Source organism: Chrysochloris asiatica, unplaced genomic scaffold, assembly GCF_000296735.1.
Source record: "Chrysochloris asiatica unplaced genomic scaffold, ChrAsi1.0 scaffold00050, whole genome shotgun sequence".
In the NCBI taxonomy this organism is placed as follows: Eukaryota; Metazoa; Chordata; class Mammalia; order Afrosoricida; family Chrysochloridae; genus Chrysochloris; species Chrysochloris asiatica.
In genome coordinates this window covers 1,454,717-1,520,321 of record NW_006408568.1, presented here as the reverse complement: position 1 = coordinate 1,520,321, position 65,605 = coordinate 1,454,717, and the positions used below count along the sequence as shown (strand labels likewise).

At 44.0% G+C, this 65,605-nt stretch overlaps 1 protein-coding gene across 1 annotated transcript; it reads left to right on the top strand.

Moving 5' to 3' along the window:
* Positions 1-13,736: 13,736 nt before the first annotated feature.
* CD9 (CD9 molecule) lies at positions 13,737-56,578 on the top strand. The gene is made up of 8 exons (XM_006862667.1): positions 13,737-13,807; positions 43,731-43,833; positions 50,527-50,624; positions 51,538-51,612; positions 54,401-54,499; positions 54,652-54,741; positions 55,409-55,492; positions 56,471-56,578. Exons 1-8 carry the CDS (start codon positions 13,742-13,744, stop codon positions 56,534-56,536), a joined length of 681 nt encoding a protein of 226 aa, XP_006862729.1. The 5' UTR covers positions 13,737-13,741; the 3' UTR covers positions 56,537-56,578.
* The last annotated feature ends 9,027 nt before the right edge of the window (positions 56,579-65,605 follow it).

Here is a 65,605-nt window from a genome sequence, read left to right as displayed (position 1 = left end):
GATGGCACCTGACAACAACAACAACAACACTACCAGAGCTTAAGTTGTTCCTTGTTGTTGTTGTTGTTAAGTGCCGTCGAGTCGGTTCCGACCCTTAGCGACCCTGTACAGGGTTTCCGAGGGTGTAAATCTTTACGGGAGTAGAAAGCCTCATCTTTCTCCCACTGATCAGCTGGTAGTTTCGAACCGCTGACCTTACGGTTCGCAGCCCGATTCGTAACCACTACGCTACCAGAGCTCTGTTATTATCATTTTTGTTTCCATTGGTTCTATTGTGCTGTCATCCATATCATTTCTTATTCATGTTATTTGGATCTTCTTTTTTTATTTTATTAACTTTGCAAATGGTTTGTACATTTTATTGATCCTTTCAAAGTACCAACTTCTTGTCTTATTGATTCTATTGCTTTTCTGTTTTCTATTTCATTTATTCATTCTCTCACCCTAATTTCTTTCTTCTGGTGTTATTAGGCTTACTTCGCTATTCTTTTTCTAATTATTGGAGATGGGGGGGGGGTGTTAAGGTGTTGGTTTTGCTTCTTTTAGGATGTGTGTGTTTATTGCTATAAATTGCCCTCTGAACACTGCTTTTGCTGTGTCCCAAAGGTTTTGGCATGTTGTTTTTGTTCTCATTTAATTCAGTGATTTTTTTTTAATTTCACTTTTTATTTTATTGGTTGTATTACTCAGTAGCATTTAAGCAGTGTGTTGCTCAATTTCTGTGTATCTGATCTTTTTTCCTTGATCTTTCTATTGCTGGTTTTTAACTTTGTAGCATTGTGATCTGAGAAGATGCTTTGTAGTATATTGTTTTTAAATTTATTGAGATTTGCTTTGTGGCATAACATTGGTCTATTCTGGAGAATGTTCCATGTGCACTAGAAAAGAATGTATATTTTGTTGTTGTTGGGTTGTGTACCTCTATATGTCTATGAGATCAAGTTAGCTGATTATACTTCGTTTTTAGTCTTTGTTTAGTTTCTTTCTAGTTCTATCCTTTATCAAAAGTGCTGTATTAAAATCTACAATTCTTGTTGTTTTTAAGTGCCATAGAATTTGTTCCAACTCATTGCAACCTTGTATAGGGTTTCCAAGGAATGGCTGGTGGGTTTGAATCACTGGCCTTGTGGTTAGTAGCAATCCAGTGCTTATCCTACAGTGCCACACCAGTAGAGTTTTTTAGTTCTTTCTTCAATTATATTAGCTTGATTTATGTATTCTGAGGCTCTTTTATTGGAGGCATAGATAATATGGTTATATTCTCTTGTTAAATTGATGCCTTAATCATGATATAATGTCCTTTCTTTGTCTCATAATAGTTTTTGCCTTAAAGTCTATTTTATCAGATTAAAATTGCCACTCTTGCTCATATTTTATTGCCACTAGCTTATATACTTTTATCAATCTTTTGATTTTCAGTCTTCTTCTGTCCTTGATGTGCGAGATGTATCTTTGATAGAGACAGCATATTGAAAGATCCTGTTTTCTTATCCATTCTGCTACTCTTTTAACAGGTGCACTTAATCTTTTACAGTCAATGTAATTATTGATAAGTATGAATTGATTGCTGTCATTTTGCTGTGTTTTCTTGTGGTGCTTCTGGTTTCTCCGTTCCACATTTTTTCTGCACTGAGTTCATTTTATTTGTGTGTTGTTGTTTTCATTTTTGTTGCTGTTGTTTAATGTCTACTAATCTGATTTTCCTCTCTTTCATTTTGATGTTAAGGTGTGTTCATTTTCTTTGAGATGACCCTATAATTAATTTTTTCCCACTTAAAAGTCTGTATTATCCTGAAATCTACTTGACTTCCTTGCCATTTGGAAGTTCTGTAACTACACCATTCCTCTTTTTTGCTTTGTAGTTGACTTCATTATAAATCAATGTTTCTGGTTCCCTATTTTCAATCTTGTAGGTCTGTTTTGGGGTCCTGGTGTGGCACTGCATGATAATGCACTGGACCACATGGTCAGTTTGCACCACAAGGTCAGGGATTCAAATCCATCAGCTGCTCCTCAGAAACACTATACAGGGTCACCTATGGTTCTGAACCCACTGGACAGCACCTAAAAACAGCAGACTTGTTTTGCACTCTATATGTGGATTCAGTTTTGGGTGGTGTCACCTCTGGTAAGCACAGGTTGTTTGTGCTGTTGTTGGTTATCAGTTTTAAAAACACCCTTTAGTATTTTTTGTAAGGTTGATCAGATTATTACAAATTCCTTTCTCCTTAGGACGTGTGGATATTTTCCTTGAATCTTTGTTTGGCATTGCCTATATCTTTCCCTGTTTGTTCCTCTTGCTTTTGTGCCTAATCTCTTCTTTTATACCTCAAAAGTGATTAACTTGAAGCACACCCTACATTGATAATGGTCTCATTAACATGAGAAAAATCTATTCCTAAACAAGATGAAATCCATTGGTATAGGAGTTAAGAGTACAACACGACTTTGTGGTTCAAACTGACCTTGCAGTCCTACCCATTATCCTGCAGTGCCACACCAGGACTCCTATTTTTTATATTTTGTTGTTGCCATTGTTGTTAAGTGCTGTCAAGTCAGTTCTGACCCATAGCGACCCTGTATAGGGTAAACGGAGTTTGCAGTCCAGCACATTAGCCCACAGTGCCACACCAGGATTCCATTTATATTTTGTTGTTGTTGTTAAGTGCTATCGAGTTGGTTCCGACCTATAGCAACCCTGTATAGGGTTTCCGAGGAGCAGGTGGTGAGCTTGAATGGCCAACCTTACAGTTCAAACGACTTTGCAGTCTGGAGCATTAACCCACAGTGCCACACCAGGACTCCATTTATTCCATCCATAACAGGTCCCATTATAAGTGGTGACATAAGGAATGAAACATGAGGAATCAACACTGGTCTTAGAATCAGAAGACTTGGGGTCTGATCTTTACTTTGCCACCCAGTCACTATATTCTGCCTTGGACTTGGTTTCTCATCTTTAAATGGCACAACCTCTATGGTACCTCCCACCAATGCCCTGGGTCCTTAAGAAATAATCACACTCACTAAGCATATGTGGGAGTCTTGGCATTGTGGGTTAATGTGCTGCATAGTCGGTTTGAACCACAAGGCCAGCAGTTCAAGCTCACCAGTCGCTTCTCAGAAACCCTATGCAGGTTCACTATGGGTCAGAACTGACTTGATGGCACTTAAAAACAACAATAAGCATGTGTTAGATCTGAGGGAGAAGATGTAGAAGGGCGAGGTTGGGGCTAAAGAGAAAGGAGACACTCCCAACCAGACAAGAAATTGATCTCAATGTTTACTTAAGATAAATTTTATTTGCTTCCTATTAGTGTAGGGGTTACGAATCCGGCTGTGAACCCCAGCAGTTCAAAACTACCAGCTGTTCCATGGGAGAAAGATGAGGCTTTCTGCTCCCATAAAGATTTACAGCCTCAGAAACCCTGTACAGGGTCGCTATGAGTCAGAACTGACTCCATGGCACATAACAACAATATTTGACTTCTGTAACAAATTACCAGAAACTTAATGGCTTAAACACAAATTTATCTGTTCGTCAGAAGTCCAAACTGACTGGTAGGGTTGCATTCTTTCTGGCATCTCTAGGGAAGAAGTCATTTGTCTTCCCCAGCTTCTAGAGGCTGCCTAAATGTCTTGTGTGTGGCACCTAGTCACTGCACCAGCTGTATACATTGTCACATCTCCTCTGGCTCTGACCCTAACACTTCCCTCTTATAAGGATTCTTATGATTACATCAGGATCATCTCCCCATTGCAACATCCTTAACTTAATCACATCTGTGAAATTTATTTTGCCATGCAAGTAACATAGTCACATGTTTCCAGAGTTAGGACATGGACATGCTAGTGTGTGGGGAGGGGCATTATTCAGCGTACCACAGTATGAATTGGAAAAAGATGAGGCTTTCTGCTCCTGTAAAGATTTACAGCCTTGGAAACCCTATACGAGGTTGCTGTGAGTCAGAACCAAAGTGCACAAGTATATGGCACCAACCATTCCTCCCATAGCTCTCTCTACTTCTCAGCCAGGTTCAATAATCCATTGCAATGGGCACACAGAACTCAAAGCTAATACAGTTATGGGGTTTATTAGGGAAGTTAACAAGTTACAATGCAGAAATCAGAAAATGCTCAGGGCACAGCTGTTCCAGTCAGCTTATGATAAATGCCCACAGAACACACCATTCTACCATAAGCCTCAACCTGAAGTCATTTGGCTCTAGCTCCTTGGGTCAGCAAACATAGTTCTCCCACTTAAGTGCCTGGAGGAACCCTACTCTACAAGCAAGCCTCCTGCCCAAAGTCACTCCGCTTTGCTTGCTCTGTGGACTGGGAAGTCCAGTGCTCTGGTCTTGCATTCTGGCTTTGCTGTTACTGTTCTGCTCCTCTGCGTCTCCTCTAGTGTCACAACTTTCTGTCCCTGGGTTGAAGACGTTCAATGCTTTGGGTTCTTAGTGTCCAAAGAACACACTCCACTCCTGACTCTTTTTCAATGATACTGAAACCCCCTCATTCCCGCATCTGAGATAGCTCATTTTATGTGTTAAGAGTTCCAGGTTTTTACAAAAGGATTCTCATACAATTTGATGAACTTGACCTACACCTATGGAAGCAGTAGTTCAAAAGAGGGAACAAGTCCTTACAGCAAGAATCATTCCCACACACTTCACACACAGAGTAGACAGGAATGGGCAACTTGGACATTGGCTACCCAAAATGGGGGCGGGGGGCTACAAAGGCAAGAAGTGACTGTCTTACAAGCTTTCAAGAGGGAACCTAGATCCAGAGGGCCTGGAGGAAGGTAGAATCTCCAGTGAGTAGTATTCAATCTGACTAGGCGGGGCTGATGCAATGAAATGCAGATGGGTCTCTTGTGATACAATAGTGAATAATTGTTATCAGGACTGATTGTGAGGGTTAGAAATGTAAAGGTAGACGTTTTATAGCAAGGAGGGGAGTGATTAACTTTTCAGTCTAGGAGCGGAGGTCCTAGGACCATCAAGGGAGAAGAGCAGAGACCGGGACCCTACCCAGAGAAGCAGTGATGCCTGAAATGGAGCCAGAGATGATGACGTGGAGCGATGTAGCAGCTGGAGACTTTAGATCCGGAGAGGGAGAGCGACTGTGTGCTGAAGACCTGGGAGGTACAGGGGAAGGATTGCATGGAGGGGATTGTAACCATGACAATGAGACGATATACAGCAGAATGAATGTAAAACTAATGTTCTCCCATGTAAACTATCACATAATTCACAATAAAACATTTAAGAAAAAAAAAAAAAAAAAAAGAGTTCCAGGTTTTTACAATTACAGTTTACCCCATTAACCACTCAAAACTGAATTATATAATCCTGTCAGCATTTTCTCCCACCTTTTCTTACCAGACCTGTTGTTGCTAAGTGCCATTGAGTCGATTCTAACTCATAGTGACCCTGCATAGGGTTTCTGAGGAGTGGCTGGTGAGTTTGAACTGATGATCTTGTGGTTCAAACTGACCTGAGGTCCAGTGCTTATCCTCCAGTGCCAGACCAGGACTCCAGACTTAACAGGGCAGTAAGGAGCTCTGGTAGCGTAGTAGTTATGAACCGAGCTGCAAGCCACAAGGTCAGCAGTTCAAAACTACCAGCTGTTCTGTGGGAGAAAGATGAAGCTTTCTGCTCCCGTAAAGATTTCCAGCCTCGGAAACCCTGTATAGGGTCACTATGAGTCGGAACCGACTCCACAGCACACAACAACAATGACGTTATTTTGTAAGAGTAATGTTATTTTGTAGATAAAGGAGTCATATGAAGTAAATCACTGCACTTAAACAGCAGGACATTAAAATAGAAATGTCCAGCAGACTCAGATGTCATGACTTGAATTTAGGGAGAGGTCAACTCAACAGAAAATGATGGGAGGTATACATGCTCAATGGTAAACTGAGTGTCAGGAGCAGAAGGCTGAGGAATACACCCTAAGGAATCCACTCACTTTAGTTGTTTCACAAATATCTACAAAGGGCCCACTATGGACCAGCAAGGTACTATAAATGCTATGGGAACACAGAAATTAATCAAATGGGAGCAAACTTTGGAGGAGCTCACTACCAAAACATGTACATGTACAAATAAAAGAACTTGACGAAGGTCAGTGAGTGGTCCATGAGGGAGAACCAAACAAGGAAATCCATGAGCAGAAATATTGCAGTGTTCAAGACTTTATGAAGAGGTGCAACTTGAGCTTAGTAAGAGGAGCACCAAAGAAGCTTCTAAAAATGAAAGCAGTGAACCAGAATAATCCATCAGGGACATGGAGAAAAGAAGGAATGGTCAAGAATACAACTCTACAAAGGACCATTGAGTGTGGTACTGAGAGAGCTTTGGTGGCCTGAGGGAGAGTAGATTCTGCCTATTGCCTCAAAAAGCCATCTCCCACAGCTGGAGATGGGTGTGGTTAGCTCCTGCTTGTTCAAATCGTACCTCCAGGGGGTGCACAAGAGCTAAAGTGGTCCCTCAGCCTGAGTCTGGGGTTTTTCCAGAATCAGGATGTCCTGAGGGAAGGAAAGAAAAGTTTTCCCACTCCAGCACCATAAAGCCTAGCAGGCCTTGCTGTTTCCATGTGATCCGCTGACTCAAGGGCTTACCCAGATTTTCCTCTTTCAGTTAAAGCAAACCATATTTTTTTCCATCTCTCCCTTTCCCGGTTGCCAATAGCACTAATGCCTATAACAAACACATTTTGACCTGGAGGTCTGTTGTACCATGGAATGTCAGCCTTGTTTCTTAAGAAGCTCTAGTCACACAATTGTTAAGCTCTTGGTTAATAAACAAAAGATCAGTAATTCGAACCCACTAGCTGCTTCATAAGGAGCTCTGGTAGCATAGTGGTTACAAATTGGGCTGCTAATCTCAGGGTTAGCAGTTCGAAACTACCAGCTGTTCTGCAGGAGAAAGATAAGGCTTTCTGCTCCTGTAAAGATTTACAGCCTCAGAAACCCTGTACAGGGTCACTATGAGTTGAAACCGATTCCACGGTGCATAACCATCAACCATCAGCTGCTTAATGCTCAGCTCCCATAAAGACTTCAGCCTAGGAAAACCTATAGGACAGTTCTACTTGATGTCATGCAATAACAACACTTGCTTCTTGGGAATCCCTGTGTGGCACAGTCAACCACTCAACTACTAGCTGAAAGGGTGACAGTTAAACATACCCAGAAGCACCTCAGAAGATAGGCTTGACATTATACTTCCCAAAAGTCATAGTCTTGAAAATCCTAAGGCATGATTCTACTCTGCATGCATGAGGTCCCCATGATTCGGAACTGACTTGACGTCAACTAACTACATGGATCAAGGGATATCATTGCTGATGTCAGATGGATCTTAGCTGATAGCAGAGAATATCAATAATAGCTTGCATATGCAGATGACACAATTTTGCTTTCTGAAAGCAAAGAGGACTTGAGGCACTTACTGATTGAAGATCAAAAACTAGTCAGTATGCACATGCTAACACTGGTGACAGGGCAGGAAATATATAACAAGAGGGAGATTAGCAGAGAAAAGATGAAGGTAGTATGAAACACAGGGAGGAATGCAATAGGTAAAGTGAATCAAGATAAATACTATTAACTGTTGGTACATGGAGGGGATTGCAACCATGTAATGAAGCAAAGTATATGATTGGTTGAATGTAAAACTGATGTGCCCTATAAACCTTCACTCAATTCACAATAAAAAGTTTATTTAATAAAAGACTAGTCAGTATGAATTGTACTTCAACATAAAGAAAATAAAAATCCTTACAACTGGAACAACAAGCAACATAATGACGAAAAGAGAAAAGACTGAAGTTGTCAAACATTTCGTTTTACTTCAATCCACAGTCAATGCCCATGGTAGCAGCAGTCAAGATATCAATGATTTGTTACATTGAACAAATCTACTGGCAAGAGCTCTATGAAGTGTTAAAGAGCAAAGATATCACTTTGAGGACTAACATGTTCCATGGCATTTTCAATCACTGCAGTTGCTGTGAAAGCTAGACAAAGGACAAGGAAGATCAAAGAAGAATAGATTAATTTGAATTATGGTATTGTTGAAGAATACTGAATATACTACATAGTCCTGGTGTGGTGCTCTGGATTAATGTGCTGGACTGTAAAGTCAGTTTGAACCTCAAGGTTGGTGGTTCAAGCACACCAGCTGCTCCTGAGAAACCCAAATACAAGGTCACTATGGCTCAAAATTGACTCAACAGCATTTAACAACACAGATGGTCAGAAAAGCCCTAGTGGAGCGCTATAGGATAAGCACTGGACTGCAAAGTCGGTTTGAACCACAAGGTTGGTGCTTCAAACTCACCAGCCGTTCCTCGGAAACCCTATATGGAGTTACTATGAGACAGAAAATGACTCCATGATACTTAACAACAACAACAGATGGCCAGAAGAATGAGCAAATCTGTCTTTAAAGAAATACAGCCAGAATGCTCCTTATAAGCAAGGATGATGAGACTTTGTCTCATGTACTCTGGATATTTTAACAAAAGAATCTTAAAAACTCATGAGGGCCATTTAAGGTGCAACTATTGGTTGCTCCATGAAAGAAGAGTGATGAAAATTGAAGATATTAGTCCAATGGATTAATGGAACACATGAACATCAGTCTTCCCAACTCTGAGACCATAGGAAACTAGATGGTGCCCAGCTACAGCTACCAACTGTTCCAAAAGGGATCACATTAAAAGGAATCCCAGATAGAGTAGAAGAATTGTGGAATAAAACTCAAAATTATAAAAACGATCAGGCTTACTGGTCAAAATGATACTGAAGAAACCAAAGACTATGGCCCTTGGTCACCTATTCAGGTCTGAAATAGAGTTCACCCTCATTACCCAATTTTCAATCTAGCAGTAGATAAATGTATAGGGTATACTCACCATGGAATGGTCAACCATTCAAGATCAAAAGGGCAACAAATGTTGCCTAAGGACAAAGCTCTGAAACATTGGGAAGGAGAATGGAATGGAAATAAGAACCACAGGGAGGAAGTGGGATGACTGTTGTTACATGAAGGAGATTGCAGTCATTGAGATGAAACAAAGTGTGTGATTTGTTGAATGTAAAACTGATGATCTGCTCTGAAACCCTACACTCAATTCACAACAAAAAGTTTTCCAAAAAAAAAAAAAAGGTGGAGCCATTCTCTGAAGAAAGAGATCATGCTTGATAAAGTAACAAAACAAAAAACCCAAACCCCTTGTCATCTAGTTGATTCTGATTCAGCCAAAACATAGTGACCCAATAGTAGTACTGGCCCATAGGGTTCTAAAGCTGTAAATCTTTACAGAAGCAGACTGCCACATTGGTCTCCTGCAGAGCAACTGGCAAGTTCAAACCACCAACCCTTCCTTAGAGGGTCAATAAAAGTGAGGAAGACCCTTAATGGGATGGATTGACACAATGGCTGCAACAATAGTAAAGATTGTGAGAAAGATACAGAACCAGGCAGGCAGCATTTAGTTCTGTTATATAGAGAATGGCTGTGAGTGGAAATTGACTTGAAGGCATCTAACAACGCTTGTTTCTTGAATATAAATAATAGTAACAACAACCAACATTTATTGAGCACTGTATGTCAGAGTCAGACACTGGATTCAAGTGGATTATCTCATTTAATACTCACAATTGCCCTAAGAAAGAGTTTCTGTTATAAATCTAAATATTTACTAAATTCTTCCCACCTGGAGAATAGGAGAGATAACATCTTTTCTTTTTTTAGACTTGTCTCCCTAGGTAGGTTGGGCTCTGTGAATCAAACAATGGAACATTGTTTTTCTATCTCCCCCTCAGGGCCTTGAACAATGCTGGGCAGGTACCATCTTCAGTGGACACTAAATTAGGGTGAGTCACTGAATTAAAACATTAGAGATTCCTCTGCTTGGCTACTAATGTCATTAGGCTCAGTTGAGGGCATTTTTTTTGTCTGCTTCTTCCTTCTCCCATCCCCCACTATGGGTAGTTCCCAGGAGCAGCCAGCCAGTGGTTTCATGCTTCTATGCCTTTAGTACACAGTTACCTCTACCTGGAATTCCCTCCTCGACTTGCTGGCTGGCCCACCCTCTGACTCAGCAGATTTGGGGATGTGTCCCACTTGTTCCTAGACCACATCTCCCTCAGAGTGAAGATCCCAAGTGCTTGTCCTTGTTTTTTGATGTGTCTCTCTTCCTTACCCTGAGATTCTTCCATGCAGGATAAAGATTGTTTCATCTCAGTACCCACATGTAGCATCTAGCACAGCATGAGACACATAGTAGGTTCTCAATAAATGTTTAAAGAACAAGTGAAGCCCTCCATAAACTGGTTTCAGACATTCTGCCTCTGCTCTCTGTCCCTCACCCTTGCCCCCTCCCACTTCACCCCTCCTTGTGTTTTTGTTGGACATTTTATTGTGAATTGGGTGAAGGTTTACAGTGCTGATCAGTTTTCCATCCAACAATTCATACACATTTTGTTTCATCTCATTAATTGCAATCTCCACAATGTGATGTCCCTTTTCCCACTTCCTCCTTTTGTTTCCTGTTTTCATTCCTCCTTCTTTTCTTTCTGAACTTTGTCCTTGGGTAAATGCCATCCTTTGGATTTCAAATGGTTGATTATACTGAAGTGTACATACCTCAGTAGTGTTATTGTTCTCCTTATAGATCTAGCTATTGTACGGCTGAACATTGAGTCAAGGGGATGAGTTCATTTCCACACTAAGAGTGAAAATAAAAATGGAGGGTGAGGCCATAGGCTCAGAGGACTCCATCATTGACATACCTCCTTCCCATTGCTCTATCTTAGTTCAGTCCTCTACATCTCTCACCTAGACTGGTCCGCAGCCTCTTAGATGATCACTTTTGTTTTAGCATCTCCCCACCCCACACCCCCATAGCACAGACACATTCAACCAACTATCCGTATACATCTGATTCAGGTAATCAGTCATCCTCTGCTCACTAGTCTTTAATGGCTCCCCCACGTGATCCTACACAACTCAAAAGGGCAACCCCTCTACTCTGTCCTCAGTTCACTATTCATCTCCCACTGCTCCCCACACATTACTCCATTGCAGTTCTCTTGATACAACACTCCCTACTTTCATCAAGGAAGGGAGATACAAACAATGGCCCTTATCCTTAAGGAAGTTAGTGCTTGCCACTCCCATCCTCCACGACCATCTACCTAACATATAGGTAGGAATCTATCTAAAACCCCCAGTTGATCAAATTATTCCCCACTTGGACCCTACAGTGGTCCCTCGTTCTCAGTATGCAAAGTCTGGGATTTAGAGACTTCTCTCACCTCATCCCCCACCTGTTACTTCCCCTCTCCCTCAGCTCTTACCCCAATTGGGAGCTCAGGTTTCTCCCTTGCTCTTTACAACTTTTCCTGTGACTCAACAGCATCACTTCCTGATGCAGGTCAGAGACTCCTATGAGCTCACTTAGCCCCTAGGCCTGCCTCTATGATGCCATATATCACACTCATCCCACTGCCTCACCCACCAGACTGAGCTCCAGGGAGGCAGAAACAAGATCTAATCCCTTTTTTTTTTTTTTTCAACCAGCTCCTAAACCTTAAGAAACAATACCTGTCATAAGACACATCCTTAAACTCGTTTTAGAATGAATAAATCAATGAATGAATCAATGAGGCAATATTTTTAATGACAATAAACAGCAAAATCAGAGCTACAGAATTCCTTTCTGGTAGGTGACATTTCTAATCTTGTTCTCTTCTTGCTTGTTGGTATTTTTTCACATTTCTGTAAGGAGTGTATTTTTGCTTTCATAAGAAAGAACACCAAGGGAAACTTCATTTGAAAAAATAAATTCAAGAATTTGGGAATTCAAAAGAAAGGAAATATCCTCATCCAGCTGTGAGAATGAAAGGAGGGCTTAAGAATTTCTACAATGGAAGGGTACTGAGCTAGTTTTGAGTTGAGGGGAAGCCTGCCCAGAACTCAGCATCTGGAGTAGTAAAAAGGCAGTGGTGACAGAATCAAAGGTGACACAGGACAGAGGGTGTAAAGGGTGGCATCATAGAGTCATAGCAACAAATGACTACAAACTGTTTCCCCTGGGGAACCGAAACGACACATCGAAGAGATGTATGCTCCCAGACTGGCAAACCTCAGCCAGATTACTAGTCTGTGATTAGTATTGGATAATGACTTCCATTCAGCTCTGATCTGTCTTTTAACCTGGATTATCATTCCTCCTGTGTGGCACAGTAGGTCTAGAAGCACTAGACCGCAAAGTCCAATTGAACCACAGGGTTGGCAGATCAAATTTACCAGCTACTCCTCAGAAACCCTATACAGGGTCACTATGAGTCAGAACTGACTCAAAGGCAACAACAATATAACAATTTCTCCTACTTCCAGTGTGGCGTCCTGTTGTGTGTAGCACTGTAGGGTAAACACTGGATTGCTAACCGAAGGGTCAGTGGTTCAAACCCACTAGTCGCGCCTCAGAAATCCTATACAGGGTCTCTATGAGACCCAACTAAACTGCATTATAACAACTCCCAGGATGGGATTACACAATAAACAAAGTCCAAATGAGTTTTCTGTGTTCATTTACTCATCTGTAGTGTATAATTTCACTTTTTTGCTCACCACATCAAAGATTTCACTTCTAGGTACGGCTGGCATCTCTCTCTCTCCCAAGCCCACTGTTGTTAGCACAGCAGAAGGAAACAATGTCCGATCCTGGGCCAACCTCACCATTTTTGCCACGCTTGAGTCCATCGATGCTTGGCCAATCCATCTCGTTGGGGGTCTTCCTCTTTTTCACCTACCTAATCAAAGCCTCTTCAAATTTACAACCTTTGACAGGGACAGAGTACCCAAGAAGCAAGGAAAATACTGGTTTACTTGTATTTATTTGCTCATCTGTAGTGAATACTTTCATATGAAGTTACACAGTCATAACACTGTTCACCACAAATCCACATAGCGTGAAGCCATTCACTACAGAGGAGTAACTAAGCATAAGTAAATCCGGGTTGACAGTGCTTATTGGGTAACTACCCCTGCCTACTCCACAAGGTGTGGCAATAGATTATGCTCAATGAATAAAGAGTTTCAAGGAGCTGCCCAGGGGAGAAATAAGGCCAGGGAACTGTCCTTCGCAACCTTCGAAAAGGAACCCAAAGCCAAAAGAGTTTTAGATCACCTGGCATCTCTCCTTGGCTAAAAGGTCTTTAGCCCCAAGGACCCTCTTAGCCCCTAGGACCCGGAAGGGTCTACCGGAGTAGAGGGTCCAGCAGGAAGCCTAGCATCAACAAGAGAAGAACCGGAAAGGCAAGTTTTCCTATAACTCCTAGGTAAAAGTGATGGGGGGGTGGGGGGCGGTGGTACTCTGAAAACATTCCAAGTTAAAAGGCTGAGCCCGAGGGAAGAGGGGAATGTGTGAAACGGTTCGGATTTGGGCAGGAGCCCGAGTTTGTAGGAACTTGGGTGGTGCGGGCCGCAGGGCGTGGGCGGGGCAGGTGGGTGGGCGGGGCAGGTGGGATCGGAGGCGGGGTCAGCGGGACGGACCCATTGCACATGCGCACCGCACCCGGCGCTCACCGTAAGGAGTGGCACTTTTTAAAAGTACAGCCCGGAGGCTGACTCTAAGACTACAGACAGCTTTTCTGTCCGACGCTTAGTCCCGCCAGAACAATCTAGTCCCGCACCCGTCCAGCCTAGGCCACATCATGCCGGTCAAAGGAGGCACCAAGTGCATCAAATACCTTCTCTTCGGATTTAACTTCATCTTCTGGGTGAGTGAGCGCGACTACCGCACGCTCCTCCCCGGGCCACCTGTTCCTGGACCCAAGCCCGCGCACCCTGGGACACTGTCCGCGGCTGGGGCGCCGACAGCTGGCACTGCCCGAGCCGGGCAGACACTGGGCGGGAAGAGAAAGGGCACTGCGGCCACCAGCTGGCTTTCCTTCGGGTCCAGAGACGGGCAGGGCGGGTACTTTTGATGGGACGCGTTGGGGGGTGCTCCTCCGAAGTGAGAAGGCTGTTTGAAAGTGGTGATCGCTAGTGGGATGGGGACTCTAGAGACTGCCCTGGCCCTCTCCTTTGCCGAGGGATTTGGATTAGGGTTGTGTCTGCTCCCACCCAAACCCCTCCAAGCGGGTGGGGAAGACGGCAGGGAAAACGGAGCACCCCTCTTCAAGTCCCAGAGGATTGGGTGGGGGTGTTGTTTGTGACAGGTCTCCTTAGTGGTTTGGGAAGTCTGGAGGGGACGATGTGGGCGCTCTGCGTGATTTGGCGCCGGGAGGATTCCGCAAAGAGCTGTTGGCACTTTTACTGTGGAGGGAAGCGGGCAGCCAGTCGGGATCTCTCTACACTAGAGAGAGTCGAGACCGAGGTGTTTTTCGACTATTCTGGGTAGGCAACAAAGTGGAGAGTCGGCCCCTCTTCGCTGGAGGAGGAATCTCGAAGGACCCTATTCTCTCAGACTTTGAATATGAAGCCCTGAGAAAATCCGAGCTCCCTCGAAGCTACCTGAAAGACTAGCTTGTCCTGATTTGTTTTTCTGAAGGGCGATAAGTATCTTAACTCGAGAGAACTCCCGGAGAGTTGGGGAGAGGAGAGGCCGATGCTATCAGCATCTCCAGTGGGTTGAGTCCTATGTTTCTCCATTTCCGGGAGGTATCAGGTGGGGCCCTCTCGCTGCCCACCCAGGAGGGCCTCTGGCGACGTTCCACCCCACCCCACCCCCACCTCCGCTCACTCAGCAGCAAGGTGGAAGGGCCAGTTAATAATCTAAACATCACAGTACTCAGCTAGGAACCCCTAGGACACCTACACCCAGCTACTGTAAATGCGAAGTCAACAGAAAAGGAGAGCGTCCACCCCACACCTTCCCTTGGGAGATTGAGGGACTACCCAAGGACAGAAGCAAGAATTAGGTCACCTGCTTGTGTCCTGGTTCCGAGGCCAATTCCCTTGCACACAGGTGGACAATGTTTGCCTCTCTGGAGGCAGGAAGGGGCTCCCTGGTGGTGTATGGGATTGAGTGTTGGGCTGCTAACCACAACATCAGCGGTTCAAACCAACCAGTCACTCCAGGGGCTAAAGATGAGGCTGTCTGCTCTGTTAAAGATATACAGTCTGGGACACTGGGAAACAGTTCTACCTTGTTTTATATATATAGTTGCTCTGAGTTGGAATTGACTCCATGGCCATGGGTGGTGTTGGGTTGTATTGGGTTTGGAGCAGGCAGGGATTTGGAAAGGCAGTCCTGTACCTTCTCCAGGGAGATGGCTGAGAAAATAGCTTTATGAAGAGGGAGCTGGTGCATGGGTGGAGACCTCACCATCACAGGCTTGTCCCAAAGCATGGGCTCATTCCCCTAGTGCTGGTCAGTGGAGTCCCCCAGGAACCTTGGGGCAAATCAAAGATTCCAACCACCTCCTGGATCTGAAGGGTTGGTAGGAAAGCACTTGTCCAGAAACTGGCCTGTCCCTGCAAGGCACCACAACCCACACAAACACTGAGAGCGATACAAAGGTGTGGCCCTGCTCAGCTCTTGACTGCTGTAAGGGAGACCCTAGCTGCCATGGGCACCCCCTCTTGCTGGTATTCCCATTATGTCCTAGCTGGCTGCCAAGCTAAGCAGCCTTTTCTCACCAAACCCTTGGCACCAGAAAAGAATGTTTGGCTGGCCCCACCCCACCCCACCCTTGTACTTTGAGGAGTTTTCTTCTCACCACCCTAGCACACTCCCCCTTTCTAGGCTAGTCTGTTAGTCCTCAGCTATCTGCCTGGGCTCCAGGGGTTAGGGAAACAGGGACCATGCCACAGACCGTCACAAAGTGCCTCCACACACACACACACACACCTGTCCCATGACTTAAGCAAGAGTCTGATGGGAGGCTTCCAAAACCACCTCAATATCCCTCTAGCCTCTTGCCTAAAATTAGTTATCATCAACTCTGACTCACAGTGACCTCGTGTGCATCAGAGTAGAACTGTGCTCCGTAGGGTTTGTAGTGACTGGTTTTTCAGAAGTGGAGTATTAGGCTTCTCTTCCAAGTCATCTCTGGGCTGTCTTAGACCTCCAACCTTTCAGTTAACAGTCAAGCATGTTGACCCAGGGACTCAGAGTCTATTGCCTGCTGGCATGCAGTCTGTTGGTACTATCCCCAACCTGCCTCTTCTCTTGTGTTCCGTGCTGCCCTGCCTGGACTAGGTGGTCTATGTAGTCTGAAGCAGAGTCACTCACTGTTGGAATGTTTGGGTTTAGAGTTGGAGATGACTTTAGAGGTCATCCTAGCCAGCCCCTTTATTCACAGTGGGAACGCTGAAAGTCAAGAAAGGGAGATTGGTTTGCCCAGAGTCACACAGCTAGTCAGAGACCAGTCAAGACTACAGTCCTCTTCATTTCTATCACAAAATCACCCAGGGGATCTGATGATGGACTAGTGTATGTAGGCAGGTGAACAGTTGCTCTTTTCCTGAATTACCTGTTGCTCTGCTACCACATACTGGAGTCTGTATAGCTGAAGCCCTGTCTCCAGGGAGATGATGGGATAAAGGAATATTGTGATCCATTTGTATACAGAGTTTTACAGTTTACCAAGTCCTGTCTTTTCCCATGCAACATGACCTATGATAAAGCTACAGCAGGAAGCACTATCCTCATTTCACTGATGATCAAGAAATTCATTCTCGGAGAGGTTAAGTGACTTAGCCAGGGTAATATATACACATAGGTTGGTCTCAGGTCCAGCACACTGTCCATTACAACATGCTGCCTGGCCCAGCGGGGTTTGGCTGTTATGTGGAAATGGAAGCAGGGTGAGAACAAATTCTCAAAAATAACTTTGAAGAGAAGCTCCAGGATCTCAGGGACTGCATGGATGATTGTGAATTCACTACTGCTTTTTCTCCCTGGAGACCAGTTTATAAACTTGGCGTTTGAGACCTGATATGAGTTGTGACGGGAGCCCTGGTGGTGCAGTGGTTAAGCGCTCAGCTGCTAACCCATCAGCCCCTCCCTGGAAACCCTCCAGGGCAGTTCTACTCTGTCCTATTTAGGTCTCTGTGAGTCGGAATCTACTCAGGGGCTACTCAGTAGATCTGACTCATAGAGACCTAATCTGCTCATAGAGACCCAATCTACTATGGACTCTGAAAAGTAGTTGTGAGGCCAGGGGCCAAGGACCTGCCCCATGAGCAACGGACCCAACAGTGGGGTGGTTGGGTGGCTGCCACTTCCTTGGCCCTCATTTCTTCAGGATACTTGATAAGGCGCCTGCCCTTTCCCAGTAGGACCTCTGACACCCACAGCCAAACCAGCAATCATTCTGTTCTTCCAGCATACCAAAACTTAAACATCCCAGCTCTATTTCAGTTATTTCTGCATTTCCTTCAGACCTCCCTACCCACTCAGCCCCCACCCCCATGCCCCCAAAAAAAGATTGAGGGGAAAAACATCTTACTGATGTCAGGATGACAACACAACTATTTCAAGGAGACCTGGGCTAAGGCTGGGCCAGGAATGTGTGTTTTCCGTCCACCACTGCCCACCCCCTCAAGTCCTGTACCAGAGGGCTTCCTCTAAATGAGCCAGCAGGGAGCTGAGCCCAGGGCCAAGGATGGAAATGATTGGCTGTATCAAAAGAGCCAGTCCCCACTTTCCTCTGCCCCTTTGCTCCCTCACAGATGAAAATAGCAAGCAGTCTCTTTTTCCCAACAAAAAATGGTGTCACTTGGCCCTTACAGAAGCAACTTGTAAATACGAACAGAGCCCTGAACTGATGCATAGCAAATTTCCAACAAATAGTTGTTGTTGTTGTTGTTAAGTGCCATCGAGTCGGTTCCGATCCATAGCAACCCTGTATACGGTTTCCAAGGAGCAGCTGGTGGATTTGAACCACTGACCTTGCAGTTCAACCGGCTGCAGTCTGGTGCATTAACCCACAGCACCACACCAGGACTCCAACAAATAGTAGCTATTGTTATTTCTTGGTTGAAAATAGATGGAAGCAGTAAGAGAGGGTGGGATTAATTTCCTAAGAGGTGTGGAAGTTTCAACCACAGACAATGCCAGCAGCACTCCAAATCTGCACACATTCCTCCCTTTTCTTCCTTCTTTTCCTGCACCCTTGCCAACCTCATTCATGCCACTCCCAAATCTGCAAGTCCTGCATCAAAACATTGACTCCATTTCACATATTGCTACCCGTTTGACTTTGGGACAGCCCCACTTGTAAAAATAAAACTGTATGACAGAGAGACCTGTGACAGCAGAATTCTGGGTCTGGGCAGAGTACAGACCAAGTTGGGTTGTGGTAGCAAAAGCCCCTGCCACCTAACTTGCTGCTTGGCCCGAAAGTTGTTTGATACTGGAACTGAGTAAGGAGTTGGGACTTGGCATAAAATGGCTTCCAACTTCTGGCATTCCGACAGCCTGAGCGGGCAGTAAACCTGGCTGTGTGTGCTAAAGCTGGCAGCTATGGGGAAGGGTGAGGCCGGGCTAGGTGTCTGTATCTGCTAAGGAAAGTAGACTTTCTCCCCGCCCAGAATCTTGAGGATTTGTCCCCACTTTTTCCACAGTGATGATCGAGATCTGATTCCTGATCTTTAGAGGAGAGGAGGTTCTACACACACATACCCCCCACACACACACACACCTGTTTTTCAAAGTGGCCAATAGCACCATTCTAGACCCCTCTCCCCTGCTCTTTTCCCAAATGAAGTGGCTGCTGGGTAAGACTTCAATTTGGAACTGCTTTCTTTGAGAAGCAGCCTAATGGAGGGGCAGCTTCACCACTGTGTGTCCTCCTCACTCCTTCCTTCTGAGCAGAGTGTTAGCCAAGGAGCTTCCCTCTTAAACACACAGCAGGATGTCCTGTGTCTGTCTCTGTTTGTTTTCCTGCTCAGTTCAATTTTACGATGCAATGTGGCTTCTGGAATTGCTCATACGGTTCAGAACTTAATAATAGCTCAGATTAAGAAAAGCACCTTGTCTTCTATTGAACACCAACCTTGACAATTCTTCCCCAGGTGTGTTTGACTGTCAGGGTAAAAGGATTTGAGGTCACTAGATTACCTTGGCTTCCATGGTCATGCTACTGCCTTGTTGGCTGTGCGTTCTAGGTAGACGATGTATTTCGAGTTGGGGAGAAGAAGAAGCCTGAGAGAGATCTTACATCCATGTTTACATTCAGTGTTTACCCTCCCCTCACATGGAAAAATAAAGAAGCGGGACTTTATCTGGACTTACCACACGTCTTTTCTACCAAAACTTGCAGAAGCAGTTAGTTACTGAATTAACTCTTACATACTGAAGAGCAATGACTTCATCGTTTCAGGGTTTGAACGTCTGTATAAGAGCCTGTCAGATCTATGCACTCAATTGTTATTGTTGCTCTTGTATCAATTCCAGTTCATGATGACTCCCTATGTGTAGCCTAGATCTGCTCCTTAGGGTTCTCAAAGCTCACAGCTTTCAGAAGCAGATCACCAGGCTTGTCTTTCCGCAGTGCCTCTGCTTGGTTTCCAATCACCAACCTTCCAGGGAATAGTCAGGCACTTAACTATTTGTGCCAGACAGGGACTCCTGCTCTCTTCCGGAAGTCCCTTGCAACTGAAGGAATTAAAAAGACCAAATAGATATTCTTAAAACATTTTTAAAAATTTTTGTTTTTGAATTCTGACTGCAGATCACTTGCCTGTTTTATTTGTGGAAAAAGTCATGCTGGTCCAAGGACATTCTTATTTTCCATCAAGTGATGGCATGCAGCTGTGGAAAGCAGCAGCCTGCCCTTAGTTGAGGTAATTTTATAATTAAATCCATCCAGTGGGTTTTTTCCCTCCTTAAAAAAAAAAAAAAATCACTTAGCTGGGAACAGTTTTTAAGAACTGTATGCTGTCATCCAAGATATCTTAACCTTTTGGGAGAATCCTATCTACCTCTATAAAAGTGTTACATTCACTTTTTTACCTTTTGTCTGGAGTTCTATAGACCTCAAGTTTGACCCCACCCCAATATTGGTTTTTATCCCTCAGTTTCTGGTAGCTCCTGTTCTGTCCTGAATCCATGCTCTGCCATGAGAAGCAGGCTGCCCTCCTACCCCTGAGGACCACATGGTGTAATAATAGGGGAACTTCGAGAAAGGCATTAGAGAACCCAAAATTACTGTGTGGATAGCCACCTCCCCACCTAGCCTGACTCTGATGTTCATCTTAATCATTGCTCAAGGAGTGGCTTTGAGCTCTCGATTAATTTAATGAGTTTTGTTCAGTATTTAGTCTACATGAAGAATCCAACTTTATGAGCTTCCAGCCAAATTTTGCCTATTGAGTTAGATTTCTCCATAGCTTGGGTGATTTGTCTTTGTTCAGAAACTACAGAGTTCTGTCTCTGTCTTCTTCTTCCCACCAAATTCAGGCTAGAAGGCTCAACCCACCTCAATAGATCTTGCCCCTGAGGACTATGAGAAGAGAGCAAGATCTCATAGGGTCACTTGGGACTTTGGCCTTTTGATCAGCCACCTAGTTACCCAGCAAGGAAAGACGAAGCTGTCTGACTTGGAGGTGGTATGCCTTGGAGTAGGTTCCAACTCATAGTGGCCCTGTATAGGATTTCCAAAGCTGTAAATCTTTACGGGAGTAGAAAGCCTCATCTTTCTCCCACGGTACAGCTGGTAGTTTCGAACTGCTGACCTTGAGGTTAGCGGCCCAACTCATAACTACTATGCTACCAGAGAGGTTCCCATATTAATTTGATTCTAGTAAAGGCCCCTTGGTGGAAAGGTTTGAGGACTACTGACTTGGAGAAGAATCAGAAATCTGGATTTAAAGGATCCTCTTGGCAGATACTGTGTAGGGAAGCTCCATTAGGAAAGTAAGCCTTTGGAGCTTACCAAATGCACCAAGTTCCTGGGAACACCTCTCAGACCTGGGCAAGTCCCATCCCCACTCTGAAGTCCCTAAGAGGAGGGAGAACTGGTCTGAGTTGTGTCTGTGCCCAACTGCAGAAATAACACAATGCATTAGTCATAAGGAAAAATCCTTGACGCGGGGTAAAAAGTAAATTGATGTGTTTCATTGAATTCAAAACATTTGATGCTTTGTAGCATTTTGGTTTTATTTTTAAATCTGTATGGATTTGAGTCGGTAATCAAAGATAAATGGCATGATAAATGAGAAAACAGATGTTAAAATTTTAAAAGATTTTTTTTATACCATTTGTGATCTCAGACTTAATGTGTGAACTCCTTGTTTTTCATTCAAATTAACAGAAATTTGGTGTTTCTGAAAGATAGCTATTTACCGGTTTGAATGGAAATCACCTTTAACCTCCCTGTAAGTAATTATAGTGCCGATGTGCTCACTGCCCCGCCTCTGAGGGGTGTTTTAGGAGTAGGGAGGCACTCGCACCCTCTCATCCTCTCACCCACCTCCACTCCTTCAGAGGTATGTTGACTCCAGAGATGGGAGATACCATTAAAACATCTCCTTCATCTCCCCAATGCAGTGTGATGTGGGAGTGGAGGTTAAAAGCTTCTTCTCCCCAAACCTTGGCAAATCTCTCTATACTCAACTTTCTTGCACTTCACTCAAATCATAGCACCAATTCTCTACCAGAGAAAACCCTTTGGAGACCCAGAAAACTAATTTCACATAGAAATTGACTTCTCTTCCAGTGCTGGGGAGGAACATTTTGTCTTTTATACTGGGAAGCGGCACCATTCTCATGGCCCAGAACCCAGTGATGGAGCTTGGGAACCTTGCTGTAATAGAGACCTATGTTGAAGCCGTTGTCTTTGCTGTGTGCTGGCAGGATAGTGCTTAGGGGAAAGGACAAGAGGCTCTGGCCTCCACTTTCATGCCATTGTTATATAGAAGATGCAAGAATCAGGATGACTGATGGGCCATGGCCCTCTCTGTGGGCACAGGAACCAGGGGCAAACGCAGCCCTAGCTGCACTGACCACCTTGCAGCAGTAATGAAGCAGGATCGGAGGAAATCGGGCCAAGTTTCTCTGGGGAATCGGATTCCCAGAGCAGCCCTGGTGGTGTCCACACTGACTTTCAGGCCAGTGAAGCAAGGGTGTGGATGAAGCTCTTGGGCTAGAGGCCAGCAGGAGGAATGCTGATTATTTCTTTAGACCTTGTCCATCGATGGCTTCCTGAGAGAGAGGCCAGGTTCAGGTGGCACCTCCAGCCCAGGTGGTCATTGAAAGTGCCTTCCTGTTGGGGTGGAGGTAGGGCTCTCTCCCTTTGTAGATGGGCTCAATATGGAGAGAAGATGCCACTTTTGAAATAGGATACTATATTGCTGTTGCAGGGGGAGGTAGTGGTGGCTCAGTAGTACGATTCTTGCCTTACATGCAGGAGACCCAGGTTCGATTTCCAGCCAGTGGACCTCATGCACAACCACAGTGGAGGCTTGAGTGTTGGTATGATGTTGAACAGGTCTCAGCATAGCTTCTAGACTAAGATGGACTCGAAAGAGTGACCTGGTGATCTACGTCTGAAAATCAACCAATGAAAATCCTAAGGCTCCACAACCAGGGGTGGAGAAGGTGCAGGACTGGGTGGCATTTCACTCTGTTGTGCATGCAGTCACCAGGAGTCAGGACCGACTTGACAATTGCTAACAACAACATTGCCATAAGAGAGAAATGAAAAAAGAAAATTCTGCCTCTGAGATCACAGAGGCAGATCAAAAAGACAGTTTAGCAAAATGATTGAAAAGATGGGCCTTTCTAATCAGATGGCTCTGGGTTCAAGTTCCCACTCTGCACTTCATTTGCTGTATGAACTGAGACAATCTACTTTTGTGCCTGAGTTTTCTGGTCTAAAATAGGCAAGATATGACCTACCTCATGGGTCACTTATGAAATTAAGTGAGGGAATTCAGGTATAGTGCTTAGGGCATCGGATGAGATAGCAAATATCTGAGTGCTGAAGCCAGTAAGCCAATTGCCAGCCAGTCACCTCCAGCTCATGGCTACCACTGTGTATCAGAGTAGAGCTGGGCTCCACACAGTTTTCAATGGCTGAGTTCTCAGAAGTAGGTGCCTACTAGACTTTTCTTTTGAAACACCTCTAAATGGACTTGAACTGCTAACCTTTCAGTTAGAAGCCAAGTGCATGAACCATTTTTATCACCCAGAGACTCCTTTGAGTGCTTGCTATCTAATAATTGTTGATAATTGCCAAGTGCTGTTGAGTTGGTTCCGACTCAGCGATCCTATATAGAGTTTCCAAGGAGAGAGACTGGTGGGTTTGAAACACCAACTTTATGGTTCAAACTGTCCTTGTGGTCCAGTGCTTGTCCTACAGCACCACTAGGACTCCATCTAATAACCACAAGACCAGAAATGAAGGTAAGGATCACAGCAGAGGGGCAACGGGCAGTCAATGGAGTAGAAAGAGTAGTTTGAGAACCTTGGTTCGTTGGCCCCTTGCTGGCTTCCCCCATGATGGGGAGAAGGGCCATTCAACCAAACAGTTCTGGGGTGCCTTTTGCTTACACTGCCAATCCACACACCATATAGCATTGTTGAAAAACTCTGAAAGAAGGGAACCTCCCTCCCACCACTCGGGGCATGCGGGCAAGCAGTAACTGGCTCTCAAGAGGAACAAGTACCAACTGATCTACACAGCTTAGTGTGTGTGAGAGAGTGTGTGTGTTTGAGAGAGAGAGAGTGTGTACATGTGTGTGTGAGAGTGTGTGTGTGAGAGAGCGAGAGTGTGTATATGTGTGTGTGAGAGAGTGTGTATACTGTGTGTGTGAGAGAGAGTGTGTGTATATGTGTGTGTGAGAGAGTGTGTGTGTGTGAGAGAAAAAGAGGACACAAGATGGCTAGACATCTTAGTGAAACATACACAATGGAAAACAAACGTGTGGTAGTTCAGTATTTGAAGCAAAACATCCCCAAAACAATCTCCCACATCAGTTGATTTTGGTTAAGATCAGAATGCCTGCTTTCAGCAGAAAAAGGATTTATGGGTTGGCTGGGGTGTGCTACATGGCTGGCAACCAGGCAGTGGAAAATTGGAATGAAATTTCTTGTTTAAAAAGAGGCTCCCTTGGGCGGGGTTAGAGTGGGGGGCCCTGCTCCTCACCTCCTCAGCCCCAAATGACTTAACCAACACACCATATTAGCCAAACCTTTACTTCTCTCTAAGGCAGAGTAGGGAGTTCAGTGATTCTGTAGGAGAAGCTCTGGATTAAGAACCACAAGGTTGGTAGTTCAAGCTCACCATCTTCTTCAAGGGAGAAAGATGAGGCTTTCTGCTCCTACAAAAATTTATAGCCTCAGAAAACGTCCTTCTGAGTGGGAACCAACTGGGTGGCCTTTTACAACAGCCACCAAGTCAGAGTAAGGATATTGACTCTTCCTTGGGAGGATTTCTCAACTCTTGAGCTTGTTCAAACAAAGTAGCTGCCTAATTTCTAGAAAGTAGTGCTGAGAAAATGCTTATAGGCATGTTGGTGGCATAGTGGTGAGCAGAATTGCTTTCCAAAGCTTATGGGCCCTTAGTCCCATACCACACCCCAGAGATGGCCAGTGCCACCTCCCTTCTACCAGGGGCAAGCCACACAGGGGAGTAGCTGGAGCTCTACATGGCATGTGCTGTGCATGTGACAGAGAGGAGAGGCGGATAGCCAGCCCTTGGTTTGAATCCTGATGTCACTATATACCAGCTCTGTGACCATGGCCAAGTTATTATACCTCTCTGAGCCTTTATAGGTTGTAAGGCAGCCCTTCCACCACCATTAAAACAAGCTTAGTTTCCAAAAGAAAGCAGCACGCCGACTCTCCTTGTGAGGAGGAGTTGCAAGGCCTTTCATTATAACCCTAGCCTCAAAATATTTCTCTTCTCCCTGGGAAACAGCTGATGCAGCACTTTTATCCTTACATCTTGTACCAGCCTGAAGCCAGGCTCGAACATTGAAACACAGCTGCCCCAAAGAGCAGGGGCACCTCCAGGCCATGGCTACCTTGGGCCACCTTCATTCCTCCACCCTGGGCCCTCTAGGCAAACTAGAGCCCCCAGAAAGGGAAGCCACAAGGTCATATATACTACAATGCAATTATGCACTTTTTTGAACTTTATACTAATTTCATGACTTTTTTTTTTTTTTTTTTCATGTTGAATTATGGGTACCATAATTTACCCAGTGTTTAGGACACAAAATGCCCTAAGAGGCAGAAGTCTCCTCCCTCATCCTAAGGCCACCCAGGAGGCTCACGTTTTCCCCCAGGACCTAGCTTCTCATGGATGATTGTTTTTTGTTTGCTTATTTTTAATATCCATCCTCAAACCTTCCCCTGATGCTATAAAAGTGTCTGGGGGTCATTTATGACATAGAATAATTGTAGGGATTAAGTACTTACACATTGTGTTTCCCTACTTGTGGCCCTGGGCCACCATGGGCATCAGAATCATGGTGGGCGGGCATTGCTGGTAAGAAATGCCATTCCTCAGGAAACAGCAAATGAATGGCTCTCCATCAGCCCCACTGTCTGTATCTGCATAATAAAGGCAATACTAACTATAACATCTTAGGAGTCCTAGTGTGATGCTGTGGGCCAATGCATCAGACTGCAAAGTCCTTTGATCTGCAAGGTCGGTGGTTTAAGCTCATCAACTGCTCCTTGGAAACCCTATACACAGAGTTACTATGGGTGGGAATCAACTCCTTATCATAATGCCTGGTTCACAGAGCTCAAATGTCAGCTGATGGACTATTGCTGTAGTTATTACTACTACTGCTCGTAAATTTTCTCAGGGATTGATTTTGTCCTAAACTTTCACATTCATTGATACCTTACTGCTTCTGTCTGTGAAACCACATCACACAGGATTGCTCAAAGCTGAAATTTTACTTCGTCTTCTAGTTTCAGTTCTTCCAGAATGTGAATTGGGAGGCTCTTTCTTGCCATTGATCTATAAGATGCTCCTCTCAGAGATTTCCCCATTTGAGGAATGTTGGTTGGGGAGAGGACCAGTTTTGTACTTTGCTGGAAAGAATCTTGTAGGGATGCCCAGTTAATAGAGTCTCACCTTTGGAGTCCAACTTGGGGTTTCATTTACCAAAAGGACTCAAAAGAAAAAAATCCACTCTGTTCCAGTCCAAAAAGGATGGCCTCAGCACCTAAAAGAGCATTGATTCCTCATACCTAGAACTTTCTAGACAACTAGGATCCCCAAGTCCAGGTTCTAGAGAAGGGGCAGAGCCAGAGTTACCATTGCTTCTATATCAGCAGAAGAGGAAGGTAGAGATACCCCTACAGGGTACACTGCCCCCCACCCCCACCCTTCAGGATCTGACCAAGACCTTTCTCTGGTCTACCAAGACCTTAGCCTCAGCAAAGAAGAGAGGGAGGGAGGGAAGGAGACATAGAACATAGCCATGGGTTGCCTGGTCAAATGTCTCACCCAGACATGGGGACCTGGTCACCAGATACACCTCAAGGCATTTTGCCAAATCTGCTATGCCTGGGCCACTCCCCTTCTCTCCAAGAGAAGTTCTCACTTCTGAGCAGTAACTGAACACAATGCATTGAGGAGATAGCTTTGAACTGTGTACAAGGGCCTGGTTAATTTGAACTCTGCCTCTTACTAGTTGTGTCTGTTTTGATGCACTGCTTAGCATCTCTGAACCTATTTCATCTAAAAAATAGACGAGAGGATTAAGTATTTAAGAGATAATAGCTGCTGTGATTCTTCTGTTGTTACTGTTATTTGTTTTATTTTTCCCTTCTCCAGTCTTTGGAGGGGAGTGTTGTGGCTCTATAGGATAAACGGGCTGTTAACCACAAAATTGGTGGTTCAAACCCTCTAGCTGCTCCGCAAGAGAAAGTTGCTCCCACAAACAAAACCCTACACACAGACTCTCTGAGTTAGAACCAACTCGACAGCCCTTACCAACAACAGCAAATTTTTGGAGGTGTTACTAATGAACAGAGAAGTCTGCTAGAAGTCAGGCTAATCCTAAAGCTAGATAATCTACAACTTGACCATCAGCCTCTGAATGTGTTCTTTAAAAAATGTGCTTTGTCCCTAGAGTATGGGTTGGTTTGGGATGGAGAATTACTTTCATACATATCAACAGCCTGGTCCAGAGAGAAACATAGGCTGTGGAAACCAGATGAGAAGTTTTTGCCAAACAGGCCCTGCTCCAGAGGCTGGGTGAGGCATGCCCACTGAGTCATTATAGCTCCGGTGGGAGGAGGGGTCACCTGGGCTGAAGTCTGGGTGGCGAATACACATTTGGGAGGCAAATGCAGGTTCTAACTTGAACCATTTACTATGACTCCCTGGGCTCAGTGAGCTCAGTATGGAGTGGTCCATGCAGTTGTCTCTTCATACCTCTTGCTTCCTTCAGCTTACCTCACTCTATATCCTCCCCCTTAACTGCCAACAGGCAGCAGCCCCAAAGTGGTCCCAGGCCCACTCCTGAAGATTTGGCCCCACCCTCTACATAGCTCAGTGAGTGTCAGGTGGTCTGCTGGAAGGTTCTGCTCCCTTGTTAAGCTGGGAAGCTGTGGGTTCATCCTTATATGGACAAGGAACCTTGAGCTTAGAGAAACTCATCCTTCCATTCCGGGATTTAGTCCTTTTCAGCACAGGTATTTAGAAAGCTATTCTTCGAGGTTAGAACCTCAAGAGAGAATTTTTCCATATCATACTTGGTGAGGTGATATAGGGGAGAAAAAAGACCCAGAGATTCTTTGTTAAGTCAGAAGCTTGGAGTACATAAGACCAAGACAAACAGATCACCAGGGGGAGGGAAATCATAGACACTACTATGAATTTCCAAAGTTCTCTCTCCATGTGATGGCCTTCTATAGGACACAGACAACAAAGGATTTTCTCCCACAACCATGACTGGTGGCACAGCCACAGTTACAGAAAGCGGGAAGGGGACAATTGCAGATAGGAAAGTTTACCCTAAGGCTCCCAGAACTTGACATCACAACTAGGTGACCATTAAGGAGTATGTCCTGGAATGTTCCTTTTGAGGATCACTTGGGGGAAGTGGCCCCAAACCATTTTCCCATATACTTTGTTTCTCACTGGCAGTTCAGCTGTCAGAGGTACATTAGGTATTCAAGAAAAATTGGCATCTGAACACTTAAACCTAGGCACAAGATGGGATTAAGCTGCTAGCCAAGGAGCTCTGATAGCGTAGTGGTTACAAATCAGGCTGCTAATCTCAAGGTCAACAGATGGAAACTACCAGCGGTTCCACAGGAGAAAGATGAGGCTTTCTGCTCCCGTAAAGAGGTACAGCCTTGGAAACCCTGTACAGGGTTGCTATGAGTCGAGTCGACTCCACGGCACATCACCGCCACCACCAGGCTAGAGTCTAGCGTAGGCAAAAGCCTTCAGATTTCATGCTCTACACATGGATCCATTTTTAAATGAAACCCAGAGTGGTAGTTCTCAACGTGAGAGGGCTTCCAGTGTTTCTAATCAACCTAAAATAGGGCCTTGAGTCTTAAACAACTGCAGTAAAATGGGACTGCAAATGTGCGTGCCTAACCAGTACCTGGCTGTTGCTACTACGTATAGGAACTACACTTGGTTGCCTTTAAGGATAAAGGCATCTGAAGATTTGAGTGTTTCCCAGAGGTAGAAACCCCAGAAGCAGAATATATCTAGAGAGAAGAGCTGGTGGCCCCAGACTGTGTGTACCCAGTCAGCTCCCAGGACGGTCACACTCACTGAGGGTGACTTATATTCTCTGCGGCTTTCCACCTGGTCTCTAATAAAACTAAAGGCAGTATTGTGCCCTTTTGGTATCTTTAGATTTCATCATGAATTAATTGTGATCCTTAATGAAAGCAAGTTATGGCAGTTTTTTTTGTTGTTGTTGATTGGAGTGGAGTTAGTTGATTGTTTATGGTTGCTTTACTGTGTTAGGGGACTGGATAAGGAAGGGACTCCACAGACCTCTAGTCCTGCCCCATAGCTTTGCACCTCCAAAGACAACAACTCCAACCTTAATTTGGAACTGGAGGAGGAGGATTAGAAGAGGAGGCTGTAGGGACTGGGATCCTGTTTGTTCTTGCTCATGGCCCAGCCCACCTCCTGACTAGTGTGAATCAGCCCATTGCTGGTTTGGCATTCAGTGGCATGCGAGGTTGCCATGGAGATGGGTGAGGCCCAGAGCCCACAGGTCTGGGTGGCCTGACTTGTTTTTAAATGTTGAAGCCTGTATGAACATAGAGGCCCCTATCTCCACCTCTGAGGTTTTTTGCATGACTGATGCTTTGGGGCCTAGAAAAAACAGGTTGGGGAAACTCAGTCTGATACTAACTTCCTGGGTGCATGGGGCAGTTATGCCTATGGGCATATTACTATTACTACACCTAGTCAGGGAGAATCCTGGATGTCATAACATTTTACTGCTAGCCTAGCCTAAAAGTTAGCAGTTCAAACCTCCAAAAAGCACCTTGAAAGACAAGCCAGACATTTTTGCTTCTGAAAGGTCATGGCCAAGAAAACCCTATGGAGCACAGTTGTACTTTGCACACATGGGATCACCATGAGTCAGAACAACTCCACAGCAACTAACAACAGCAACACACTTAAGTCCAGTGCTTTAAAAGGGGGGGGTGGGGGGGGGTGAAGTAGGGGAGAAGGGAGAAAAACAACACCAGGGCTCATGTGACGCATCTAACTGAAGGAAGGAAGTGAAGAGGTCAAGGTTTGTTTTCCTGCCCAACCCAGGAAAATCCCTTCCTCTGTTATCTGCTGTTTCAGTAAGTAACTCTTTTCAGCACAGTTAATGTGCCTATGGAAGCCATCTGTGATCCAAGGGAGGGCAGAGATTGAAAGTCTTTACCCTTCCTCCTCCATTTTTCTTTTGCCATTTCCATCTGATCTTCATGGACTTGGGAGGCAGTTTTGGGATATGAATGTATCCATCTCCCTCCACCACACAACAAATACTCTCACAGAAACCAGAGAGCAGAGCCCCCCAGTGTCTAAAATCACCTGCTTTTGTCCAGCCAAGACCTGCTTCTAGCAGAGGACACACACTGCCATCCGTAGGATGCCCGTGAATTGCCCCCCTCTTGTCTGTGTTTCTCTGCTATTCATAGAGTTTTCAGTGACTAGCTATTCAGAAGTAGTTTGTCACTCTTTCTTCCTAGTCTGTCTTTGTTTTGTAGCTCATCTGAAACCTGTCCACCATGGGTGACCCTGCTGGTTATTTAAAACACCGGTGGCATAGCCCTCAGAATCACAGCAACTCAAACCACCACAGCACAACAGACAGATGAGTGGTGGCTGTGGTGTCTGTGTTATTCTCAAGAGCTTACTATGACTGTATCTATCTTTAGTTTCTTTTTGTTTTCCCCTCCAGAATCTGGCCTGAGTATACAGCACTTTATGGTTTTCAGAGTGTTTTCCATGCATCATTTCATTTAATCCTCACCTTCAACCCAGGTCGAAGGCAGGGCAGGTATTGTCACTTTTTCACAAAGGAGGATTCTGAAGAGAATTCAGAGAAGCTAAGTAAAGTGCTAACACAGCTCATAAGTGACAGCAGCAGAATTAAGTCCCAAGAGTCCACACTATCCACTCGACATCACTTATTTGCAAACAGAGGTATGCAAAAGATTCACTTGGGAGCATTGGGGATGGATCGGAGGCAGGTGATTTGTAGAAAGATTCCAGCATGCACGCCATGTAGAACACGGGCTGTGTGGCCATGCAAGCCAAGAGACAGAGACAGAGCCAGGGCTCCAACTCCTGCTTCACATTCTTTCTCTGATGTCACTTGCCTCCCACTCCTAAAAATCTTGCCCCATCTCCTTGATCTTGGGCTGACCAGAGTAACTAAATAGCCTTTGCTCTTTCAGAAGGGTATTGGGAAATAAGAAATACCCCCTTTTTCACAATCCTATCCACTCACTGCTTTCCCACTTGAACCCTTCCTAAAGTAACCACTTCAAATCTAAGGCTAATCTCAAAGAGAAGCTACCTGCAAAAACTGATCTGCTCTCTACCTTTCTAGACTTTCTAAGACAGATAGAGTCTCAAGTATTTTGTCCTTTTTAAAACATTTGTGGCCTGTCAGGTCATATTACATAGACCGCCCATGTATTCACCTTAAGATGATTTTCTTTGGGATGGGAGATTTGTTCCAAAGGCAGCTGTGGTTCTTTCTACCTGAGGAGTGGAAGGTAGAACACATACACACACACTGACACCTTTATTCAGCCAGCTGCTCCTTTTCTTACCATACTGTCACCTGTTCATCCTTCCGTACTCCTACTTCAAATGTTTCTGTCAATAGGCTGCCAACACATAAATACCTACTCAGGTTCTAATTGAAACTGGTTTTGCAAACTTGGCATAGGGGCCACAAAGCAGTCAGGAGCCCTAAGATCTGTTACACTTTGATTTTTTTTTTTTTTTTTTAATCCTCCTTTGGAATTGGAAATGCATCTTTTCACTCTGGGTGTGAGTTTCAGTGTAGGATTTCTAGACCTATCCCTGAGCTTTTGCGTGGGTGTTTTTCATGGCTGAGCTTTCTGTCATGTGTGAGTGTGGTAAGAAAGGAGCACAAACTATGTTTCTTATTACCCTGAGTTTAGGGTGACAGTCCTGGGTCATCATCCCCAGGGGACTAGGTTACCTGTGTATTCATCAAAAATTGGAGAGTCTGTTTACTGGTCAGAGAGAGACTGATGGAACCTCTGAGACTATGGCCTTTAGGTACCCTTCAAACCTGGAATTGAACCCACCTCCAGGGATCACCTTTCAGCCAAACAACAGACAGGTCTGTAAAGTGAACTAATAAACCCCAGTGAGGAAAGTACTCATCAGAGCAAGCAATTGTATGAGACTGAAAGGAGAGCATTGGAGGAGACTTCCCCGGCAAGATGGTGGACTAGCCAGACGCAGTACGTGGACCCTCTACGACAAAGATACGAGAGGCTGAATGAAACAGACGCAGATTCTGGAACCCTGCACTTCAGAGGAAAGGTTAGAGAAGTGGATTGAGTGCTTGCTGGGAAGAGAAGCTGAGTAGGGACCACGAGATAGGGAGACTGATTAGTGAATGGCCAGCCAGGTACAGTGTGACCATCTTGTGAGTTGCTTTGGTAACAGAAGGAGGCCTGGCACAGCAGAATCACACAGGTGATGGGAAAGGTACGAGTCCTTCTTTTTCCATGTTCCACTGGTGACTAGAGGTGTGGCCAGCTTCTACCCTCATCCACCCCAGCACAGACCCTGTTCTCCAGGATTTCGGAGCCATATGATTGGGAACAAAGCCAGTGTGAAGCAGGGGCCAGCTTTGCTGGCTGATTTGGTGCCTGTATTCAGATGGGATTAGCTCTTGACCTACCTAACTGGCAGAACCACCAGACCAGCATTTAACCAGTTACCCTGCTCCCAGCTGTCCTGTGGTCCTAACAGACACTGAAACCAGCTCCATCACGGGCCTCCACAAACTACTTCTGGATTGGGTGCCCTGAACATAGATAACACTGAGGCCAATAGGAACGCCATCTAGGGCCAGGAACTCTGCTGTTCCATCCCTCCCATACCCAACTTGTGAGCTCCTTGGCTTGCAGGAGCTCCCAGAATTTTCTCCTTTCTGGGCCCAACAGCTATACTGTTATTTGTTTTTGTTTGGGGACTTGATTTTTTTCCCTCTTGTTATTTCATTGTTTTGGCTTATTTGTTCTTTCTCTTCCTTCTCTTTCTATTCTGTTGAATTGTATCCTTGATAGCTCTGTAACTGTGCCCATACAGCCCAGCCACTACTATAATCTCTGTAGCTCAATCCACTGGACAAGAGGTAATGGCAACTTCTATATCACTTGATCAGTGATAGACAGCAGCCAACACCAGCCCAACCCAACCCACCCTAAAATGAAGTACACAAACAGCAAATGAAAATGATGTACATGCTTCCATTCTCTAACCACACCATAGGAGACAGTCTAAGAACACATCAAAATACAATCATCAATTAAATACAAATATGACAACAAATACACAGTGCCCCAGAGAAAACAGGCAATTTTAGCTCACATGATGAAACAAGAAAGAATGGTTCATAAAAAGGACTAAGATGTAGAGCCAGAAAACATTTCTGAGGAATAAAAAGGTAAGGGAACTAACTGAGAAAAAAAAAGAAAAAAGATTGATATTTAGATACCTTCAAAGGATAGACAGAAGGATCAAAGAAAGAAAAGGAGAACACAGGAAAAGCTTTAGAGGAACTCAGGTAAACACTATAAGAACACACAAAATCAATGCAAATTTTGACATAATACAAAACCTACAATTAGAAATCCAGAAGATTGAAACTAAGATTTCAGATATGAACAATACATTGAAAGAGCAAAGGAGTAGATTTGGAGCAGTGGAAGCCCATATGAGTGACCTTAAAGATAAATCTCTCAATACTAGCATGCTAGAAGAACAATCAGAAAAAAAGAAATGAAAAAATCCAAAGAAAGCCTGAGTCATGTGGAGCATCATGAAGAGGAACAACTTATGGGTAATGGGAATTCCAGAACAGGAAGAGACAATAAGAAGTGCAGAGAAAATTGTGGAAGAGCTGTCGGAAGAAAATTTCCCTAACATCATGAAAGATGGGGAGAAAAGCATACAAGAAGCTGAATTAACCCCAAACAGGATACATCCCGAAAGAAAATTGACAAGACATCATAACCAAACTTTCCAAATCCAAAGACAAGGAAAGAATCCTGAGAGCAGCTCAGGAAAAAATGAAAAGTGTCACCTACAAAGGAGAAACCAGTAAGATTAAGCTTTGATTTCTCAACAGAAACCATGCAGGCATTGAAGGCAATGAGATGACATATACAACATTTCCAACCAAGAATTTTATACCCAACAAAGCTTTCCCTTAAATACAAGAGCAAAATTAGGACATTTCCTGATAAACAGAAATTAAAGGAATTTGTAATGACCTGACCAACTTTTCAAAAATTACTAAAGGGTGTTCTTTATATTGAAAACCAACAATCTGAGATTACCATACATGGCAGTACCACCCAGAACTCAGTCCAAATATAAAAGTACTTAAAGTAAAAAAAAAAAAAACCCACAAGACTGAAAATAGATTTATAATGAAGGCAACTACAAAGCAAAAAGAAGGAATAGTGTAGATACAAATGGATAGGAAGTGGTATCAATTTCAATATGAAACAGACTGTTTTAAATATTATATTACACGATAACCTCAAAGAACATTAATCACCTGCACTTTAAAATTTTTTTTTAAAAAAGAGGAAAACCAGAAAGATTTATTAAACATTAACACAACAGAAATGAATAAAATAAAAAGAAAACCCACAAAATGAATTCCTCATTAAAAATTGTGTAGAACAAAGAATAGCAGCACCACAAAAAAACACAGCAAAATGACAGCAATTAATTCATAACTATTGAGAATTACACTAAATATAAAGGAATTAAACACACCAGTCAGACAGAGAGCAGAATGGATAAGAAAACAGGACCTTCAATGTGTTGTCTACAAGAGACACATCAAAAAGGTAGTCTAAAATGCCCAACAGAAGGATGTTTGGGCAGGCTTTGATACCTACACATAATGGAATAAATACTAAGCAATGTTGAGGAATGAGGATGAGTATTAAACATCTTGTAGCATGGACGAACCTGGATGACATTGTGCTCAAGTAGAACTGGTCAGTCACTGGCAGGGGGGCAGGTATTGTATTAGACCAGTGTTGTGGAAAATTAAGAGAAGGCTTTCTTAATAAAGGGAAGCAATCAATGATGGTTACAGGGGGAGGGAAAATTATCCACGAGCAAGACCATAGGTGGACACATGTTGACATGGATGAAAGAGCAGGCAAAGTACAATGAGAGGGAGGTTAGCAGAGGAGGATGTAGGGGGTAGTAGGAGACACAGGGAGGAATACGTTAGTTTAAGTGACTAGCAGTAAATACTGTTAACTGTTGGTACATGGAGGGGATTGCATTCACTGCAATGAAGCAAGGTATATGATTTTCTGAGTGTAGAACTGATGTTCTGTTCTGTGGGGGCCTTCACTCAATTCACAATAAAATGTTTAAAACACAAAATAAAACATTAAAAAAAAGGGCAGTATTTGCCCTAAACACAGAGTTGAGAAGACAGGAAAGAAGGACAAATGAAAACAAGAACTCCAGGCAGAAAGTGGGGAAAATGCAGTTACACTGAGGGGGTTGCAACTAATGTCATGAAAAAAAATGTGAATAAACTGTTGATTGGGAAACTAATGGGCTCTGTAAACTTTCACCCAAACCACAGTAAGTATCCCCCACAAAGTCTAGCTGGACTTTTGTGTTGCCAGTAAAGAATGAGGAGCAGTGAGCACGTAAGATATTTGTTCTTTTGTGTTAGACTCATTTTGCTCAGCATAATGTCTTCACCTCCATCCATGTTGTTGTTAAGTGCCTTCAAGTCAGTTCTGACCCATAGTGACCCTGGATAGGGTTTCTGAGGAGCAGCTAGTAAGCTTCAACCTATGACCTTGCAGTTCAAAGGGACTTTGCAGTCCAGCACATTAACTCACAGTGCCCCGCCAGGACTCCTTACCTCCATCCATACTGTAGGTTCATTTCTCTTACTGACTGAGTAGTAGTCCATTGTGTTTCTGTACCAAATATTGTTTATTCACTAATCTGTTGATGGGCATTTAGGTTGTGTCTACCTTTTAAATGTTGCAAATAGTGCTGCCTTGAACATTGGTGTACAAGTCTCTGTTTTAGTCTCTGCTTTCACATCTTTGGAGCATGTATTGTTGTTGTTGTTAAGTGCCGTCGAGTCGGTTCCGACCCATAGCGACCCTGTACAGGGTTTCCGAGGCTGTAAATCTTTACGGGAGTAGAAAGCCTCATCTTTCTCCCGCGGAGCAGCTGGTAGTTTCAAACCGCTGACCTTAAGATTCGCAGCCCGATTCGTAACCACTACGCTACGTAAGAGTAGAATTGCTAGGTCATATGACAGTTCTATTTTTAGTTTTCACAACAGCTATCCATTTCTCATTTCCACCAGCAGTGGGAAATTTCCCCACATCCTTGTCAACATTTGTTATTTTCTGTTTTTTAAATCTTAGCCATTCTAGTGAGAGTGTGATGGTATCTCATTGTGATTTTGATTTACATTTCTTTGATTCTTTGATGGCAGTGGTGCTGAGCATCTTCTCTTATCTTTGGTGGCTATTTGAATGTCTTCTTAGGTGAGATATCTATTCAAGTTCTTTGTGCATTTTCTGATTAGGTTTTTGTTGTTAAATTGTTACAGTTTTATGTGTATTTTGGTTATTAGGTTCTGATCAGATATCTAGTTTCTGACATTATACCCCCAGTTGGTAGCTTGTCTTTCACTTTTTTGGTAAACTCCTTTGATGAACAAAAGAGGTTCCAAATGACTTTAAACAGATTTACCCATTGTTATGTATTGTATTGTGTGTCCCCCCAAAATACAAGTCAACTTGACTGGGCCATGACTCATACTATTATATAATTATCCTCCATTTTGTGACCTGATGTGACATCACCTCTGTGATGTTAATGAGGCAGGATACAATTTACAGAATTAGGTGGTATCTTGAGTCAGTCTCTTTGACATATAAAAGGGATTAAACAAGAAAGCAGAGATCAGAGGAACCTACTACCACCAAGAAAGAAGAGCCAAGAACTGAGTGCATCCTTTAGACCCAGGGGAAGAGTGATGTGAAGACCATGGAGATACCAAAGGACATCAAACCCATAGAGATATAAGGACCTTCTCCCAGAACCAACAGCGATAGTAAGCCTTCCCCTAGTTTGGACTTCCAGACAACAAAAGTATAAGTGCCGTCGAGTTGGTTCTAATGCATAGCAGTCCTGTTATAAGGTTTCTGCTAAGTCTCCGGTGGATTTGAATCACTAACTTCACAGTTAACAGTCCAGTGCTTATCCTACAGTGGTGATGCATTGTAGCATTCATCAAATATGGGAAGGGAAATCTATACATATACTAAATACTCCCCAAGCAGCCCTTGTGGGTCTTTCTTGAGTACAAAACACAAGTAGTTGTGTTATGTAATTTGTGACTTTTTATATGAAAAATAAGATAAATGACAGGACCTGGTGGAAAGCTGAATGGAAAAGGTGGTTTGTCTAGGAGACAGAAGATTTGGGTAGATAACAGAGGTTCTTTATCATTGAAGGATTCATTCATTGGCTGAAGTATTATTTGGTGCTGCTGCTGCTGCTGATGAGGTTGTTGTTTTTAAATTCCATCAAGTCTGTTCCAACTCATAATGACCCTGTATAGCATTTCCAAGGAGCAGCTGGTGGGTTTGAACCGTTAAAAGCCTGCATGGGGCAGGGAAGATAGATACTCAGATGACCTGACATCAAGGAAGTAATGTGTACAGATCAGAGGAAGGGTAGCATGGGCGCAAAGGCAGAGTCTGGAAGATTGGGGAAAGGAGATTGCATTGCCTTGGGAGAAGATTGAGGAAGCCATGGGAGGAAAGCTGAGGTCACGATTTAGGTGCTGGGGTGGCTTTCCAGGAGGGACTTGTATGAGCAGAAGCATGTAACTTATTGGGCACATTTCACCTGATTCCATCTAAGAAGGAGATGAGGGGGAGGCAGGGTCATGTTGCTGAGATATTAAAGAATGTGAGGACTGAGAGAGAGCTGGAGAGCTTGGCCGCCTTTCAGAGGTGCTGCTGCCCCAGATAAGGAGTTGAGCAGCCCTGGTTAGTGGAGACTTGGTGAGCTATCAACTCTGGGAGCAAGGGAAAATGCAGAGCACTAACATTGAAGAGAGAGGGAGGGCTTTGTTCCTGTAATTGTTCTGTTTGCCTTTGGGGGTCTGGGACAGGAGTGTAGGGCTGAATAAGGAGAGCTGCCCAGCCAGGTTTGTTGGCAAAAGTGAAAATGTGGCAGAGACCAATGTAGGCTTAATTAACAGAGCAAGTTAGATCTTGAAGAAGACAGGAAGCTTTGGAAGAGAGAGAGAAATCCAGTTTTCTCCTTTACTATCACTTTTTTACATTCACTTTTTGTTTTTAGAACAGTTCTAGGGTTACAGAAAAGTTGAAGCAAAGATAGAATACTTTCCATATACCCCTCACCCAGTTTGCCCTGTTGCCCCATTCATCATGCCCCATTCATCACAACTAAGAAACCCACACTGGCACAGGACCGTGAATGAAACTCTGGACTTTATTGGGATTTCGCCTGGTTTTCCACTAATGTCCTCTTTCTATTCCAGGATCCAATCCAGGATACCACATGAAAGCTAGTTGTCGCGTCGTCTTAGTCGCCTGGGCAGGGATAACTTCTCCCTGTCCTTGTTTTTTATGACCTTGACAGTTTTGAGAAATAGAATGTCCTCAATTTGGTTTGTCTGATGCTTTTCTCACATCTTCTAAAAAGAAAATGTATGTGAGTGAAGAAATAGAGAAATTGCCAACAAAATATTGTGTGTGATGGGGGTCTCTTGCTTTCTGCACTATCACAAAAAGGCCCTTCTAACAAAGCCAGAATGTTTCCATTGAACATTTGTTAGAAAGAAATGAAAGAGTTATGTGGGCTGACTAGTGGCAGGACTAGTCAGGATGAGAGTAGAGAAGGGCCATATAGATTGTCTTACTGGACCGCAAATTCAGCAGTTCAAACTCACTAGCCACTCCTCAGAAACGTTTTGGGTCAAAACCAACTTAACGGCACTTTGGAACCAACTCAACAGCACTCAACAACAACAATGAACCAGGTTGAATTTTTGAGTGGTGCTAACAGTTAAGCACTTGACTGCTAACAGAAAGATTGGCAATTTGAACTCACCCAGAAGCACTTCAGAAGAAAGGCCTGTGATTTGCTTCCAAAAGGTCACAGTCTTGAAAACCCAGTGGGGCACAGATCTCTGCAGGGGTCAACATGAATCAGATCAACTCTATGGCTACAGGTTGGGTTGGGTTTGGTGAGCGAGGTGGCGTCTAGCTTAGTGCCCAACTGCATCCTCAAATCTGCCCAGATCTGGGGCCATCACTGCCAGTTGTCGGTTAATTAACCTGGGAGCAAACCATCAGCTTGGCCTGCCAGAGCCTCTTTTATTTTATGGACTTTCTTTAAAATGGACTGGGTGCCCTTTGTTGAAGGTCAAAGCTGTCCTTGGTGTTTGCTTCTGCTCCCTTCCTATTTCTGTAACCGGTTATTAAAGCCATGGGGGAGGGGCATTGCAGGGAGGGTCCCTCTATGCCTCACCAAACAGTGAGTTGTCCTGGGAAGTACTTTACAGCCCCTTAGTTAGAGCTGGCTGGACATCCCTGGAAGCTATTACTAGGGGCACTGGTTTCATGCATGCCCCCCCACCACCCATGGCTTCATGCCTTTGTGGCCCAGCCGTCTAAAGCAATTTTCCAATAGTATTACAGAAAATGGGGCAACCAGTGGCTTACTTAGCCTCCCTTAAGGCCAATTAATTCATAATTCAATCAAAAAAGGCAGCAGGATTCATTCCTCTGTGAATTTTGCAAACCTAATGCTTCCAGTCCTGCCCCTGGACCTCCCTTCCGTCTCTCTTCTGATAAATTTTGAGTGTAAAAGACTGAAATCCACTGCAGCTTTTTTTGTTTTCTAGAACCATCTGCTTTTCCGTACCCACTTTAGTGAAGTGTCATGGCTTTGATGGCCAAGTAACGTGACGTCAGAGTTGGGACTCCAGGCTCCTGAGTGTCCTTCCTTTTGCTTCTGCTTCTGCTTTTCCACCCAGTACCCTTCTTGTCCCACATGTCTGTAGACCAGATAAATGACTGGACTTCTACAAATAAGCTTATCTAAAGATAAGGCTTTCTCTTAAATGGAAGGGGTCCTTATAATTACATACCTAGAATCGAAAGGAAAGAAAGCTGGCCTCTCTCAGGTCACAGGAACTTTTCAGCAACAGCATCAACAGCATTAACAAGAGGGAGAACCAGACTGAACAGAAAATTTGTACCTAACAAAACTTAAAACTACAGTCGATCCCCACATGAGTTGGAAACACCATCCTACAGCGTTTTCAGGTCCAAAAGGAGGCCAGGTAGCTTCCAAATTCCAAATCCCAGGGGTCTGATTGGACTTGGATGTATTGCTGCAAGGTTAGGGGAGAGTATCACCTCTTATAATTCTATAGGTGACCCACCATAGAAGTCAAGACCCACTGAGTGCATGCTTGTCCAGTATCTAGTGTATGTGGACCTAAGCCATACACATTATTTGAGCCTGAAATGTCTGTCCCCAGCTGGGCCCCACCACCCTCTGTCGGAGAATCAGAAAACCAAACCTGCTTGGGCACGGAGTAGGAGAGACTCATACTTACTGCTCTGTTACTTTGGGATTGACCAGGGGACCCTCACTCAGCTGCATACCTTTTAATTAATAAGAAGGAAAACCTGACTAATATGTCTGACCCCGAACCTCTTAGGGTCACATTAACTCTCACTTTCCTATGCCTTTAGGCATGGCATCCATGAGCTTTTTAATTACCCAGCCACACTTTGCATAGGTCTTACTGAAATTTGGTGTGGGAAGCTGTCCCCAAGGGGTGGGAGTTGAACACTGATTGACCTTAGTGAGGATGAAGTTCAGTCACTCTCACAAAGCCCATCTGGTACCTCCATCTTCAGAAGCACTTCTATTACAGTGGTTTGTATTCTTCAATCATGCTTAAAAGACAAGAGGTAGGGGACAGTGGTGATTCAGTCATTCTCGCTTTCCATGTGGGAGTCTCGTTAGATTCCTAACCAATGCACCTCAAGTGCTACCATCCTTTACTATCTCACAGTGGTGACTTGCATGTTGCTGTGTTATAATACTGAACTGGTTTCAGCAGAGATTCCAGATGAAGACACATTAGGAAGAAAGACTTGGTAATCTATTTCCCCAGAGTGAGCCAAGGAAAACGGGATCACAGCAGCATGGGAGTTGCCATGAAACCAACTCGAGAGCAGCTCACAATAACAACAAAAAATAGACAATGAAGGGCCAAGTCTTATCCTTGTTATACAGTTGAGAAAACTGAAGCAATAGGTCTCTAAGCCAGGAATTCCAGACCCTCTTTGCCTCCTTACTTGTGGAAATGCCCCTAAATGTGACCACCAAGTCAGCCTACACCACCTGTGAGTATAAGCAAGGTTTTCATTTCATAGTAAGCCTCTGGATTGCCCTTTCACCTCCACCTAACATATCCAGATCCACTACCTAATCTTTGGGGAAAGGACAGGACATAAGAGGGAAAGAAAGAAAGGCCTATCCATTACCACAAGCTGTCACCAGCTCCTGGGGCAAGGAACCAAGCTGCCTAAGAAGCCAGACTCTGGCATAAGGGCCTCTCTGTTGAGGGGAGTGGGCCACAGAAACCTGGGGCCTGGGCGTTGGCCTGGAGCCCACCCACTCACGCATCCAGCCGGCCTCTACATTGGAAGCCTGTGACTCACCCCTCTGGCAAGGCCTGGTACAAGCACTGAGGAACTCAGCTGGCTCTGGGGGTGGGGTAGTGGCATGGGGTTAAGCCCTAGTGGGAGACTGCCCTTTCCAAACTTGTAGCTCAAGACAGCCAGGCCAGGATTCAGGTACCTTTTATCTCTTCTTATTGAGAAAGTCTGATCATAGGGGTTTAAAGGTTTAGTATCTCAGCTTTCCCACCTGTGAAATGGGGTGTTGACGAAATGTTAAGATATAAAGACTACTTAGAGATTTCTTATCTGATGCTTGTAAGGGCCACTCAAAAGGAAGCATGTGTCCTGGGGTTGTGTTGATCAGCCTATAAAGTCTCATTGTGTGAAGAGGGAAGGGGCCAAATGCAGGCAAATGAGGGAGGCACTCTGATTTGTCATTATGGATTGGTATGCTTTGAGAAGTAAATTTTATCTGCCTTTGTTGGCACAACTATGATGATTTCTTTTTTTACTGTTTGATTATGTCCACTCCTACAAAGTAGTGCATAAAACAGGAACACTTTAAAGAATTAGCTGTGAAGCAACTATCATCCAGGTCAAAAGCTAGAATACTGCCAGCAACCTAGAACTATCTTTTCCTTCTCCACCCCCTACCTCAGTCCTCCCTGGTCACCTCCTTCTCCTAGAGGTCACCACTCATTTGACATGATGATAATCATTTTCTTGTTTTTCCTTTATTCGTTTTTGTAATTAGGTGCCATAGAATCAATCGGTTCCAACTTACACACCACAGAACGACTCACTCTCGGACCTGCACCATCCTCACAATCATCAGGCTTGATCCCATAGCTCCTGCCACTGTGCTGGTCCATCTTATTGGGGGGTTTCCTCTTTTTCACTGATCCTCCACTTTACCAAGCATAATGTCCTTCTCCAGGGACTGGTCCCTCCTGATAATATGTCCAAAGTATGAGAGACATAGTCTGGGCATCCTGGCTTCTGGCTGTATTTCTATCAATACAGACTTGTCTGTTCATCTAGCAGTCCCTGGTACTTTTAATATTCTCTTCCAACACCATAACTCAAATGCATCAATTCTTCTATGGTCTTATTCACTGTCCAACTTTCATATACACATGAGACTATTGAAAATACCATGCCTTGGTTGAAGTGCACCTTAGTCTTCAAACTGACATCTTTGTTCTTGAACACTTTAAAGAGGTCTTGTGTAACAGATTTGCCAAACACAATAGGTCATTTGATTTCTTGACTACTGCTTCCATTAGTGTTGATAATGGATCCAAACAAAATGAAGTCTTTGACAACTTGAATCTTTCTCCATTTATCATTGTTATTTGTTGGTTCAGTGGTGAGGATTTTTGTTTTCTTTACTTTGAGGTGCAACCCATATTAGAGGCTGTGGTCTTTGATATTCATAAGTAAGTATTTTAAGTCCTCTTCACTTTCAGCAAGTAAAGTTGTATCATCTGCATCTCACAGGTTGTTAATGAGTCTTCCTCCGGTCCTGATGCCATGTTCTTCTTCGTATAATCCAGCTTCTCAAATTATTTGCTCAATGTACAGATAAAATAAGTATGGTGAAAGAATAGAACCCTGGCACACCTATAAATGTATATATATGGATGCACATGTTTATATTATCTGTGCATGTTTCTGTGTGCCTATAAATACATATATGCATCTCTAAACAGTGTAACTACTAACCACAAGGTTAGCTGTTCAAATGCACCAGCTGCTCCTATCCAGGGTCAGTGAGTCAGAACTGACTAGACTCAACAACAATAAAACAGTATGAGGGGCTTCAAAAAGTTTGTGGGAAAAATCCATTCTCTTTTAACTCCATTTTTCCACACACCTTTTGAAGTCCCTTTTAGTAGTAATCATTTTAACTGTATGGAATCATATCATATATGGTCTGGTGGAGCTTGCTTCTTTCTTTATCATTGTTAAGATGCACGTAGCTAGCACTGGTTCATTCTCGTTGCCATATACTATTCTGTTGTCCATAGAACATCCACTCTACTGCTGGTTGGTCATTGTGAATTCTCAGCTTTATGATGTTTTTAAAAGCAAATGGAATGTTTTTTGTTTTGTTTTTTATCTCCCTCTCTGGCTGCTGCTATTACCAGGTGCTTGGTGAAAAGTGGAGACCAAGGGTGGTACCCAATTCCTTTGTAAATTAGACCATTCAGCACCTGGCGATAATGTTGTCTCTGTCAGCCAGAATTAATGCCAACATCCTGTATGTCTTGCAGCTTGCTGGGATTGCAGTCCTTGCCATTGGACTATGGCTTCGATTCGACTCTCAAACCAAGAGCATCTTCGAGCAAGATACTAATCGTTCCAGCTTCTACACAGGTGAGGGGGAAAGACTTGGTGTGTCCCACAACTGTGGAGAGTTGGTGTCAATGCAGAGACTTGGGCTTGGGAAAGACTTTTGCTCTTGCCATCTTGGCCAGTCCCATAGCTTTCAAGCCATGCCTTTGTGTAGTTGTGCCCATGAATTTGCATTTGACTGATGTGGTTTCTTTTCATGCTCACTAAGTCTGACGTTTTGACCATTCTCTGATGTGAAGTTGGCTCTGCCCTAGTTGCTGCCACCCTGGAGAGTTTATGAATCTATATTCCTGTCCCTGACCCTCTCTTCTAATAGCACATCTTCTAAGGCTTTGTCATTTCCCTAATTCAAAAGCTCAGTCCCAAGAGTCCACATTGTCAAGGAAGGGGATAAGTGTACTGTTCTCCCCACTGTTCAGAGAGAAAGTCTGAGAGTCAGAAGACAACAGAGAATACAGTCACATCTCTGGAAGAGACTTGAAAGAGACCCAGCCCATTAGACCTGGATGCTGCCATGGATGTTTGGTTTTGTTTTCTACACAGTTTTTGCTTTAGGGGAAAGACTTCCAAATTTAAATACACCTGAGATCCTCAGAAGGAGTCCCGAGGTGGTGCAATCAGTTAAGCATTTGCTACAAATGAAGAGGTTGGTGATTTGAACACCACCCCACAAGGAGCCTTGGAAGAAAGGCCTAGCGATTTGCAACTCACAGGATCACCATGAGTTGTAATCAACTTGACACGAGCTGGTTGGGTTTTTGTTATTGTTGTTGTTGTTGTTGAGGGACCCTCTGAACTCAAGTAGACACAGCCGTTTTATTTCTATACAAAGGCTCGTTAGCCTTTTCTTTTCCCATCCTTCCATTGCTCTGGCGGACTTATCCTCACATAAACAACCTCCCTAAGAGGAATGAGTGTTCTGATGCAAATCAAATCTAATTTCCCAGTTTCCAAGTAGACTAAAAGTGTTTGTGCCTAGTCTGAGGATAGGAAACATTTCATTTATGAGAAACAGGAGAAACCCCCTATTTTTAGGGTGATACTGACATGTCATCAGGCTCAAAGTATAAGTGTGGTCACTTCCTCCCCACCCACCAAAGCTGTTATTTTTATAAAAGACGGAGAAAGCAGTCTGAATAGGGTTATCTGCAGGAACGCCAGGCTGGCTGGCCACATGACCTTCCATCTCACGCTTACCAGAAGCCTGGCTTGAACCTAGCTGGGGGACTCTTAGAAAAGCAGCTCATTTGATTGCATAGCACCTAAGTCTTGTGGATCATTTTTTCCGGTTTTATTGCCTTTTTTGTTATTGCGAGTTGGGTTTTGTTTTGTTTTTAGGGTGTTTCTCCCTATTGTCAGAAAGAAAGTTAGGAAAAGAAAAGCACAATGTGTGTTTAAAAAAAAACAAAGGCACATACACACACAGTGTTTCAGAAGCAGGTTTCCATAGTGCCCTGGCTTGTTTTAGCAACAGAGCTTCTCTCTGTGTGTGTGTTTGTGTGTGTGGCAGGGTTGGAATGCCATCCTGTAGGACTGGAGCAGTGGGGGTGGGGAGGGCTATTTAGCATAAGTTGGGAGACCTTCGATGTTACATGTCATGAGAAAGCTTGGCATGCCCTCTGTGAGAAGCACAGATGTGCTGGAGAAATATGGAAGCAGATGACATGTGTCTTGGGGAGGGATTTTCTAAGCAGAGCCCCATGCCTCTGAATGCTTACCAGAAGGGTGCTTTCACCCCATTGTTCTCTACAGGTGAGAGACTCAACACCCTCTCTGGTCATTCTTAATAGCCAGGGTTTAATTTTTTAATATCTAGGACTCATTTGTTTGTTCTGTATATTTTTCAAGGGGAGGGAGGTAAGGTTCTTTTGGAGAAAACCAACATTCTTGAACCCCTTCTTGGTGTATCAAGCTCTATGTTGTACAAATTGTTATGGAGTTTAAACCTCATAACCCTGTGTGGAATAATATCCCATCTCACAAGTGAAGAAACCAAGACTCAGGGAGGAGGTTAAATAACTTGGCCAAGCTCATGCTCTTCAAGAAGCAGGGCTAGAATTTGAACCCAGGTGTGTGGAAGCCTTTCCTTAGATTATTTGTTCTAGGTTGTAGGGGGACTCCCTGTGTAGGAATAGAAAACATCTCCACTGACTGTCGCCTATTTTTAGGGGCAGGTGGAGGCTCTCTTGTCATTGTGAGTTAATTTAAAGTAGTCCTCAGAAAGAAGCCCCCCGCCCCCGAAGCCCTAGTGAGCAGATGGCCGGTGGGAAAGGCCCACAGAGGACAGGAGAGTGAGTGAACATACCGGTGAATGAGTCCAGGCCTGCTTCTGGAAATCTCGCTGAACTGAGTCCCCCAGGTCATTGCAGGGGCCCTGATAGGCAACGAGCCAAGAAGACTTTGCTTGGTGCCCCTTTTCCTGGAGCCGTGAGACCAGCTTCTTCCAGCAGAGGAGCTTGACATACCAGCTACACCCCAGCAGTATCCCCACATCATGAGGTGATTGTCCCTTCCACTGAGCACTGTCTACGGGTCATTCCCTAGTATGTCCTGACCACCCAGCTGAAAACCTGAAAAACTCAGGGGTGTCTTTTTGGCCATGGGTTCACAACTTCCAAAGTAAGGAAAGATTGGGTAACCAGGCAAAGAAGCAAGTGAAAACAGAAACATTTCCAGTGTTTGAAACAGTCCATAGTGAGTCCAGAGCGGCTGGCAGCCTTATATGGGCCTTTTCTCGGATTCAGGCCCTGGGAGATTCCACCCGTCAGCAGGATCCATAATCCCAGGCTGCACACATGGAGAACTGCATTTTCTTGGTCCTGGTCCAGCAGCCCTTCTTCACTCCATGATATCCTTCCAAAATTATAGCCACTGAACAAAGGCATCTGGGGGCGTCCCACCAATCTGTCCACCCCTCCTTTCTTAGGACAATTACCAGGTGATTTTCCAGGATACTGCTGGCTTGTGGCCTGGGCTGGGCCAGTTTGTTTGGTTGCTCTATGCCTCATTTCCCCATCCTAAAACCGGTAGAGCTACTACACCCACACCTTTCAGAGACTGAGGATCACCTCGCTTAGCAGATGAAGTTCCATGCGGTTCTTATTCATAAGCACAGCCGTCCATGGGTGGGAAAGAAGCCAAGGGAGAGCCCTTAAGGGTCAGAGTCAGGATCCCTTGGAACCCATGACCGTGTTGTTTTGAGATAATCAACTGTTTCTAGCAAGTGGAGCTCAGGAGCTCTGCGGAGTTTTGTTCTCCTCCATCTCAATGGGTGGTGTTGTTTGGATCTGGGGTTGGGGTGCTGACAGAACACTGATGTGTCTGCTACCTGCCCAAACCAAGTGGCCTGCCCACCAGATGAGAGATTAGCCCACATCTGGTGTAAAGGACAGCGGGCAGGTGCTTCTGCAACACCAAAGTCTCTTGTTTTGTTTTTCTTTTAGCTAGGTCTATAGTGGCAGCCTGAAAAAAGCAGAATAAACAGCCCTTAAGCAAATGAATACAGTAATCCTAGAGAAGGCTCCATGACGAAGAACTTTTTCCATGCGTCAGAGAGAAAGCTAGCATTCCTTTGTTTAAAAAGGGGAGCCATTTGTCACTGCCTGACCATCTCACAAGCTTAAGGTACAGGCCCCAGGTGGCCTTTCCAAGGGGAAGCACTAGATGACCCTTTGAAAAAGCAGCTCAAGTCCTGCAGTGGGTCCATGGCTTCAGGGAGAAGGCGGAGCGGGAGCTGCTTGCAGATGAGCCACCCTTAGCTGGATGGCTGCTGCTAACATCACAGATGCAACTGCCAGGAAACTTGTCTTCGGCACCATCTGGAGAGGGCAGAGCCAGGTCCTTCAGATTTGCAGCAGTCTGAGCAGGGTTTAAAAGCAACTGGACCCTTGATCCTAACATCTTACTTTGCTGAGCTGTGGGATCAATATTTAATACCAGCTGAGAGACCCATTAGGATGTTCTTTCTCTCTGCTTGGGAAATGCCTCTTTTCCTTCTGTAGTCCACCATTGCTAACCCAACTCCCCTGGCTTCTGCCAGGGCTGCCTGCACTTATCAATTGGACATGGACTTCGAGCATCCATGTCTGCTCCATTCCACTCAGACATATTTTATGCATTTATTAATCTTTTAATGCTCCCTGTGTGTGCAGCCCTGTTACGGGGCTCAAAGGAGTGGCCTCATCCTCTGTCGTTTTGTCCTGATGAGATAGGGAACACTGGCCCTCTTTTCCTACCTCTTCTCACTAGTGTCTCCATGTGAGAGCCAAGACCCTAGGGTAGCCACCCCTCCTTTCCCCATGCATGGTGCGTGGCACTGCTCTGCCTCCCTGTGCCCAGCCTGGCCCCACAGGGGCGTGACTGTGCAGGAGGATGGGCTGGACCCCAGGACAAGCTGCATTTGTCACCTTGCCCAGTCTGGGCTGGGCGTGCATGGGAACAATGCCCATATTCACATACCATGTAAGGGGCTGCCAGGAAGGCCACGTGACTTGCCATCACGACAGATGTGGGGGAAGAAGGGAGAGACACAAATGTTCCCTTGTGTACCTTCTGCTCTTTGCCCAGGCCTCTCAGCTGTGGGCAGATTGCATGGTTGGTAGCCTGCAAAGCCGTGGCCCCGCACTGAGGGTACAAATTGGGGACAGTGAGGGCACTGTGTCACTGCAGAGGGTCCTCCTTGCAGTGTCCTGTTGTGTATTATGGGGAAACATCAGAGATACTCTGTGATTCTCAACCTCTACTTCAGGGGCATCTCCTTGGTCCCAGTGTGAGGACTATAGAGAGAGAGCAGCAAGTATATAAACATTCATCCCTGTGGCTGTTAATAATTATCGCATATCCTGTGTAGCACTGCAGGGTAAGCGCTGGACTACAGAGTCATTTGAACCACAAGGTCAGTGGTTCAAATTCACCAGCAGCTCCTCGGAAACCCTATACACTGTCGCTATGAGTCAGAACCGACTCGATAGCACTTGATAACAGCAGTATCCTTTAGGCTGACAATTGTTAGGTTCCATCAAGTCAGCTCTGACTCATGGAGACGCAATGTATGCAGAATAAAATTGTGCTCCATAGGGTTTTCAAGGCAGGAGACTTTCCGAAGCAAGTGGCCAGGCCTCTCTCTTGAGATAATTCTGGATGGGAACCTCAAGCTTTTGAACTTGTAGTTGCACACTTAATCTCTGCACCACCCAGGGATAGCCACAGTTAACAATACCCAAAGCAAAAGCATACCTACTGCTATGAGTTGATTCCAATTCACGTTGTTGTTCTGTGTATTAAAGGCAGTTCTAACTCCTAGTTACTCTGCATGGGGTTTCCGAGAGCAGCTGGTGGATTTTGAACTGCCAACCTTGTGATTGATTAGCAGTCACAACCTTATATAAAGTTTCTGAGACTGTAAATCTTTATGGAAGCAGACAGCCTAATCTTTCTCCCACAGAGTGGCTGGTGGGTTTGAACCACTGACCTTGTGGTTAACAGTTCAACACCTCACCCACAGTGCCACCTGGGCTCCTCAAAGTTAGCTGTAGTTTGTAATTATTGTGCACTTAGGATTCTTTCATGTAATCCTTATTATTAGGGAGATATTGCCAACACCTCTGCTATGCAGATAAAAAACTGCTGTACAAAGAGAGAAAACGGCTTCAAAGTCACAGAGTTGGTGTTGCCAACAGTGACAAGTCACATCTACAAGTCAAGGCTGCCCTGGGACTTCCCTTCCAACTTTCCTTTGGAGTTGGCGTTGGAGGGGCACAAGAGGGCAAATGAGTGATCCCTGCTGGTTGGGCCCCTTTGAACTTCCCTCATAGGGCTCATGGAATGAGCAAGGCCAGGGCTGTGGTCCCAGGACTTTGCACAGTGTTAGGCCAGAGGCAGGAGTTGTGAGAGCTACTGCCTTTCTCACTACCCGCTCCCTAGTCAGTCATTAACTTTGAGAACATAGTAATGGTGCACTCGTCCTTCCCTTTTCACGCTTAACCTGGAGGAACTGAATTGCAACTGTAAGATTTCTTTAGTGTACTGTAAGACATCTTTTGAAATATCCTTGAAACCAACCTCTAATTTTACTGTTAAGAAAATTGAGGCCCAGAATCATAGCAGTTAATGTCACTAGGCATGGCTGTGCATGCGTAACTGTCCAGGGAAGGGTAGGAAGGGACAAATCCCTACTAGGAATAGGCAGAACTGGCACACCCAAGGGCAAGCAGGATGTTTGAGTGTGCATAGCCTCTCCCTGTGAAAACTCACTTGGCAACCTCCCCTGAGAGGTAGAGGCCAGCAGGAGGCTCTGCAGAATGCAAGAAGCAAGCCCCCAAGTCAGGAGAGTCTGTTGTAACAGACAGGCATTGATTCATCCAACTGGACCAGTCTTGTCCTGAGTGGAATCTGGGGATTCCTGTGGGTATTGTGTGTTCTAGGGGAGGTGGGTAGTGGGCACATTCCAGAAAAGCTGAGGGAGAGATAGGAACAAAGGCTTGATGGGGCAGGGTACTGGAGAAAAGACTAGTGGAATGGAGACCAAGAGCAGAGGTCGAAAGGCTTTTTTTTGTGTTTTTTTTTTTTAATTTTTTCAAGGAAGGAGCACTTCACTGAGACTGCAGCAACAAGAACTAAGGGAGACCCAGAATCACATAGAGGGAAAAGGAATTGCAGGAAATGTCTGGGTCCCCAAATTAATGTGTCTCTGTATGTCCTTTCCTCTCCCCTCAGGAGTTTATATTTTGATTGGAGCTGGGGCCCTCATGATGCTGGTGGGTTTCTTGGGCTGCTGTGGGGCCGTGCAAGAGTCCCAGTGCATGCTGGGATTGGTGAGTATCCCTTTTATGTTCCCCAGAGTCAGTCTGAGTCCCACCTTCCCCAATCCAATCTCAACAGGTCCAGATCTATAGAGCAGGTTGTTGTTGTTAAGTGCTGTCTTGTCAACTCTGACTCATAGCAACAGTGTTTCTGAGGAGCAGCTGGTGGGTTTGAACTGCTGACCTTGTGGTTCATAGTCCAGGGCTGATCCTACAGCACCACACCAGAAGTCCATAGAACAGGTGGAAGGGGACAAGGTAGGATGAAGAGGATACACCCAGACATGAGCTCTCTTCTGTCTCCCCAGTGTTCTCCACTTTTGGCTCTGCCCAGTCCCCTAGCCAAGTAGCCCTTTTGTCCTCCTCCCTGCACCCCCTACCCTGTGGCATGCATCACCCCTCTGCCTTTCTGGAGCTCTCTTATCGCTTCCCCAGGGCAACTCTATGCCCAGACCTTCCCCCCACTTTCTCGAGGACTAGGTTTGATTTTAAGCCCTGAATCCACCTCATCTTTGCCTCCTTCTCTCCTCGTTTCAAAATCTGTCTCAGTCTCTTCCACTCTCTCCATAGGGTGTGTTCACTTTCTTTCTTCCCCCAAGTTGTTACAGTTTTTGTGGGTGAGCAGTAATGTTTTATTGCTCCTATTTATAAATACCAGTTTGGGGGCTTGGCTGTGTGTGTCCATGAATAGGTACCCCTTCTTACTGTAACTTTCACTTTTCTTGCCTTGGCTTAACCCTTCTTGATTTGTAAGTTTTCCTTGTCCCTTCTGGCTTGTTCCTTTGTGCCATTCCTCCTATTCCAAAATACCATTTGGCTGAACAGCACTCTCCCCCTCACTCCACGCCTTTGAGATCCTGGGTCCTGACTTTCCAGTTGATGGGCTGGGATTTTCCCTCACTCTTGTTTTCTCTTTGCCTTCTAGTTCTTTTGCTTCCTCTTGGTGATATTTGCCCTTGAAATAGCTGCAGCCATCTGGGGATATTCCCACAAAGATGAGGTACGTTAATTCCACTTGTCTTTTGGGTCCAGCAATGATTTGGGGGTGGAGAGATGATGAGGGTGGAAGGATGGTCACACTGGTCATTGTGGTTGACTCTCAAACCTCATACATGCCTCTTGTTTGCCACATTCCCACATGCCATCAGAGTATGTGCTTCTGAAAGGCAGGGAATGTGTGCATTTACCACTCTGTGTGGTCATTAGGTCAATTACTGCGTATCTAGTTCTCTAAATGGTGCCTAGAACATAGTAGAGATTCAGGAACTATTGGTTGGGTCTATGAAGGTGTGTGTGCGCACATGTGCACTTTTAGCATGGAAGGAAGATATGCATCTGAAAAAATGTCATAGAAGAGATTTGCATCCAATAGTACCATGGGGTTTGAAAAGGCCGAGGCAGGAGGATCTCTTATGGCTTCATGAAGAAGTGAGCATTGGCCTAGACCGGGAATAAGAGATAGGATTTCAGGAGGAGAATTGGTGGAAAGGACTTGCAGGCAAAGGAAAGGTCTGACGGTATGCCTGAGTTTGGGCTTCCACAGGGAAACGCTGAAGAGTTGTAAGCCACTATGGGTGTGATAGGGCAGAGTTTTAGGAAGGGTCATCTAGTCATGTGTAACAGGAGTGGGCCGGGGAGGGAAGGAGACATGCTGGATGCAGGTTGAGTTACAAAACATCTGCTGCTTAGTTATCACCCTCCAGGCCGCCCACAAGAAACTCCTTGTGTTTCACCCCTAACTGGAAACACACAAAGAAGGGAATTCTGGGAAACTAGTTCAGCTGAGCCAAGTAGATTGTGAAGTCACCACTGCCTCCAATGTCTATATAGTGAACCATGCAGAGAGTAAAGCAGGTAATTGAGACAGTGAGGTAAACACTGAGAGGAGACATAGAAGGTCATAAGAAGCCTATTTGTATTTCCCAATTTTTGATTCAATTTGAATTCTTCTATAACATTTAAAAAGAAGATCAAAAGGGCCCTGAATGCCAATACATTAGAAAGTCAGGCAGGCTAGTTTGGCACTTGAGTCTTTTTTGATGAGTGGCTGAAGGGTTTGAACTGCCGACCTTGTGGTTCAAACTGACCTTGCAGTCCCACGCTTAGCCTACAGTACCACCCCAGGACAGGAAGGGATCATTTCAAAAGATATTAAAGGGAAATTGCTGGATGTTGATCAATTAATAGGCTATAGAGGTCAAGGGAACAGCCATGCATTCAACTGGGAATGCACTTAAATGCAAGAGGATAATAATTGCAACTAATAATTCACTTTGATTCCAAATTTACAGTTAACACAGAGCAATATACTAAAAACTTACTGTGCAATATCTTGTTTAATCTCAGCAATAATTTACAGAGATAGAGATTGTTATAATCACCCTCCTACCTGTGTAGCAACTGATCTATAAAGAGGTTTAGTAATTTGTCAAATAGTGTACAGCTTCTAAGTGCAAAGTTAAAAGGAGGAAACAAAAGACTTAGTGAAGAAACTAGTATACTGGACTAACAGTCTACATGAACCAGATAGCCTCATCTGTCTTCAAACCAGAAGAACTAGATGGTGCCCAGCTATCACTAATGACTCTTCTGACCAGTGCCACAATGAATCCTAATGGTGTAGCACTGCAGGATAATGCACTAGCCTACAAGGTTAATTGGAGCCACAGGTGGGTAGTTCAAACCCATTAGCCGTTCCTTCAAACCCTATACAGGGTCTCTGTGAGTTTGGACTTCCACAGGGAGCCGCTGAAGAGTTAAGCCACTATGGGCTGTGACAGGGCAGAGTTTTAGAAAGGGTCATTTAGTCATGTGTAACAGGAGTGGGGTGGGGAGGGAAGGAGGAGACATGCTGGATGCAGGGATCCTAGTTTTTCTGTTTTGTTTAATGATTTAATAATCTAAGCATTAAAAGCTGCAGCTACCACGAAAACATCATTGTTATTGTTAATTGCCGCCAACTCAACAGCACTTAATAACAACAAAAATAAAATGCAAGAAAAATGTGCAACAGAACTCATTCTTTTAAAGTCCAGACTTACTAGTTGGGACTAGAGGACTCCTCAAGACCATTTTCCTGAGATATTTCATGAACTTTGAACCATTACCCTATGAGGTCACTTTTTTTTTTTTTTAGCTAATTAACAGATTGATTCATAAAATAAAGAACATGACCCGTGAGTACTGTGTACCTTTAACAATGTATCTTGTGAGACCAAATGCTCAACAGTTACTCTAAAACAAAGATGGCAGGCAGGGTAATGGAATGGGGAACAAGATTACTGGAAGGGAAGCATCCAGAGGGAATTCATGTCAGCACATTGTGACCAGTGTCTCTGTGCAATTTGTGTAGTTACGGGTAATTGGGAACTTAATTTTCTATGTAAGCATGCACTGAAAATGCAATTTTAAAATAAAATTTAGTGGAAGTCTGAGGAAATAGCTGAGGAGCAAATTCTTTCTGTAGAGTAGATTCCATTTGTTGTTAGGTAGAAGGAAAGGAGTGAAGTGGAACTGAAGGGACTGACCAAACGTGCAAGAAAAAAAGGAAGACTGCTAGAGCCAGTTCCTAGAGGGTATGAGAGAGGATCGAGTCCAAAGAAAAAGAAGTGGGAGATGGCGCAGAGGCACTAAGAATGATAGAACTGGTGACTTCAGTCTTCCCAGTAGCTGAAATTTCCTCTGAGCCCAGACGTTGAAGAGAGTGAACAACGTAGAACAGATGGCGTCTGTTCATTACGAAGTATATGAAAAAATGGTCTCTGATACTCTTCCTCTGCCCATTGTAGGTGATTAAAGAAATTCAGAAATTTTACCAGGACACCTACGAAAAGCTGAAATCAAAGGATGAGCCCCAACGGGAAACACTGAAAGCCATCCATTATGCGGTATGTTATCTAGTCTACAAAAATCCCAACCTTTCTTCAGACCTATCTTTAGAATAGACCTGCACACAGGGTACCTGCTACAACAGACCTGTTTTTAATAATTTTGTTTTGTTTTGTTTTTCTCACCCTGATCCCCGCCCCTCCTTCTGCAGTTGGACTGCTGTGGTATGGCTGGGGGTTTGGAACAATTCATCTCAGATATTTGCCCCAAAAAGGAATTGATCGCAACCATCACAATAAAGGTAAACTTAAGAACAAGACTCTTATATTCCTGCCTGTGAAGGTGGACAGGAAATCAGCTATCTCCTATCAGAAGGGCAGGGGTCCAGGCACTCCTTAGAGACCACTCCCACCTGTCAAAGAGCCCCAGAGTTGCCACCTCATTTCTTTCTGGCCCTGGGGCCTCTGTCTCCTCCAGGGTAGTGAAACAAAGCCAGACTTTGGAGAAAAAGAAAGCATTCTAGCTGTCAGCCTCACTTTGACACTTGGCATTTCCCACTGCTACCCACCTTCTGGTCCCCAACTCTCCAACTAGTGAGGACCTGTCTGCTCTAAGTCCTGGCTCCTGGGATGACTTGACACTGCTTTCTCAGCTTTGTAAATGACTGCTGATTGTATAGCTAGTCCTAAGCCTCTAGAACAATGAAAAGTGACCCTACAACCAAATCATAAATAGAACCCACAGCAGGGGCTTAGCCCTCTTCACTCCTTGAATTCTTGCTCAAGTTTTAGAAATCCAGCCTCTCATTTCTCTCTTGGGTTCCCTTTCTGTACACCAGCCAGAGCATCTCTTCTCCCTGCCTCTTGTCCCACTCATTCCCTTGGACCACCAGTATTCTCTGTGGGAGAGTGGGCTTGCACCTTGAACTGGGATTGTATATAATGAGCTCTTCCTTTGCCTCCCTTAAGCCCTGCCCTGAGGCCATCAAAGAGGTCTTCAACAGCAAATTCCATATTATTGGCGCAGTGGGCATCGGGATTGCCGTGGTGATGGTAAGAGCTGGGAGGCCCAAGGAGGGAACAGTGTACACTAAGCACATGCTTTGTGCCTGGCACTGTTTCTGTGTGCAGTACACCAATCACCTGATTGAATCCTTACTATCTCTACAAAATACAATAAGTATTCTCATTCTACAAACTAGGAATGGAGAGGGAGGTTTAGTAAGTCAATCCAAGTCTCTCAGTTCATTAGTGAAGTGTCTGAGATCTGAACCTCCAGTATGCTTCAGAATCCTTAAGGTGAGATGATACCAGAGTAGCAAGGAGGTAGACCACCAGACTTGTTAATCTGGGGAGATCTTCAGTATATTTTCTCCTTGTTCAGGTTACTCTCTTGCTATAACCAGCCTCTAGGAACCATCCAGGGCCAGTCAGGTTCCCCATTGTCACCCTCCGTCTCCATGATAGAGTGATGACAAATGTGTAAGGGACACAGTCCTCAAGTGAGACAGCCTGGCTTCCCAGAAACCCTAGAATCATCACTATCTTTCCTCTACCTCTGGTGAGATTGCCTGAAAAAAAAAGAGAGAAATAACCTCTTTTATTGGTTGTTTATACCCATATCTGAATCCAACAAATAGCTTGAAGCAACTTTCAGTAAAAGACATAACAACACCCCTTAAAGTAGAATATAAAACACACACACTCAAAATGGAAGCAGAAGTATGGACTACTAGAGTGTCTGAAATTGGAGCATTAAATTTAGCTCTGGGCCTATTTGTCTCACCCTGAAAGTTCTCTAGGGAAGCTGTTTGTGCAGCTTCCAACAGCAACTAACTGCTGACTCCAAATCCCACAAGTCCAGCCACGCTTAGCATTATCCAGCCTACATCTCTCCTGTTCAGTGCCCTTTAACTCATTTGGCTTCATGGATACCATTCTCCTTGTTGTCTTTAGTCTTAGCCTGACTAGCTTGTGTCTGTTCCATCAGACAAAGTCACCCTATTCCTCATGTGCCTTCCTGTCTTCCAGATATTTGGCATGATCTTCAGCATGATCCTGTGCTGTGCTATCCGCAGGAGCCGCGAGATGGTCTAGAGTCAGCTTGCACCCCTGAGCAGGAAAATTTGCCCTTGCAGAGTTTCAGATTTTTTTTTTTCCCACTAACTTTAGTATTGATTCTGCATTTCTAAACAAAAACTATTCCATATTTGTCTTTTTAGTGCTTTATTTGAAATTGGTGTTTGTAGTTGAGGAACTTTGGGGTTTGGTTTGGCTTTTTTTTTTTTTTTCTGTTTATTTGTTTCTATTTTTTTATTATTGTTTGTTTTTGCTTGTTATGTTAAGCAGAAATCCTGCAATGAAAGGTACTATATATGCTAGACTCTAGACAAAAGATATTGTACATACAGAGACTGGTTTTTTTTGCCATTAAATAGATAAAAATGTCTATCACATTTAATCAGGTTATAACTTAAGTTGAAGACAATTTGATACATAATAAAGGATTATGACAGTATCCTAGACTGTTGTTTGTTTTTTGAAATGCCTTCAATCTTATATATACTAATAGGAAAATCTTGCTATTTTCTTAGTGGCTTAAATCTTTTTATACACATGTAGATGATCCATAGAGAATGTGGCATGAATTTTCCTGCCACTGTTGGTTCTCAGGAAGCGGATATAAGAGAATGGAGAAGCCAGGACCATCTCAAGGAATGATACTTTGCTTTATTTTCGCTTAGAGTTATTTAGTTTCAACTGTATCTCCACTGCTATTTTCTTTAACACTTCCTTTACGTGTGAGAGAGAGTTTAGGAAGTGGGTCTCACCTAATTTTCTGTTGAAGACATTGAAACACATGGAGCAATTTCAGGGATTGATCTAAAGACACACAGTTGTTAACAGAAGAGACAAAAGTGGAACCTACTCTCTGGATACTTTCATTCAGCAGTGAGTTATATCTTGGAAATATAACAATATTCAGGAGCTCCTTGAAGGCAGCACTTTGTTGTACTTGCTGCTATATTCCCAGCATCTAGAACGTAGTGTCAGGTACACAGTAGATGCTCAGTTAGTATTTGTTGGTTGAATGAATAAATGTATGTGTAGTCATCAGGTTTAGTCAGAAGCAGAACCACCAAGACATAGATCTATATGAAGAGATTTGACTTTATAATCATTCTTCTTGCTGTTAAGAGCTGTTGAGTCAGTCCAGATTCATAGTGACCCTGTATAGGGTTTCTGAGGAGTGAGTGGTGAGTCTGAACCACCAACCTTGCAGTTCAAACCAACCTTGAGGTGGAGTACTTATTGTGTGGTACCACACCAGAACTCCTGATAATTATTGGAGCCTTCTAGAAAGCAGTCTTTGTAGTATTGTGTATCATCTTTGTGCCTGATGCTGGAGCTTGAAGCCTACCAGACAGGCTGTCAGAAGGAAAGGTGGATATAAAGCTGTGGGGAGCAAGAACCTCGAGCTTATGAGGTCAGACAGATCCATGCTTGGCCTAGGCGTGTGGGTCCTGCAGAGACTGAACTCTTCATAATGGAGCTAAACTCACCCAGCTCCAAAGTTGGAGAAGCTGAGATAGATATGCAATAATTTGTTGAGTTACAAAATGACTGCTGCTTAGTTATCACCCTCCAGGCCGCCTGCAAGAAACTCCTTGTGTTTCACCCCTAACTGGAAACACACAGAGAAGGGAATTCTGGGAAGTCTAGTTCAGCTGAGCCCTGTAGATTGTGAAGTCACCATTGCTTCCAAAGTCTATAATCTAGTGAGCCGTGCAGAGAGTAAAGCAGGTAATTGAGACAGTGAGGTAAACACTGAGAGCAAACATAGAAGGTCATAAGAAGCCTATTTGTATTTCCCAATTTTTGATTCAATTTGAATTCTTCCATAACATTTAAAAAGAAGATCAAAAGGGCCCTGAATGCCAATACATTAGAAAGTCAGGCAGGCTAATTAGGCACTTGAATCTCGTCGCTATTCTTTATCCATGTATCCTTCCAATCTAAATTCAGTGTTTAATTTGAGCATTTGAGGACTGATTACTGTTTCAGTTGTAGAAATTACAGGCCAAATATTCAATATGCAAGGGTAAGTCAAAAAGTATTGCTACTAGGGTTCCATCCATTTATGCACACAGGTTTAGTCCAAACAAAACTTGTTTAAGCATGTCTTTGCAGTCAGTGGATGGCTGCAGACAAGTTATCTCAGCAACACATTTGTCTTACCTCATTAAGGTGCCTTCAAAATTAAAAAAAGAATAAGTGCAATTAAAGCAGTGGTTTCTTTGGGGATCTGCTGAGCCATTTGGATTCAAGTCAGAGAGATCAGTTCAGAAGGTTATGGCAACTGGTTTGGGGATTCCCAGTGGGTTAATCTTGATATGTTTTCTCAAAGGACACAGGATGATCATGGAGGCTTATTAGGAATAAATTTTAAGAAAATGGAAAACAGCATTGTTTTTTAAAAAAAGGCCAGGAAAGTCACACCAAGACATTTTTCCATCATGACAATGCACCTGCTCATTCAAAGGTAGCCAGGGCTACCTTGATCCTGTGAGAAGTTTGTTGGGAAACCTTAACCATCCACCCTACAGCCCTGATCTTGCCCCTTCAGACTTCTTTTTGTCCCCCAAACTCAAAGCAATTTTTAAAGGAACACAATTTGAGTCCTTTGAGGATGTCAAAACTGCCATTTTGACATTGTTTAAATTGAAAAGCACAGACTTCTTCAAGGAAGGGTAAAAGAGATGGAAACACTATATGGAAGTGGACATCTGTAGACCTAGATGGAGAATATGTCAAGAATCAGTAACTTCACATCCTGATATTTTTGTTTAACAAAAATTCTTTTTTTAATTACCCTTGCAAAATGATGGATATGAGTAAATAGACTATGACGTGGAGAGATGGAGTAACTGGGGACTCTAGACTCAGGTAAGGAGAGGGGCTGTGTGCTGACAACTGAGGGGCAGGCTTGCAGGGTATACCCTTTGGTTGTTTGATGATGCATGGAAGGAATTGTAAGCATGGCAATGAAACAATATGCGATAGAATGAATGTAAAGCTAATGTTCTCCCATGTTAACTATCACACAATTCACAATAAAAACTTAAACATTTTTTAAAAAGTAAATCAATTAAGTCATGACATCGGGATTCCTAAATCTAGTTCCTTCCATGCTTGTGGTAAAGCACCCTCTGGGGAAAGCCTGGCCACGTGCACATTTTCCATTCTGCTGCTTCACTGAAAAGTGTGTGGAGTTGGTTGTATGAGAAACAGATGGCCACTGCAAATACACCAACACCTTATTGTTACTCTTTTACTCTGTCGTAAATAACAGACTAATTTAGGCTACATAGAAAAGTGAGGAAATTAGTAAGAACACAGATGCTATCATATGAAACTCAAGAATGAAAACACAGCAGAGCCTTGGGAAGCTTCTGGAACTAAAAATTCCTGCAAGTCTTCATTTCCCTCATGCTATTTTTTGCTTTCCAAAGAGACTAAATTTCCTTGCAACTCAGTATGCATGGGATGGTTAAAAAATAAAAATAAATAAAAAATTGCCCCTAATTAGCTCCCAGGTTTATTTGAAGTTATAGGAGAAATGTCTGACCCAGTTGCAGTCAAATATCTACCCCGTACAATCAATCAACAGACAGCTAAAATGGAGGTGGGGGAGGTACTCATAGTAACTCTCTTATCCTGTGCACTGGGCCCAGTTCCAGAAGAGGAGGGATCATTGAGAGCTGGCAGTTGCCCCAAAAGGAGCCAGCTCATCCACACTGTCCTCAACCAGGATGAACCAGCTTCTCTGACCTGCTGTGTAGGTTCCAGGGTAGCTCGGCAGTTAAAGGAGCACCAATAGGGCTTGCAGCTCTCAGGACCTGAAAGACTTTGGAAGCAAAGGCCTTTAGGAGATTTGGGGTCACAGAAAGGCAAAATCTGAAAACAATAGCTGTGGGTCCAGAAAAGTCTCTTTAAGCATAAGAGGAACAAGCAGCTGGACACGTTGGCCTCTTGGATCAACTGTTTAAAATGAATAGAATATGAATAGGAACAACTGTATAGTAAAAAGTTGTTACACAGTTCAAGGACTGGAAGTGCTTTAAAATCTGGTCACTCCCCATGCCCTCCTCACAAGATGCCATCTCACAGGATGTCTAGAAGACATCCTGTGTCTTCTAGAATAGAGTCAAGAAACAGGGGTAGATCCCAGAGTCTACATTTACCCCAGTACTTATTCTGTGATGCTGTCATTTCCTATGGGAATGGGGGAAAGGGGAAGAGCAGGGAGAGGGGGCTAAACTAGTGCATTAGGATGCTCCAGGGGTAACAATGAATTTTTATTTCACTGAAAGTCTGGGGACATCTGATGAGCTACTTGAGTACAAGATAGAAACATAAGGGTGGAATTATAGCTCATTCAGGTATATCCGTAGCCGGGCGAGTATCCCCAGAAATAGAGAGAGGTCTCTATTAGTGGGCTGTGAGACTCTGCTTTGCTGTAGGATCAGCACTGGACTGCTAACCACAAGTTCTGTAGTTCAAACCCATTAACTGCTCCTTGGAAACCCTATACAGGGTTGCTATGAGTTGGAAGCAATACCACGGCACATAACCGCTACCACAAGTTTCACAAAACTCTGAGGGACATCCAGTAATGTGGGTAACAGAATTATAGTTCAAAGAGATCTCAGAGACTAGAATAATAATCTGTAACTGAAAGATGTATGAGAACAGGAAACGAATAATAAGTAAATTAAACCAGCCAATTCATGTTTAGTCCCTGACTTTACCACAACACTTCAAGTTAATTGAATCAGTTAAACAGGTATTTGGCTGGTTAAATAATATGGTCTTTCTCCTCAGATAATAAACAATAAGGAACCATGTTGGCACAGCAGTCAGGCACTCAACTGCTAACCAAAAGGTTGGTGGTTTGAATTTAACCAGCAGCTCCTTAGGAGAAAAATCTGTCTATTGGATCACATGAAGATTACAGCTTAGAAAACCCTAAAGAGGCACTTCTACTCTGTGGGATCAATATGAGTCAAAAATTAACTCAATCACACTAACAATAGCAATACTGTCTAGAGGCAGCCAGAAGTGTTAATTCAGCATCTCTGCACTGTCAGGAATGCTATCTGTAAAACTCATGGTTTATCTCCCATGATCACAAGATAGCTGCTGCAGACCCAGGTCTTTCATCTGCATTTATAGCATGAGGTAAAGGTGAAGGGCAAGTGCTAGCCACACCTGCTGTGCCAATTTATTTCATTGAAGTCTCACCAGAAAGTTCCAGAAGACTCATCTGTGCATCATTGACCAGATAAAGCTAACACATAGCCACTTGTAGCTTAAAAGAGGTTGAGAATACATAAGAATTGTGACACTGTAGGATAAGCACTGGACTGCAAGTTTGGTTTGAACCTTGGAAACCCTACACAGGATCGCTATGAGTTGGAACCAACTCAACAGCACTAACAACATAATGAGGGTGTGAAAAAGACAAGTGGGTCATGAGTGTGCTATTCCACTTTACAGTTGCAGAACTTGAGGTTCAGAGCAGTTAAATATTTGCCCACAAATCATACCTTTAATATGATGGACACAAATTTGAGTTCATGTCTGTCTTTCTCTAAATTCTGATTGCATGTGTCACACGGTGCTGCTTTCTAGGATTAACACAGGAGGAAATTTCACAGGAACATAATAGAACATCTTTTATTTAGAAGAATCTATTATATAATACAGGCTAGAGCAATTTCATTTGAAAAAAGACCAGGAATTTTAGCTTACCACAAACTTAACAAGTCAAAATTGAGAGATGAGGCTGCCTTGGCTGCATTGAGTGGTGAATGTTCATATGTAGACAATACAACCACAGCTGTGGTGGTCAGACCCCAGGTGAGTGTGATGACAAACTGAAGAGACCAAAGGGGCAAATCTGCCTTACTGGGAAGGGACTGAAAAACCATCATCTTTGAGAAGAGTGAAAGAATAGGATTCTAACCCAGAAGGCGAAAGCAATCTCTGTTTTCAAATATCTAAGAAGGACCAGGGCAGGGGTATATGGTGTCCTGGTATGGCACTGAAGGATAAGCACTGGACTGCTACCACAAGGTCGGTGGTTCAAACCTACCAACAGTTCATCTGAAACCCTATACAGCATCGCTATGAGTTGGAACCGACTCGACTGCACTTTAACAGAGGCCAGAATAAAAGTCTTACTGAGAACAGATTTTGCCTTAGTACAAGGAAGACTCCTTAAAACTGAGACTATCTAACAGAGAAGCTCCCAGAAATTACTTGTTGCCGAGGAGTGATTTGACTCGTAGCAACCCTTTGTGTGCAAAATAGAACTGTGCTTTATGGGGTTACCAAAAGATGACCTTATAAAAGCAAGTCTCCAGGTCTACCTTCTGAGGCCTCTGGTGGGTTCAAACTACCAATCTTTCAGCTCATAGTCAAGCTTTTAACTCTTCTCCCAGAACGAGTGAACCTTAGAACATGAAGGGGGCTCTAGGGAAGCCTGAAGCTGCTATGGTGTCAATCCCAGTCCTGATGAGGAGTTGAGAAGCATCTACATCCCTTCCATCTCTAAGATCTTAGGAAATATAGGTTTGCAAGCAATATCCAAGAAACCAGCTTTCTCCCTGTTTGTATTCATTAAGGGGTTGTTGTTGTTGTCAAGTGCTGTCGAGTCGATTCCAACCCATAGCGACCCTGTATAGGGTTTCCAAGGAGCAGCTGGTGACCTTGAACCACCAACATTAAGGGGTTGTTGTTGTAGGGGGCAAAATCCATTGCTATCCAGTCAATTCTGACTCAACCCTGGGATGGGGTAAGGGTGGGAAGCAAAGTGAAGGAAAACTAGTAAAGGTTAAAGTAGTAGGACTTGTTCATATTTTCATGGGCAACCCAAAAATTCTTCAAAATAATGTTTTATCTCTGAAATTGTTGCATTTTCGCACTCAGAACAGTTGTTACATTCTTTAACATGCAAAAAAAGAGAGTACCCAGACCCTTAAATGATGAGGTTTGTTTTAAGGATATCCAGCAGCCACATCATGACTTCTGACTTATGGCTCTTTCTAGCTAGGGTTGTGCAACGGGCCTAGCAAAGACCCAGACGACGGAGGCTCATCCCATCTCTGCACATGACACCCACCCCAAGTCCAAGTCCTTTGGTACCCCCAATAAGCAGCTCTATTGACAGTCCTTGACAGGACACCAGTCCCTGGTCCAATCACTGTGACCAAGAGAGCCAAGGTTTTCAGGATGCTCCATGACCTGTTAAGCTGGACAATTTGACAGAAAGAACGTCTAGGATCCTTCTTCAATTAGTGACCTGCTCAAGGCCTACCTGGGCTCAACACCCTAGATGAGGCCCACACCATACTTTTACACCTCAAGGAGCCTACAGTGGTTTTCTAGGACTCTTTCAGCTCTTTGAGCAATCAATCACTCACAGCTTGTGTTGACGAGTGTTCTCCTTAAATTAAGTGTGACCATACTTCAAGAGCAGTATTCAGATGATACTTGTGGCCCTTTAAGAAAGAGTAGTTAATGAGAGAGTCTGTGAACCATCCTTACAGAGTCAAACAGAAGAGTCAATTGCAGGTTCTTGAGCCTCAAACCAGGGATCATCAGAGTCTAAGCACTTTACAAGAAGTTAAGTTCTTCCCTCTCCCCTCAGACAGGGATTTAAACCCACCCAGGAAAAAGTGGCTGCAGGGTAGCTTCCTCCCACCCTCACCCTTCTTATTGACTTGGTGAGGACTGAGCAGCTAATGTAATTGTCCTCACTCAAGCTTTGGCCAGCAGATCCCTGGAGAGCTAATTCCATTTTTCTTTCTTTTTAAATTGGATTTTTCCAAACCATCTGCTTCCCCTGGGGGAATGCAGGCAGGATCAGATCTTATCCAAGTGTATAATCTCTACTACTTTGCAAGGCATAGTGCCCTTTGGTTGGCCTCCAAGGAGCCAGAGCTGACTTTCTAGACTGTTATACTCCGCAAAGACAGTGGTAACCATAGATCTACTTATACTTTGGGCTGCCTGAAGTAGTAGGCTGGGAACTGGAGAGACACATGGATAATTGTCTTTTTATTATTATTATTATTATTGTGAATTGAGTGGTAGTTTACATGGGAGAACATTGGTTTTACACTCATTGTTTCATTGCAATGATTACCGTCTCCTCCGTGCATCACCATTCAACAGTATTTGCTTATATTCCCTCTGGGGGGCTTTTTTGTTTTGTTTTTGGTATTGTCTATTATAAGAGGGAATGACTTGTCAGTACCACAAAGTTCAAGCAAGCCTAAAGAAGCAGCGTTATTCTAACAGAAAGAACACAGACACTGGGATATACCTACATTCAAATTAGGTCTGACATATAACCAACATGACCTAGGGCCTCAGTTTCTTCATGCAAAGCACTTTTGAAAATTGAAAGTGTTACTATGTATGCATGTATGTAACAGGATGGTAACATAGAAGTTTCAAATTAAACATCAGGTACAAGAGCAACTGCAAGGTCGGCGGTTCAAGCTCACCAGCTGCTCCTTGGAAACCCGAGGGTCACTATGGGTCGGAATCAACTTGATGGCACTTAACAACAACAACAAACAATAGCTATAATATTCCGGCACAGGGTGTCAAGTGCAAATTTTCTATGTATTCTTCTGAAAACCAGTTACACAACTCTTGGGCCTTCTAACCATAGCATTGCTGGGTGGCAACAGCTTTCATGAATTTCCATAAAGAGGCAGGCTTGCTCAGCAGGTTGTTGCAGGTCAGAGTAACATGTGGGATGATTGGCTTGGATTAAGGTTTATGGTAAACCATACCATCGTTTAAGGAGGCACTAAAATATATCAGGCCCACTTCAAGGGCTCTGGACATGGAAACTCCGTTGAGCTTCCTGGTTGGTGACATATCAATGCACATGAGAGAATAAATACCATGCCCCTTTTTTGGACATGGAAGATATGTCTTGGGAACCCTCCCAGACCTCACTCTGCCTTAATGGCTGTTTTAACTTTAAAATGAGTTAACAAATGTGAAGCCTTCCATTCTGATCCCTGACCAACAGCAGTTTCTCCTAGGTAGATGTTTTATAGCCAAATTGGGGGTGGGAGTTGG

Coding starts and splice junctions, on each gene's coding strand:
- CD9 (XM_006862667.1), top strand. CDS start 13,742: ATGCCGGTCAAAGGAGGCACCAAGTGCATCAAATACCTTCTCTTCGGA. Junction 50,625..51,537: donor CCCAGTGCATGCTGGGATTG/GTGAGTATCCCT, acceptor TTTGCCTTCTAG/TTCTTTTGCTTCCTCTTGGT. Junction 55,493..56,470: donor TCGGGATTGCCGTGGTGATG/GTAAGAGCTGGG, acceptor CCTGTCTTCCAG/ATATTTGGCATGATCTTCAG.